Source organism: Ictalurus furcatus, chromosome 5 (genome assembly GCF_023375685.1).
Source record: "Ictalurus furcatus strain D&B chromosome 5, Billie_1.0, whole genome shotgun sequence".
Lineage (NCBI taxonomy): Eukaryota > Metazoa > Chordata > Actinopteri > Siluriformes > Ictaluridae > Ictalurus > Ictalurus furcatus.
The window spans coordinates 10295320-10367408 of NC_071259.1; positions in this window are offsets into that span (position 1 = coordinate 10295320).

Here is a 72089-nt window from a genome sequence, read left to right on the forward strand (position 1 = left end):
CTGTTTAAGTAGGTGTTTATCCACCTCGTCAGATGCAACCCCACCCCTTCTCACAGCTAGGTTTAATGCTAATTGCAATCGATGAAGATAAGTGGAGGGCTTCTCACCCGGATCCTGAAGGGTATTCATAAACTGGGCAAAAAGTTCCTCCCCATCCTCAACAGTACCAAAGGCTGAGTCCAAGAGCTGCAGGTAAGCGGTGGGGGGTGATTCAGGCCGTAGCCCTTTGACCATATCGGCTGCAGGCGAAAGTAGACATTCAAGAATTCTTCTTGAGATCTGGAGATGGGACATGCTGGGATCATTTAAAAGCAGTTCGATGTGTGAGCGCCAAGTGTCGTAATCAGCTTCATTACTGGGTCTGGGAATCTTTCCAGAAAAGGAACGACGCCTCACTGGAGATTGCAAGTGTGGCCTAACATCTTCCCTCCTTACAATATGCTCAACCACCACTTTCTGTATTTCTGCTGGGTTTATGTCGCTCACTGAAAGGGACTGAGCTTTCCCTCCATTAGTGAACAGGACTGAATCAGTGCCACTTAAGCAATTGCCTTCCAGAGGGGCATCCAAGAGTGAGACGAGGGGCTGTTGATCTTCGGGGGTAGGAGGTTGAAGTGTCACAACTGGGGTCTCAACATGTGAAGGGGAGACTTCTGTAACTATGGGTTTCATAGCTTCAATTTCTTCACCAATCTGAGACATCATCTCTTTCAACACCTCCCCATAGTCTTTGCCACTTAGCTTGGCTAAGCCCTTTAACTCAGTTAGGTATGTTTTTGTAACATTACTGCCAATCTGAGTAGTGTACACACTGCTTAATGCTTTTACACCGCATTTAGCACATGGATCACCCTGCACTGTGTATGTGTATGGCAAAAGTGGCTCTAAGTCCTCTAAAGCTGAACTGCTCGAAAACTCAATGATCAGGTTTTGGTAAAATTCGGATTTGGAATCATCAACGGAAAGGGCTCTTCCGATGGAACCATACTTCTTAAGGAAGTCAACAACTTGCTCATCCTGATCCGCTACCTGGGTTACCCCACTAACGATCACTGCATTCGGAATTTTAACACCTGACTTCCGTATGAAGTCCATTTTGCATATTCTTTCAATATTGATATTCAATGTCTCTGGCTCCTGGCTGGCTCGCCACTTTATGTAACCCTTATTACGAGGTAGTAAGAATGTACATAGGTGTAGTAGTCTAAAGTAGTCTTAGAGGTTATCAGTAATATGAATTTGGACCAGAATCAGAAGATGCTAAATTGTTAAGAGCCTGAGAATTGAAGGTCAATAAAAAGAATACCACACCAGAATGACAATTTGCATAAAATGTATTAAACACACATGGGCTGGTACATACATATACAAAAACAGTTATGAAAAAAAGTAACAAACTAAAATAATAAAGTGCGCACGTAAATAAATCCCCTTTTAAATTCCCTTGAGCTTAGTTCGTCCTCAGTTTCACTTGCCTTTGTTGACAAGACTTCAGTCACCAACGTTGGGCCCTTTTTAGTTCGTGTTAGTGTTTGTCCTACCACCATGAAGATGAAGAAGATGATCCTGGCAATCCGTCTAAAGTCAGAGTCACAAACACGGTTGGCTCGCCACCCAGCCACCCGGACTGGGAATCTATGAATCTCTGGAAGAGCGCCTGGAACGTGGGGATCTGTATCATTCCGTGGAAAGGATCTCCGCACAATGTTTCCAACTCTTTACCAAAACCTGACCTATAAATAAGGCCAGATCATTTCTCTCAATTACCATTCAGTGAATAAATGGACTGCTACAGGCTACTATAAAATAAAATGAGATAATACTTCAGTTCACCTATAATGCAAATGTCAAAATCTCTCTCTCGTTGTACAACAGCTCTTATGTTTCTTCTCAGGTATCAAAACTATATGAATTTCTCTCCAGTATCCAAAGTACATTTACATCACAAACTACATCCTTCATAAAAACACACATTTCTAACTCAAGTTGTATGAAACCTTAGTAACGTTAGCAGTATGAAGAATAAAACTGCATGAATTGCATGTAAACATCGATCAACTTGTATTACTTTAAATTAGAGGCATTAAGGTGTTAGCGTGCTTATTTATCCCCCTCTGCACCGGTAACAGTGGAAAGAATGCACTAAAAATTGTACTTCTTTAACCTCCAATAAACACAATTAAATCCACAACTTTTAACATCATTATTTAACAAACTAACCATTTAGCAACAGTAGGGAAAAGTGACATTTCTTTTTATAACCCACAAACAAAATCATTAGTTGTTTTCAAAGGCATTAACCAGTAGTCCGCTAGCCTATTGTGGCTAATTACCATATTAGCATTTGAATACAGCAGGCTCACATTAGCTTTCCACCATTAGCACCTTTGCATTGCTTTCCCATTAGCGCTCATTAGCATAAATGCTAGCGAACTCAGAGGCCTAGCACCAGGTAAACAACTCACCATTTTAGCAGAATTCACTGCCTTTAGCTCCGTGACAACAGTGGATTCAGGCACAGCTCTCTTTTACTCTCTATATTGCAACAAGATATAGTCAGTATAAGCAATAATGAGTACAGAACTTGTTTAATTCACTCCATGTCGTTTTTCGTCTTACCAAGTGGATACCACAGCCTCCTATGCTCAGGTGCAAGCGCCAAAAGAACATGCAGAGACACTAACCTAGAGGTGTAACTGTAACAGAGCCTAGCTGGCAGCTGATTGGTCAGTTCACTGCCTCATAGAGTTCACCCATTTGCTCACTTACAAATCCATCAAAGATAACAAGAAAATCAAAGTTAACCCTTTTGTGACTTGGTTAGACAGCTAAATAGTGTTTCTCATTATTAAGCCTAGGCTACACCCTCCCCCTTTGAACTCATGTACGTCCCTGTACATGGCAATGGTTGAACTGTTATTATCTCAGGGTACAGGACAGAAGGATATAATGAGTTTTCACCCTCACTTAAAATGTCAGCCACAGCTGTAGTTAACCCATGAAAGAATGATTTAACAACTGTGACAAAGGGGTTTCCAAGTTCCGTATAGTCAAGTCTTTTTGACGGCTGACGATTTCTCTCTGATCTCCTGACAGGGATATCTGTGCCTGTTTGCTCCTGTACCTCCTCTTGACTTGCTGTCTCCACTGCGACTAGGCTACATATTGCTGACATGACACGGGCTGAATGGCAATGCATGGTGGCCCATTAGGAGGTAGTTTATAACATTGCAATGTGTTATCGTCGTTAACAAATAACTGGCTATCGCTAACATTACATGGAGCATAACGTTAGCTGGTTTCACGGCTACAATGCCAGCTGCCTCAAACAAACATAATATAGGACTCCTCTTTCAGGTGCTTCGCCAAATTCCAGGTGTTTCCTCGCTTTGTTTGAAATGAACGATAGCATCGGTTGCACACCGGCTTCAGAGCATCAATTATATGTTTGTTGTCATCCACCTCGAATGAGAAGTATTTCCATATTCCATACCACATTTCCGCTCAACGAGTCGCGGTGGAGCTAAACTTCTGTAGTTTTTCCCGTGTGCTTGTAGTTGTTGTTCTTCTTCTTCACCACTTGTGGACCAACTAAAACACTTGCGAATATTTGCTGGAAGAATTGCAACCTCGGTACCTCCATTAGAAAGGTACTAACGCTACTCCAGAAAAACTAGTACCGTCACGTTTTAAGAATATGGGTACCGACTTGCTACCAAAGTATCGGTTCTCGTGACATCCCTAGTCCAGGACAATTAATCTTCTTGTCTCATATTGGTAAACTGAACTGGTCATGCAAGTTTCTCCTTTACAACATCTGGATGATCTGGCCATTTCTTGCCAGAGACGCCACTCAGATGCTTGTTCAGTACCTTGCCATTTCAACACTGGACTACTGCAACTTGTTCTTGGCAGATCTGCCCCTGTGCACCACCCAACATCTGCAACTGATTGGGAATGCAACTGCCTGACTTATTTACAACCTCCCCAAGTTGTCCTACACCAATCCATTGCTACGTTCATTCCAATGGCTCCCTGTAGCTGCCTGCATCAGATTTAAAACAATGGTACTCGCCTTCAAAGCCAAAATGGACCAGCTGGGGGAATGAACTTTCCCTAGCTGTCTGAACAGCTGAGTCACTGGCTGTTTTCAAACAAAGACTAAAAATCTAACTCTTCATTAAGCACTTGAATTAGCAATTTGTTTATTTATTTATTTAAAAAAAAATCTTCTGTTGTGTTTTATTTTCATACTGTACTAACTTCCTCAACTGGGGTTTTTTTTAAGACTAATGGCACTCTTAGTTCTTGGAACTAGCATGAGGATATTGTTGATAGATTGTTGATAGAGACTACAAAGCACTTCCATAAGTCACTCTGGATAAGGGCAACTGCTAAATGCCAAAATGTAGATGTTGTCTCCAGTGAGTGTTCAAGTTCTGTGTGTTACAAATGGCAAGCTGGTGGGTCACTAAAGGCTTTGCTGTCTAAACACTGTTTATCCCACTGGGTAAAAGGAGTGAGTGCACCGGCACACTTGAATACAGGTCAAGAGATCATGTGTGGAGGGTCCCTTTCAGATAATTGCAAAGCAGTGGTATGGTGCTCACTGTAGACCTTCACCAGATTTTAGAGACTGAGGGCCAGATGTACCAACCTGTTTGTGGCTGTTTTAAGGCATAATTAGGTCACCTTCTGTGTGAAAAATCTTGTGTGTTGTATACAAAACTGCTGTACAAGTCTAAACATGTAATTTTAAGCAATGCGCATGTGGAAACATATAAAATGCACTTCTCTCTTTCATACATATGCATTCGAGCAAAGATTACACAAATAAGTGGGGAGAAATGGAATGTATGGCTGCGGCTATTCTGTTCCTTGTTCTAAACATAGGGAAATTAGCAGAGACCAGTATTGCATATGATTTTGTTTTTCCTCAAAAACTAGGTCTAAATTAGCATCTACATGTTTTGCATAGACCGTGTTGCTAGGGTTGAGGCGTGGTTTTCACACAGAATTAGGATACTGAGGTGTGATTTTTAATTCATTCTCATTGATATTTTTTTTTGATTATCACAAAATGTGTGGTAAGAACTCCATGTAAACTACATCTTTTTCTTAATGCTTTTCATTTGTGATGATTTGTTATGATGATCTGGCAACCCAGATTGCATCCCTCATTGAACATATACATCAACTGTGTCAAGGAAGAAAGTAATATAACACATTAAACAGGACTTTCATAACATTTTTATGGCTAATTTTAGAAAAGTTATAGAAACTACAGACTGCCACAAGAAAAATCAAATGCCATTTAATGGCACTCTTTATACAAAGTAGCTAACTTGATTGTGTACACAGTCATCTTTTATTAAAACCAATGTGTAAACAAATTATATATTATACGTTTTAATGCCCTTCACACTGTTTAATGGCTCTGATGCAAGTCTTTATTAGTATAAACTTAATTTATCAAAGACATTAGAAATGTGGTGCACTATTTCTACCAGTTCACACTGCCACAATTTATGTGATGAGCTAAAGCACTAGTAAATAAAATGTAAATAAAATTTCAGATGCATATTTGGTGGCCACATCAATTTCCACTATGCACTTTGCTTCCTTGCACATGATGTGCTCTGTGGGTGCTCTGTGTATTCTCCTCATCAGTATAGTATAGTATAATGACTTTGAGAGATTCTTATCCTAAATAATGAAAAGTATCACCACCTGAGTATTTCTTTTAATGGCGAATAATATCATATTTTTAGATAGATTTGTACCCTAAATGGAACCTGTATTAGAACTTTAAGTGATTCTTATCCACAATAGGGAGCAGTACCAACACTATTTTTGAGTGCTACTTGTTATTGTCTGGTGGGATACACTGTCAGGTAGTGTTAGGAACCCTTGTTAAAAATTTAACATGTGGCCTCCAACAGTTCCAAGGGAACCGGCTGTCTAGAACATAAAGAAGTACAACAGAAATTTACATATGTAATCATGGTTCTACAACCATCCACTCGCTTGGTCACTTGGGTTGCTGAAATTGAACAGTGCATGGGTCTGGTTAAACAGGGTGGGTGAAAAGAAATCTTAAATGTCACACACACAAACACACACACACACACACACACACACACACACACACATATACACACACCCACACACCCACACACACACACACAGCTACAGCAGATTAAAAAGTACACATTTCAGGAACTTTTCTAATCTATAATCTTAACATGAACACAACAAAGGGCCTGTCACAGAATGCACCGATTTGTGCCTAACAAATGCCTGCAGAAAATCGGCCAATGAAAGTAGGGATATGTTGTATTTTTTCCCACTTGCTTTTCATAGTAAACCAAACTATAATTTAATTTAATGAAATTAAAATTTCAGTTACAGTTATCCACACAGCCACACAGCTTATGTGAAGTTAAATAAAAAAAAAAACATTTTATTTAATATAATTTAATATAATTTAATATAAATTTATTTACGTGTGGATTTGAACAGAAAAAATATCCAGAATTAACCACTGCCTCATCAGATTTTTATTAAATAATTTCATTCACACACAAAACTACAGCAAAAGCCTTAAAGATTTATACTGATAAAAATTAAACCAAGCCTACTCTAATACAAACACAGCCATCATTTTATTAACCCCCCCCCCCCAACAATTAAAAATGACTTTGTTTCAGCACTGTACCATGCCTTCCTCAATGACCTGCAGTTTTCAACTTCCAGATGAGTCTTATCTGCATTCTGACACTGCATTCCAGTGTTAAACTGAAATACATTTCATGCTATTATATCCTCTGATTACATTGCACAAATGTCGGGGGGGGGGGGGGGCACAGTGTGGCATCTGTTTCAGAGAAAGTAAACTCTTTTTTGAACTAGGCAACCTCACTCATTGCAGCTTCTTAAAGTGGAAGCTCCTAGCAAGATAGAACTAGGTTTTGAGAAGAATGTTACCAAGACTATGGCTTAAACCCCTAGCTATAAGTTTGCTTTTTTAGCTTTGCCATTGGTGATGATGGGGTCAACTTTGCTATTAGTAGCCTTCTCTGCAAGGAAATGTGCCAACAGTAATACTCCACAATTGCCAAGAACCATGGATACATACAGTATATAACCTTCAGTTTAACCCAATGTTAAATGTTAAATACAATGCATTTATAATCATACACATACCTTTTTAGCTAGTGAGGCCTCCTGTTTGGTCATGAATCAATCACACTAATTTACTATTGGCACATTTTGTGTAAAAATTGAACACCCTATTTGCAATTTTCATCCATCTTCACTAGTTTTGGCTTTAGGTAGAGACTGTTACGGACATTACAGCCAAAGGTCAAAGTTTAAGGGTCTGGTCAGTAATTTAGTAAGCTCTTACCCTCATTACGAAGCAGTTATAGTACTATTTCCTTTGACATGTCCCTGAAATGCACACAACATATAACTATCAAAGGAAAACACACAGGTGAACAATAACATCTTAACAAAACAATGTAATGGATGCAACATGTCAAAACAAATGTGTAGGACTGCTTTTCAGTCTGTTGAAGAAGTGGAAGATATTTTCCTCAAGTTTGAATACTCCATCCTAATGTGGGTGAAGCAGGCAGAAAATGAGAGAACATTTTACCCATGGAACTTTGCTGCTGTTTGTTACATCACCACGAATCACTAGATGAATCACCACACCGTCATTATTCACTTACACAGACTTCAAAGAAAATAGTGATGTGAATCTTGGAGAAGCATACTATCATTAACAAGTGCTTCTATGGAATATTGTAGAGAAATAGAATAATGTATTAGGCAATTAATAACATTTAATAACAAAATTAATAATCTGAACATTTTCTCATTGAAGTCCTATAAGGCAGGCTAAAAGGATAACAAAACTATTTCAAATGAAAATTTAGGTTGCTATACATAGTAATACTCACAACACCAATAATAATGAAGCAATATCTATTGATAGTAGTGCAGTGGGAGTGTTATGGATGAAGATTCATATGTATGAACCGAAGTTCTGTGCTCATCTCATTATGTATGTGAAATGTATACGGAGTAAATTGTGATGATGGTGCTGACAGGGCCCAATTATGGTACAAATTGTGATGAGGAGCTTCAGAGAGGAAGCAGAAGAGGAACAGCTGATGAGAAGAGCACCAGCTGTCTGTGATTAGATTTCTGCCCACTTCCTTCTAAATAGAGAGCTGGAAATCTGGACAGAGAGAGAGAGAGCGAGAGAGAGAGAAAGAGAGAAAAGTTAGAGATTAGAGAGTTTAGAGGCAGAAGCAGACAATGATACAAACTCGATTGATTAATATAAGCAGGGTTAGGTCTGAAACTATTCAAACTTACTCTATGTTCTTTGACAGTTCACGTGTACAAAAACACACAAACACCCTTTTGCAAACACCCTAACAACCTTGAGCAGGAAATGTTTATCGCCCCACTTCCAAACAGGGGAAAAAAAGCAACAGCTTTTGTTTTACCACAACCAGACCATGGGACCCTGCCTTTTTTCAGCATTCCATATACACCTACATCCACACCCACTCACTCTACCTTTACAATCTCACAACACCCATAACAGCCCTTGTTCCTCTCCCCCATCCTGTACCCTTCAGGCTGGTCTCTCATTAGCACAAGGGGCAATGCTCTCTTGCTCTGCTCTGGGTAGAAAAAGGGAGGAAGCCTGTTCAGTAGCAGCCATAAAAGCCACGCTGTAAGGTGACATGTTGAGGCAGGAGGGTAGATGACAGCCCATGTGCTACCCAAATGTTCACTTAAGGGGGTTCGAAAGTATACGAGTGACCCCAAAACATTCTCTGCAAGTGTACTGGTGCTCTGTGTCAGGTCAATGGCCTCTACTAACCTCTTGCCACTGCAGCACCTGTGCCAGGTCTGGGCTAATTAGACAGATCCGGAAAGAGGTAAAGCGCGTGCGAGCAAGTGTTATAGCTCCAGCCACAAATGTGGAATTAAGTAGAGGTCTCAACAGGAAGCAACAATCCAACAAGCATGGTCCACTAGGCTAATTATCTGTCTTTCCTTCTCTCTTTATATAAATAGTTCTTTCAATATTATTAACATTTCTTCCTTCATGTCTTTTTTTCATTGCCCTGCACTCACCCCTCCTTATTCTTCCTCTCTCTACATGGCCTCTTTTGAAGCCCTTTTTATTGTCACTGACATCAAAGTCATTGCTTTGGAAGCTTTTAAATTATTCCACTTCAACAATACGGTACATATAGCAGTACTTACACCTAAAAAGCCTATTATATTGTTAGTGAAATATATAAGCATTTCCTCTTGGACCTGAAGGTGTCTTATTAAGACTCCTTACAATCCATCCTGATGATCTGGTGTATAGTGCATTTCTGTGCAAGGCTCATGGGCAAATATTAGGTCTGCGCTTTTAGAACTTGCTATAAGGAGCCCAGCTGAAACAATAAATGATGAAAATAAGCCATGAAGTGCAAAAATGTACGTAAAATATAAACATAGACCTCAATCATGCATTGATATTACGCATGAATGGATCGCTGACATCACAAATCTAATCCCTGAATGTAGACCACAGATGTATTTCCACTACTTTTCACTAACCAAGTATTTCATATTTGTAGCAATTGTTGCTATTAACGCCCTTGATTTGTTGCTATTGCCCCCCATGATTTTGTGAAGTCATGTTAAAAAAGCTTTAAATCACCCATGAAATAATTTCTTAGCTGTAATTTGATTCTGTATGTTCCTTCTGTATTTCCTTTTAAAACAGGAAGTCAGAGTGACGTTGTGTTGGACATTGTGTTGACATTGTGCTTGACTGACTTACACAACAGCTAATAGCACTTGAGATACCCTACACCCCTGCTGAATTTAAGCAGTATATAAGCAGAATATAAACTTCGCAGTAGCTTAGTGAGCTAGCCAGAATAGCAAAGAGATTAACAAGAGCCTCTTCTTGACTGATTGAGAAGCACCGATAGAGTATAAAGATGGAATCGCATTTTCCCTCTGTCTGAAGAAGCACAGTGCTTTTCCAGCACTGAAGAGCTCCAAGTTGGTAAAACACCCCCAAGAGGTGCCTGTCACATAACCACGACCTTGTAGAAAATGAATAAACTCCTTTTTTCTCAAAAGCGATGGTTGGTAAAGCCAAAAACACAAATCATGTTGACAGATAATAAGCTACTACTTTAGTGCAACACCCACCTCTGAGGGACGGACATTTTGGTTCTAAGGAATATGTGATTGTATGATCACAATGTGTTCCCTACATATGAATAATTAAAAATTGCTCTCGTGATCAAATTAAAACAAGAATATCACTAAAACAGTCCCAGATGTAGTATTATATTCATGTCTATAACACTAAGGGACAGGAAAACCAAAACTCTAAAACACTGATTTTGATTTCAGGAGCATTTTAGGCATTGAGTAGCTTTGCACATTTTCCATTAGCCACATTGGTGAAATCATGTTGGTTTTGCCACATGGTTTTCTTTAGTCATCCATCCATCTTCTACCGCTTACTCCTTTTCAGGATCACGGGGAACCTGAAGCCTATCCCAGGGAGCATCAAGGCGCCAATCCAATCCATCGCAGGGCACAATCACATACACACTCATACACCCATTCATACACTACGGACACTTTAGACATGCCAATCAGCCTACCATGCATGTCTTTGGACTTTGGGAGGAAACCCCCGCAGCACGGGGAGAACAGCAAACTCCGCACACACATGGCCCCGGCGGGACTCGAACACCCTGGAGGTGTGAGGCGAACGTGCTAACCACTAAGCCACCGTGCGCCCTTTTCTTTAGTCAGTCAACATATAACACAACACATCGCTATGTAAGTGTTCATCTGTCTAAACACATCTTTGTGTGCAGTAGCTGAACATGTGCATGTGCAGAGGTAAGTGGGGCTTTGGAAACAGTCATACTGTGACTGAAGTAACACCTCAGTGCCATTAAGGCTACCCCCAAACATCATCTGTAAGTAATTTCTACTCATATACTTATTTGTAGCTTTTCATTGGAATGCAGTGATATCTGTGGACTTGTTTGTGTTAAAAACAGTTAATTATCAGTCTTGAGAAACATAGTATTTATGTGGATAGCCTGTCATTGTGGGGAAAAAATAAACTTCAGCTTTTTGTTTCATGACATGTCTACTACAGCCCCATGGCAATTTGTTTTGAGTTTCACTATTTGCATTACTATCACAAAATAGCATGTCTGTTGTTCTTCAGGAAAACAGTTGCAAAGCAGAGCTGTTCTTCCTCTTTGCTGCTTCTCAACTCAAACCCCTGCTCCCCCCCTTTTATTCTGGTGATGTGTTTAAAAAACAAAACAAAAAAACATATGATGATATATGCCGGGCTGTGTCAAGGCGCCCTGTGACTGTGCAAACCACTTTCATAAAAATCAGCTGTCCTCGATGGCCTTTCAAAACCCATATGATTCCTTTACACGACAAAGAGAAGGGACAAAATAAACAAATCCCTGTTTATTCTTTCTCTGTTTTTTCCCCTTTCTCTTCTTTTTCAGCATTGATGGTGGGACAGAAATAATGAAAAGAGCCTGAAGAGGTCCATTTCACATTCCCTGAGTGGCTCTGTGATTGGTCACAGCCTGGTCCATCCAGAATAATCAATTACATGTAAATAAATAAACAACCTCAAAGTAATTAAATGGAGGTGCCATCATTTGTTATGAAACTGGTTGAGAAAAAAGCAAAGGGAGGAAAGGGGATTTGTAGTTGAGGCTTTTTCTCAGGTTTCTCGGTTACTCTCCCTGCCTGCCCAGACAGTCTAAATTAATGATTTGGGGGCCCAAGAATCAACAAATAAGTCTGAGGTCTCGTCATAATGGAAAGAGGCCTTGACTTGGACACATCTGATGGATCTGGTCCATTTGAGATCCTGTCAGCACCTAAGTATACGAGACCTGCACTAGCCCTACCTTCAGGCAGCCTACATGGGGTGAGGGGTACATGAACATGTATATGCCACAATGTGTGTGTGAACTGCATACATGAGTTGGTGTTTGGTGATATGCATGTAACCATGATTCCTTTATGATATGTAGAAAAGTTTGTTTGTGAATTTGCTTTATTATGGTTAGCTTTGTACAAATTCAGGAAATTAATACTGCTTCAACCCTACCTACCCTACTTTAAAAAAAAAAAAAAAATCCCAGTAGTGTTTTTTTGTTAATATCTACGATTTGATCTACAGTTTAAAAGTTCAGAGAATCCATGGCTGCTGTCAAATAAAGTAATGTTGTTTTTTTGTGCACACAATATGCACGTACAAAGTATGGATAATTGCTAATATTCCAATAACTAAAGGCCAGAATTTCTCCTCTTTCAATGTAAAATAGGCAACACTGATCATGTGTAAGGCATCAGTAAGCAAATCTCACTAATTACAGATCGAAGGTTGCTAATCACTTTCACATAGCTTTAATCAAGACTACACTTTTAGTAAAAAAAATAAATATGAAAAATATATATAATATATATATATTATATATATGTACATATATATTTAATATATCCATCCATCTTCTATACTGTTTATCCTCTTCAGGGTCACCGGGAAACCTAGAGCCTATCCCAGGGAGCATCGCGCACAAGTCGGGCCAATCCATCGCAGGGCACATTCACACACCCATTCATGCACTACAGACACTTTGGACATGCCAATCAGCCTACCATGCATGTCTTTGGACTGGGGGAGGAAACTGGAGTACCCGGAGGAAACCCCCGCAGCATGGGGAGAACATGCAAACTCTGCACACACAGGGCCACAGTGGGAATCGAACCGTCGACCCTGGAGGTGTGAGGCGAACGTGCTAACCACGGTTCGTGACCCACTGGCTATATCTATATCTATATATATATATATATATATATCTATATATCTATATATCTATATATATATCTATATATATATATATATATATATATATATATATATATATATATATATATATATATATATATAATTTAGATTACATTTAGATTAAATTCAGTTAAATGTTAACATAAATGTAAGGCACTGAGTAAAAGCAAACATAACATTAAAGTGTATACCATCATTATATACTCAGCAAAAAAAGAAATGTCCCTTTTTCAGGAGACTGTATTTTAAAGATAATTTTGTAAAATCCAAATAAGCCTTACAGATCTTTAAGGGAAAGGTTTTAAACAATGTTTTTTATGCTTGTTCAGTGAACCATAAATAATTATTGCACATGCACCTGTGGAACAGTCCTTAGGACACAAACAGTGTACAGGCAGTAGGCAATTAAGGTCATAGTTACAATAACTTAGGACACTAAAGAGACTTTTCTACTGACTCTGAAAAACACCAGAAGAAAGATGCCTATGGTGCCTGCTCACCTACGTGAACATGCCATAGGCCGGTTGCAGAGAAGCTTGAGTACTGCAGATGTGGCCAGAGCAATAAACTGCAATGTCTGTAATGTAAGATGCCTAAGACAGTGCTACAGGGAGACAGGATGGACAGTTGATCGTCCTTGCAATGGAAAATTACATGTAACCAGGTGTCCCCCCCAGACGTGATCGAGAACTTGCAAATACCTTGGTGGAAGATTGGGGTAACATCTCCAAGCAAGAACTGACAAATCTGGTGCAGTCCATGAGGATGAGATGCACTGTAGTACTTAAAGACCACACTAAAGGCCACACTAGATACTGACTGATACTTTTGATATTGACCCCCACTTTGTTCAGGGACTCATTATTCCATTTCTGTTCATCAAATGTTTGTGAAACTTGTTCAGTTTTTGTCTCAGTTGATAAATGTTTTTATGTTAATACAAATATTTACATATGTTAAGAAATTTGATGGAAATTAAAGCAGTTGAATGTGAGAGGATGCTTCTTTTATATACTTTTGCTGAGTATATTGTGGCGACAGGCCGGTGGCCGGCGCACAGGAAACAAAGATTGCTCCTCCCGCGACTGCCGCAGTGGCGCTGAAGAGACAGTGCTGCTTCAGCGCCACCAATGTTTTGGATGGCCAGAGAGCACGTGGTGGTGGGGTGGGGCCGCCGACACACCCACGGCTCGTGAATGGTGCACCGGGCGGAAAGAATTCCACCATCCAGTGGGCGAGGGGAGAATATAAAAGGGCAGTATTCCATGCGCAAGAGGAGGATCTCTGAGCATGTGCGCAAGTAGCTGGCGTGTGTTAAGCGATATTTTGCGACGCGTGCATGTCCGCTAACCGCTGGTGTGTGTTTTTCTGAGTTTTCAGTGAGCACAATAAGACCCAAAAGCACAAGAAAAATCGGCTCAAAATCATATAAAGCGAAGATGCAATTTACAGGCATGCCCCAGTATGACAAAGTATGCAACGTCTCGTTCCCTTCTCAGGGAGCAGGGTTACATGTGTAAGCTAGACGTTCCCTTTCAAAGGGAACTCAATGCTGCGTGAGCTCCATGCTGTGGGAAAAGGAATACCCACTCCGTCATTCTGAGGGTACAGCCTGTAAAAAAAGATCCAAGCCTGAGGGTCACTGCAAGACAGTGACTGTAATAACGAATAAATGTGTGTGATGTATACCACCTCACAGCAGCACACACATCCTGTAAGGAAACCCCTTTTGGACAAAACCTTCGAGGAGGTGACCCCCCTAGAGAAATGAGCCCTTATGCCCAGAGGCGTAGTGAGACCGGGCACCTCATAAGCGATAGAGATTGCTTCCACTATCTAATTAGATATGCCCTGCTTCAATACGGCATCACCTCTACTGTTGCCACCAAAGCACACCAGCAGCTGTTCCAACTTATGCCACTGGCCGGAGCAGTGGACGTAAGTACAGAGAGCCCTTACTGGACATAGTCGGTGCAATGTCTCTTGTTCCGGTGTGAGGAATGGAGGAGGGCAGAAAGCCTGCAACACTACAGGCTGGGCAGCAGATGTAGGCACTTTCGGAATATAATCTGGTTTAGGATATAGGAAGGCCTTGGCTAATCCAGGGGCAAAGTCAAGGCAGGAAGGGCAACAGAGAGAACTTGTAGATCTCCTACTTGCTTGAGAGATGTCAGGGCCAGCAGAAGATCTACCTTTACAGTCTGACTCTAAGGGCTCAAATGGGGCACCCAACAGTCCTTCCAGGACCACAGAAAGGTCCCAGGAAGGTATGTATGGTCTGCAAATGGGCCTAGGCCACCTGACACCATGCATAAACCTTGAAGTTAGAGGATGTTGCCCCACAGAGGCTCCATCAGTAGGGGCGGGGCTGGCCGAAATGGCGGCCACGTAGACCCTGATTGTAGAAACCTCCTTGTAAGAACTCCAGGACTGTAGCTATTGCACAGTTCAATGGGTCTAGCTAATGTTCCTCACACCATGAGACAAAAAGTCGCCACTTGAGTGCATAAAATTTCCTCATGGATGGTGCTCTAGCTTTCAACATGGTCTCTACAACCTCAGTTGTGAGACTAGAATCTATGAGCTGGTGCCCCTCAGGGGCCAGACCCATAGTTTCCATAATACCGGCCGAGGGTGATAAATCAGCCCTCCGGCTTGAGACAGTAGATCCCTGTGGATGGGAATCTCCCAAGGAGTGCCGTCTAGCAGGGATATTATTTCTGAGAACCATATTCAAACTGGCCAATAAGGTGCTTCTAGCAGTAGACGTAGATGGTCTTGGCGAACTCTCGCTAGAACTCATGGGAGCAGAGCAATTGAGGGAAAAGCATATAGATGTGACCTCGGCCACATGTGCACCATAACGTCCAGCCCTAATGGTGTGGGAGGAGTGAGGGCGAACCACAGTGGGCAGTGTGTTGTCTCCAACACACACATCCACTTCCGCTTGGTCGAACCTCTGCCTTATGAATTCTACCACTTGAGGATGAATCCTCGGCCCCCGGGCCTCAGCCCCTGCCTCAACAGGTTGTCTGCCCCCACATTCCGTCTGCCTGGAATGTACATCGCACTCACTGACAAGAACCTTACCTCTGCCCAGAGAATAATTAGTTGCGCCTGCCTGAACAGTGGGTGTGAACGTAACCCTCCCTGGTGGTTGATATATGAGACCACTGCTTTGTTGTCTGTCACAACTAACACATGGTGACATCTTAATTGAGGAAGAAAGAATTTCAGTGCTAGAAATACGGCCGCATCTCTAGGCAATTTATATGTGACCCGAGGCTAGAAACCGGGGACACCTCCAAATTCTAAGAACACGTAGGCATCGCCATGTGACACTGATTGTTCTCAGAGGTTTCAGGGAGATTTATTTTCACTCGGGAGTAAGCGCTGATCCAGCCTGCTACGAGCCACTTCCTCTTCCCTGGGACAGTCTAGATTTAGTTTTTTAACTGCCCTAGTAATCACTTCAAGCAGCTCTATATATGCTCGAGAGCTGCTCTCTGTTTTTGGTGCAATGGCACCCCCTGCTGGGTCCTCGGAGTCAGAGAGGGTGTTTTCGCTTTCCATAGTGGAAGGAGGAGTTGCGACGCAAGCTCCAAAGTCCGGCGTAGAGCAGGACCAATAATACAGAGAAATAGACATCTCCACCTCCTCTTCCAGATCCATACGAGATCCCTAGGATCTGTTAAGCTCTGAAACCCATCTCCCTTTGGCCAAGAAGAGAGCGAGTCGCGAGCGGAGCTGCCTAATTGTAAGGCGGTCACAGTGCACACAGCCAGACCCCTCGAGGGCTGTTGTGGCATGCTCCACTCCTAAACACTTCACACAGTAAGTGTGTCCCCCCCCACCATGATGAAACGGGAGCAAGGCATAACACACTTCCTGAATTCTCTCTCGTGCATTTTTTTTCTCTCTCTTTTTTTTAAAGGGACAGAAAAATAAAGAGATTTTTTTTTCTTTTTTGAAAAGACAGAGAGGAAATGAAGCGTCTTTTTGTGAGCATTACACAAACGACCGACATGCAATATCGCTGAAGATAATAAGGCGGTGCAGTTCACAGGTGTCATTTAGTATCACGCGGCGCACTTAATTGCCATGTCACATGATCACTGCAGGCCTATAAATAGGCATGATGTTACACAAGCTTCAGATGTTGAGCTAACGCAAAGTGGAATTCCCTTTAAAATGGAACTTCATGCCGATTGTGAGGAAGCTGAAGCTTCACGGTCACCTGACTTGAACCCTAAAGAAAATCTCTGGTGGGATTTGAAGAAGTCGGATGCAGCACGCAAACCCAAGAATATTACTGAACTGGAGGCCATTGCTCATGAGGAATGGGCTAAGATTCCTCAGGAACACTGCCAGAAGCTGGTGTCTGGCTATGCATCTCGTTTGCAGCAGGTCATACCAGCAAAAGGGTGCTCTACGAAGTATTAAAGATGCTTGTCATGAAGAGGTTGAATAATTTTTAGACTGGAGAAGTCATTATAAGTTGCATTCATTGTGTTGAACTATTTAAATTGCTTTTGTTTGATTTGTACATAGCAAACAGCTGAAAGTCTGCAAATTTTGACAGTAAACCTAATTTGCAATGGGGGTTGAATAATTTTTATTGCAACTGCATATGACCATGCTAGTACTTTTTATGTCTAATGATAATAGTAAGAAAGAAATATGCAGGGAGAATGGAAACGTATGCTTACATTTATCCCATATAAGAACAACAGGGTTAAATTTCTGTGCTAGCAGTAGAGATCAGCTTTATAATGAAGCAGTCATGCCTTTGCTAAGTTACTTGGGGTCATTTTCCATTTCCAGCATCAGGGTAGAACATCAAGAAGGCTGACTAAGAGTAAAAGGCTCTGAGTGGTAATTAGCACAGACTTCACACAATGTTATAGACGTGATACTATAAAGAAGCAGAGAGAATGAAACAGTTGACCAATAACATCCACAATTTATCCTAAGCCCTGTCCTTGCCTTCTAGCTGAGCATGCCACTTGATTTCACAAAACATTAGCAATCATTAATGATAATGTGGCCTGATATTATCAGAATGTGTGGTGTCAGGGGAAAGAGTCCTAAACGAGTGTAAAAGTGTCGTGGTGGAAGTGTTGTCTGGAAGAGGGCAGTTTCCTCTTGGTCTGCTGGGTAATTAGTGCGTACTCTGTAGGGAGGATCAAGTTTGCCAGGTTTCAAGGTGTTAATAACAGACTTCAATGCCTCCTCACTAACACCTGTGCATGGACTGGTTCCATCCTTTTTCCACCATCGTCCTTCCTTCCCACCTTGTCTCGCTAGTCTAGCCAAAGTAAAGTGTGCCTACACTCCTTTCTGGAACTTGTTCCCTGCTATTTCCATCTCTTATAATAGTCTGTTTAGCATCTTATCCTTCCTTTCTCAGCCTCTGTTATTCTCCCCTTTTAAATATTCAAAAACGTTTTATCAAAATGTGTCTGTGTGATGATGGAGTTGCTCTTTATGCTTCAGGTGACAACACAAATTAAATAATGAATAACAATATATAAATTATCTGTAAATCATAATCCATAAAGCATCAATTGAAACCTTTTCCTCACCCTTTGTATTATATACTTCAAGTTCATTATTAAGCAAATGTAAGTAATTTTATTTCTTTGATATGTATTCATATAGTGCAGTACTGTTGAACTCTCAAATATAATTGGTCTTTGATAAGTTGCTCCCGATGGCAAGCTAGCACCTTGCATGGCAGCTCTGCTACCATTGGTGTGTGAGTGTGTGTGAATGGGTGAATGAGACCGTGTAAAGCGCTTTGTAGAACTGCTAAGGTTAAAAAAGCACAATATAAGTGCATACCCTTTACCATTTACCATTTGAAAATTTATCTAATTATAAATGAATCAGAGCTGTCAGAGGATTGTAATCTTCCCACTAATGGCGAATCTTCGGAAGGAATTTGCTATTTTTGTCTTATAAACTTCAAGAAAGAGGCAAAAATGAGGCTGGTGAGGGGAAGAATGTTTATAGCTGCCATAATATACATAATAACAGGAACTAACTTTATGGACGTTTTGTGGACATTGCACTAACCTATTGTGGACATTCCACAACATTCAGTGTAAATGGTTAAAAAGCAAGATGTGTCATTCATTAACCAATTAAAGATTAGAATTGTTAGCACAATGCTGTGGTAGAAGATGAATAAAACACTTCAGGGGATGCTGCTATTGGAAAATAATCAACTGTAACTCCACTTTGCATTGGGCCTCATCACAAAACCACATCTCTGTTTCTTTTCCTATAACAGCATGCCCACTGTGTTTAATTCCTTACTTCAGGGACACATTATTTAAAACTTTTTTCAGCTGTTGAAATCAAATAAATATCCATTTGCATTATTTTTTAAAATTGTTGTGATGCCGTAAAGTTCATTTTGGTTATAATTATATTTAACTGTATTAGTATGGTCATCGTTGCATTATTAGTGCTCCTGCATTTTTTGTAATTCTCATGGTTTAACCCACAGTGCCATGGTATGCCTGTGCGTGCTTTGCTCCGTGGCATGCACATCTATAGCAGTGGTGCCTGGTGGCATTTGAGGCCATGTGGGCCGGCTAAACCATGGCAATTTAATCAAAGCTTTTTGTTTGTACGTCTCTGTTGTTTTGTAGAACACTGAATGTAAACTTGTTTCATTTGCATGTGATTTATATATACAACTTTGGCACAAGAAAAGATATTAAGTGAATGGTGTTTCTGTGAGCATCTTAGTGACAGGGTCTATTTTAATTTGACACAGTAACCTCTTTAAATTCTCAATTACTTATCCAGTTGACCTTGCACTTTTTTAGAGCAGTTCAGAAGCAAAGTCCTCAAACTTCTTAGCTCAGCACCTATAAAACCTTATTCTGGTACAAAACTCCCTTTGCTGTGAATAAGTGAGAATTTACAATCGGATGCAAACATTTGAATCCACTATCTAGTCGACTATTTTTCTTTTATTATTTATCAGAATCTTATAAATATATATACAAAACTGTACTTAGATATGTACTCAGACGTACTCAGATAGATGTACCCTCAGCCGCAGTGTGTCCGCATTGGCTCTAATCATACATTTTTTCATCATTACATAGAGTTTTGTCTGAAACAATTAACGAAGTATAAACAAGATACACTCACATGCTTGCTGAAGGGCTATTGGAAAAGTCTGTAGGCTGACTGTTTACAATGTCAGTCAAATAGGCTCTTCCTGTAACAGGAGGTGGTTCTTAACAACATTTAGTGAGAAAAAAGATCAGACTGTCTTACAAAAGCTAAAAATCTGATTTGCGAATACGGTCACTAATAAATACTTAACTAATACGGTCTTCTATTGATTATGCCCAATCTTCACTACTGTTTTAAGAAAACAATAATACAAATGGCTTTTACTAGTGAAGAATGACAGTTTTTGTGCTTCATGTAATCAATCAATTCTGTAGTCTATAGAAACTATAGATTTCCAAACAGTTTTTTAAAGCAAACCTAAGCGCTCTAACCATATATCTCCCATATAGATTTTTCCCAATAAAAATGCTAAACTCAATTACCAGTTCAGAATTTCCCCTTCTCTACCACCTGAAGGGAGGAAAAATAAGCCACTCGTCAGGAGTGAGGTCTCATGACTGCCGTAAAACAGGCGACTGACAGCTGACTCCAGTTGCCTGCTCCCAGCCTGTCCTATAAACAGAGGAAGCAACAGAGATTTGCCCTCTGACTACACATGGTCAGACTGTCCAAGAAAGAGCAGGCTCACAGAAATATTGGCAAAGATCGATTTTCCGTGTTGCCATAGTGACTGATGCTGAGCGGAGGCCTGGAAGGGCGGGATATTTCCTGCCAAGCAAATGAGGTGAGAGGTGATGTGTGTGTCTGTCCTTGAATGCTGGCTCAAAATGCTTGTTAAAAGAGCATAGTTTTCTGGAGGAGCCATGAACTTATGCAATACCAAGTACAAAACTGCAAGGCTTGCAGTTCTCATTTTAAATACACTTTAAATACATATATACTTTTAAAGACATAAATTTCAGTAAGTTTCAGTATTTTCTTTTACACACATAGTCCCTCATTGTATACATTCAAACAAGGGACAATTTAGCTCACTGGCTAATGTACCTACACTCAAATATTTATACAGGTACTAGAATATACAAGCAGATGCAAAAATGGCACACATGCACACAAGCTTTTATTTATACATGTATACAAAGGAAAAGCACAGATACAAAGAAAAAAAAAAACAATGTCCATGGCATTACAGTAAAGACAATAAACAAAATCAAGAAGGCTTCAAAATCAACCCACCACATGTGTCATCTCTGGCTAAACAATTGCTTTATAGACTCTTTGTTTCTTAACCTCATTTAATCTTTTTTTCCTTCTTCACCCTCTTTCCTTGCCTTTTACAACTTCCTACAGGTGGGGGCTGCTGCTCAAACCCAAACAAAACTAAATTTTTTCAGTTATTGGCCCTCTCAGCATGTAATGGAGAATCAAGCTAATTAGCCCTCCAGCTGCTTTCACTTGCGCTTTATGTAAACAATACCTGCCTGCCCCCCTCTCTGCCTACTGGCATTAAGGGGCCAAATGCCTGCTTGGCCTCTCTCCACCATTCCATAGTCTACCTAAACCTCTAAACCACCACCTATCTCCCATAAACCTCCCCCTCTCTCTCCATTCCCCACTCCAGACTCCAGGAGAAGTCCTTAAATGTCAGCATAAAATATTTTCCTTGTTTGACAGATTAAACTCCAAACTCCAAACAAAACAAAAGCAGAAACAAAGAAAAAGTAAATCTTCTGAAGAACATAGTAAAACGTTGGTTGTGTGTGTGTGTGTGTGTGTGTGTGTGTGTGTGTGTGTGTGTGTGTGTGTGTGTCTGCGTGCCCAGACTAATTACATAATTTCCTTCATCTGAGCAAATACTCACTGACCAAGAATAAACACAGGACTACAGCATGATCAGAAATGCTGATGGCCTTGTGTGTTACAGGCCTTGACTGTAACCAATACAAAACGAACAGGAAACACATATTTATAGCACAGTGCAGGACTGATATATACTGTTTGGAAAGGCATACTCTTAGGGTAGACTATAGTCTATTGTAGACTATAGACTTAGATGAAGAATTGTAGTAAGGAAAAAAAATAATGGAGTGAATGAATGAATGAATGAATGAATATGTGAGTAGGTTAATAAGCAAGTAAGTATGTATGTATGTAAAAGTAAGTAAAAGTAAATATATAGGTAAAATAGAAGAAGTAAGTAATTAAATAAGTTAGTAAGTAGAAGTAAACAACGAAGTAAAGGAAAATAAATGAATAGGTAATTAAGTAAGTAAAAGAACTAAAAGTAACTAATTAAGCAAAAGTAATTACAAACCCAAAATGTAAATAAAAACAGTATGCAATGATTTGCAAATCTCATAAAACCATATGTTATTCACAATAGAACATCGAAAATATATCAAATGTTTAAACTGAGTGAATGCACCATTTTAAGAAAAAAAAAAGGTAATTTTGAATTTGATGACTGCAACACATCTCAAAAAAGTTGGAATGGGGCAACAAAAGGCTGGAAAAGTAAGTTTTACTAAAAAGAAACAGCTGGAGGTTAATTGGCAACAGGTCAGTAACATGATTGGGTATAAAAGGTTTGTGGATGGCATGGCGAACTGTGTTCACAGACAATGAGTTCTGGAGGTGTTTCTGAGCCCATGCAGCGATTTCCATTACAGAATCATGCCTGTTTTTAATGCAGTGCCGCCTGAGGGCCCAGAGATCACAGGCATGCAATATTGATTTTCACCCTTGTCCCTTGCGCACAGAGATTTCTCCAGATTCTCAGAATCTTTTGACGATATTATGTACTGTAGATGATGAGATCTTCATAGTCTTCGCAATTTTATGTTGAAGAACATATTCTCAAATTGTTCCATAAAATGTAGAGGCAGTTTTTCGCAGATTGGTGAACCTCTGCCCAGCTTTACTTCTGAAAGACTGCCTCTCTAAGATACTCTTTTTATACCCAATCATGTTACTGACCTGTTGCCAATTAACCTCCAGCTGTTTCTTTTTAGTAACTCTTACTTTTCCAGCCTTTTGTTGCCCCCGTCCCAACTTTTTTGAGATGTATTATGGCCATCAAATTCAAAATTACCTTATTTTTTTCTTAAAATGGTACATTTACTTAGTTTAAACATTTGTGTTTGAGATTTGCAAATCACTGCATTCTGTTTTTAATTCCATTTTACACAGCGTCCCAACATTTTTGGAATTGGGGCTGTAAGTGAAAGTGAGTAAGTAAGTAAAAGTAAGCAGGTAAAAGTAAGTGAATGAGAGAGAAATTAAATAATGTATGTATGTAAAAGAAATAAAAGTAAGTAATTAAGTAAGTAAGAAAATAAGTAAAATAAATAAACTGACCTACATAAAATTGCCAATTAACAACGTCTGGGTTACGCATGTAACCCTGTTTCCTGAGAAGGGAACGATACGTTGCATTTAGCATAACACTATGGGATTGCCTCTCGCGTGCGACCGGCATCTGAAGCTTGTGTAAAATCATGCCTATTTATAGGCCTGCCATGATCAGGTGATGTGACAATTAAGCGCATCGCGTGATATAAATATGGCACCTGTGAACCGCGCCATCAGCGTCTATTATCTGAAGCGAAGACGCAATTCACAGGCCTGCCTTAGTATGACAAAGCTCCGCAACGTTTCGTTCCCTTCTCAGGGAATAGGGTTACATGCATAACCCAGACGTTCCCATTCAAAGGGAACTTCGACATTGCGTTTAGCATAACACTATGGGAACGAGAATACCCACACCATCATACCAAGGGTACGGCCTATTCAAAACAACCCCAGCCTGAGGGTCACTGCAAGACACTCGAGCCCGGGGTGGAATGAATATCCAAGCTGTAATAAAGAATGAATGTGTGTGGCATAGACCACCCTGCAGCAGCACACACATCCTGTAAGGATACCCCTTTGGACAAAGCCTTCGCGGAGGCTAGTGGAATGAGCCCTCATGCCCAAAGGCGTAGCGAGACCGCGCGCCTCATAAGCAATAGAGATTGCTTCCACTATCCAATTAGAAATGTGCTGCTTTGACACAGCATCACCTCTACTGTTGCCGCTAAAACAGACCAGCAGCTGCTCTGACTTACACCACTGGCCGGAACGGTGGACGTAAGTACAGAGAGCCCTTACTGGACACAGGTAGATTCTCTCTTGTTCCAGTGTGGGGAATGGAGGAGGGCAGAAAGCCTGCAACACCACAGGGTGGGCAGCCAATGTAGGCACTTTAGGAATATAATCCAGCATAGGATACAGGAAGGCCTTGGCTAATCCAGGGGTAAAGTCAAGGCAGGAAGGGGCAACAGAGAGAGCTCGTAGATCTCCTACTTGCTTGAGAGATATAAGGGCCAGCAGAAGAGCTACCTTTAGAGTCAGAAGCTTCTCAGAGGCTGACTCTAAGGGCTCAAATGGGGCACCCGACAGACCTTCCAGGACCACAGAAAGGTCCCAGGAAGGTATGCGCGGCCTGCAGATGGGCCTCAGCCGCCTGACACCATGCATAAACCTCAAAGTTAGAGGATGTTGCCCCACAGAGGCTCCATCAACAGGGGCGTGGCTGACCAAAATGGCGGCCACGTAAACCCTGATTGTAGAAGGAGCCCACCCCACTGAGAAACGTTCTTGTAAGAACTCCAGGACTGTAGCTATTGCGCAGTTCACTGGGTCTACAGTGGATCCCTGTGGATGGGAATCTCCCAAGGAGTGCCATGTAGCAGGGACATTATCTCTGAGAACCATATTCGAGCTGGCCAATAAGGTGCTAGTAGCAGCAGACATAGACTGTCTTGGCAAACTCTCGCTAGAACTTGTGGGAGCAGAGCCATCAGGGGAAAAGCATACAGATGTGACCTCGGCCACATGTGCACCATAGCGTCCAGCCCTAATTGTGCAGGAGGAGTGAGGGCGAACCATAGCGGGCCGTGTGTTGTCTCCTTGGAGGCGAACACATGCAGTCCCGTTTGGCCAGACCTTGCAATATGGACTCCACCACTTGTGGATGGAGCCACCAATTCCTGGGCCTCAGCCCCTGCCTCAACAGGATGTCTGCCCCATATTCCCCGAATGTACACTGCACTCACTGATAAACTTTCCTTCTGCCCAGAGAAGAATTAGTTGCGCCTGCCTGAACAGGGGGTACGGACATAATCCTCCCTGGTGGTCAAAATATGAGACCACCACTGTGTTGTCTGTAAACACATGGTGATCTCTCAGTTGAGGATTTCAGTGCACAAAATATGGCCCACATTTCTAGGCAATTTATATGCCGCTCCAGTTGAGGGCCGCTCCAGAGACCGTGAGCTGGGCAGCTGTCGAAGACCATGCTCCAGCCCGTGAGGGAGGTGTCTGTCATTACCATCTTGTGCTAAGGAGACACCCCTAGAGTGTGACCCAAGGCTAGAAACCTGGGACACTCAAATTCTAAGAGCATGTAGGCATCGCCGCGTGAAACTGATTACTCTCAAACTCCCCAACTTCTCAGCCACCACTGAACGGTCTCCTGTGCAACAGGCCCATAAGCTCCAATAGTCTCCCAAGATCCAGCTTTATCTTGCTCAGTGTTGATAGAGTTGACCCTGGGGATAGAAACGCCCTCATCGAAGTAGAATCCTTATAACACCTAGAAAAGCTATCCACTGCACTGGGGAAAGCATACTTTTCCGAGGTTCAACCTGAACCCCAAGCTCTTCATGTGGGCGAGAACAACATCTCGATGTTGAACTTCCAGTTCCATGGATCGTGCTAGAATTAACCAATCGTCCAGGTAGTTTAGTACACGGATGCCCTGGAGTCACAGTGGAGCCAGAGTGACATCCATGCACTTTGTGAAGGTGCAAGGGGATAAAGTTAGCGATATTTCTATGGAGGAAATATGCACCTTTTAGATCTATCGTCACAAAGCAGTCCTCAAACTGAATCTGTGGAACGATAAGTTTGGGCGTCGGCATCTTGAACCTGTATGTCCGACAAATTAATGCACATTGATATTTTATAGAGAATGCATATTACTAATATGCATTTCTGAATAATAAAGCACATTATGAAGATTTTTTTTCCTCATATTAGGATTAATAAAACACTATTAATCTGAAGTCACATATCATTATGATGAAATTTAAAAGTGAACTATCAGAGTCAGTGTGATTTTCAGCACAGAAATCCACAACCGGACTGTATAACACACCTAAGAGCAGATATATGCTATTTGTCAGATACGTCTACATCTACAGCACGTCTCATTCTCATTTGTTCTGGCTTCCATTACACAAACTCTCTGATGTCACCACCAGGGGGAGTTCATTACTGAATAATATTCACACATTAAATAGATAAAGATAGATGTATTTTTAGTTGTAGATTACCCCCACTAATTCTTGCTGATGGCGTGATGGTGGATGGTGGTAAGCCTCTCAACTTTGCTGGCTCATGTCAATTAATAACTACTGAGGTGGAATTGGAAGAGTACACTACTAACTATTTTGTAGGATGCTTTGACATGTTTGCTCATACACACTATGCAGTGGTGCCGGTGGGGGATGGGGCTGGGAGTGGGGTTGGAGGGGAGTGCTTTTTGGCCAGTGATGTTATTTGAATACTTATTTCTCACCATTGTTGCTCAGGGTAAGTGAGAAAATATGTTCATAAAAAGAGCAGGATGTTCATGCAGGCCCTAAGTGCAGGTTTCAGCAACCATAATACAAGCCAAGTGGGATGTTATTGGGTTACAAAGCATCATGGTCTCTTGTGCTGCCTTTGGCACTCTCTCTCTCAATGTGTGAATGTGCTTATGCATGTATTTCTGACATAATGTGTAACCCTAAATTAAGATTCCTGTAATTTTTGACACTACTGCCTTCTAATCTACTACTTGCAAACCCACATCATAATCACTATTAAATAAACTCAAAAATTAAACTGCAAAAAAGAAAAGAAAAAGAAAATTAATGCAGCAAAACAAAAACACGGATTTAATTTGGGTCACCTGGCCAGGTGACGAAATTAATTTGACCCAACTTTAAAGCAACTCTTATGGGTATGAGATAAGTGACATGAGATCTGATGAAATCTATCACAGAGCCATCAAAATGAAAGAGAAATAGGAAAGAGAAACTGAGGGCACCCGGATTCTCAGATACGGTAAGCAGCTCAGGCTTTTTGAAAAGCTTCAGGACCCCCATGAGTCAGGCTGAATTAAGATCCAGTCAGGCTCCAAGCTGGATTGGCTCCGCTCTCATAAGGGCCAGAAAAAAATATCTGGGGTTTACATTCCTCTCTCCTATGAGGGAATGAGAGACTAGAGAAATTGTATCTAACATGCTCTTGTCTACTAGCAATGGCACTGCAGCTGCCTGTTTTTTTTTTTTTCTTTTCGTTGTTGTTGTTTTTTTGAGAACTGAACCATTTTTTTTTTAGAACTGAACCATTACCTTACTATACACAATAGTTTACTAATGAACAACGTGAAAATGCCAACACCTGAACAGTTAATGATTTGAAAAGTTATGCTTCAGGGTTAATAAAATATTTGACTATTTTACTACCAAGTTTACCAAATTGGATGCATCAGCATTTGTGCATAGAATTCAATTTTACTTTTATAGCCCAATAATGAAGCAAACTCAGCTTCCTGAGACAATAAGAGGAAGACACCTTGAGAGGAACCAACACTCAAAAGGGAACCAGTCCTCTTCTGGGTGACACCCAATAGTGTGATTATAAATCATTACAGAATACATGTGTAGAAGAATAAAGGAAAACAGTGTGTTGAGAGGATGGTCAGTATGAGCATATTGTGGATAACAGTCCTGGAATGAGCACAGGACACCCTTTATGTTTACAGCAGCTGTTCTACAAATCTATCCAGGTGAGCTTATCCACTGAAGCTTTTATATACTAGCTGTATAACAGCTGTAAATATTCAGGGTATCCATATGGGATATGTTTCCTTTTTGTTCTTTCTTTTTCTTTTCTGGCAATATTTATACCATGATCAACTGAAATGTATGTCGAAGTAATTTATTTTGTAACATTATTGGGGTTCCAAATTGATTGTTAGTTTGTAATATTAAATCAGATAAAAATACTAAGAGCCACACTCCGCTGCACAAGTTGGTATCACCCAACTATTGCCTTGCAACACAATGTCTGATTACTGACATTTGACTGGGAGTGCACAGGTAGCTTTGAAGATGAAGAGAAGAGCTACCCAGCAGACTATTTTACACTGCTGGTCAGAGAGGGACAGTAAAAAAAAACAACATGTAGGCCTACTCAGAAGGTAGAATAATATGGTCTACTGTAATCTAGCTAACAACACTCTACATATATTGTAGCTAGCTAGCTAATTCATTGCAATTTAGCCATAACTATCAATATAACAAGTTAACCTTGTGTTATGTTAGCTAAATTCTATTTTAATAGTTCCCATTATTAAACAAGGTCACAACAAGGTCATTCACATTGGACGTCGCGTTCACACTGTGTACTACAGTGGCATGTTAAAATCTCAAAATAAAGAATGTGTATAAGTTTTAATCAATTTCAGTTTTAATGAAACAATCACTTGATCACAAAAGCTTGTGGATGATAGGTAGATAGATACAACCCCAATTCCGAAAAAGTTGGGACAGTGTGGAAAATGCAAAACAACAAACAAAAAGAGTCATTTGAAAATTCAATTCACCCTGTACTATATTGAAAACACATTATTCAAACATTTTTTGATGTTTTACTTTGTGAATTTAATTTATTTTTGAAAATATACACTCATTTCAAATCTGATGACTGCAACACACTCCAAAAAATTTAGGACAATTGACTGTTTATCACTGTCTAACATTACCTCTTCTTTTAATAACACATATTCAGCGTTTGGGCACTGAACACACCAGGTGGTTAAGTTTAGCAAGCGGGAATTTCCCCTATTCATCCATTATGCATTTCTTCAGCTGTGCAACTGTACGGGCCTTCATTGCCTTATTTTGTGCTTCATAATGTGCCACACATTCTCAATCTGAGACAGGTCAGGACTGCAGGCAGACCATGTTAGCACCCGCACTCTCTGCTTACACAACCATGCGCTTGTAATCTGGGCAGAATGTGGTTTGGCGTTGTCCTGCTCTGGATGGTAGCATATGCTGCTCCAAAATGTGTACATATCTTTCTGCATTGATGGTACCCTCACAGATGTGCAAGTTACCCATGCCATGGGTGCTGACACACCCCCATAACATGACAAACACTGGCTTTTTGACCTGATGCTGATAACAGCTTAGATGGTCCTTTTCCTCTTTGGCCCAGAGAACACGACCGCTGTTTTGTTCAAAAACTATATTGTCGGACCACAAAACATGATTCCACTGTGCTACTGTCCATCTCAGATGAGACTGAGCCCAAAGAAGTCAGCAGCGCTTCTGGACAGTGTTGATGTATGGCTTCTGCTTTGCATAGTAAAGCCTTACCTTGCATCTGTGGATGCAGCAGCGAATGGTGTTGACTGACAAAGGTTTACCAAAGTATTCCCGAGCTCATGTCAGGAAATTCATTAAAGACTCATGACAGTTTTTAAGACAGTGGCATCTGAGGGATCGGAGATCACGTGCATTCAGAAGTAGTTTTCAGCCTTGCCCTTTACACACTAAGATTTGACCAGATTCCTTGAATCTTGTAATTATACTGTGCACTGTAGAAGGTGACATACCCAAAATCCTACAGATTTGTCTTAGGGGAATGTTGTTCTCAAAGTGTTGGATTATTCGCTAACGCATCTGTTGGCAGATTGGCGAGCCTCGACCCATCCTTGCTCCTGAAGAACTAGGTATTTTTTGGAGGCTCCTTATATACTATGATTAGACGATTGCCTGACCTGTTTCACATCACCTTCTTATTTCAACTGGTCACATTAGTTTTTAATATTAACTATTAGTCCTAAATTGCCCTCTCCCATTTTTTTTTTGGAACATGCTGCACACATCAATTTCAAAATAAATGTTAATCTTCAAAAAAACTATGCAGCTGATTAGGTACAACATCAAATACCTTGTCTTTATACATAATGTTTAAATAAAAGTCCTCTTTTTTCCATACTGTCCCAACAATTTCAGAATTGGGGTTGCAAATTAGACAGATAGATGGATGGGTAGATTGATAGAAAGATAGACAGGCACAGGAAAATTATGTAATGATACTACAGATTTAACAAAGCTGACCCCCCCATCCCCAGTTAATTAATTTATTTGGGCCCGAGCACCACTAGTGCGAGGCCCTATTGGATCTGCTCCCTTTATAATAATAATAATAGTAATAATAATAATAATAATAATAATAATAATAATTATTATTATTATTATTATGCTTTTCTCAAATGAATCACATTTTAGAGGGCCTAAACATACCCGAAAACTCATCTGATTGGGGATCCAGAGTTGAGTGTGGCAAAATGGATCAATAGTGCCACCTACACAATTTCAACCATGTGTGCCTCACGCTATGTTTCACCTACATGTACAAAATTCGGTAAACGTTGTAACATGACAAAATGTACAAAAAAGTCCCTTGAACCCATGCCTTAAACTCAACAGGAAGTCAGCCATTTTGATTTTCTCTTAAATTTTTGCTCACATTTTGCCATTTCTAGGTGTCGTACTTTAACGCACTCCTCCTAGAGATTTCATCGGATCGACACCATATTTGGTCTGTCTCATCTAACTTCCTTGGTGATGCTAAATTGCGAAGCTTTTGAGTTTTTGCAGCATGGCATTCGTGTGGCAAAAATTTGATGTTTTGCCAAGAAACAGGAAGTTGTTATAATGCAAACATACAATGTCCAATCTGCTCCGAACTTCACAACTTTGATAAAAGGCCCGGCCTGAAGACATCTACATGCCAATATTCAGTTGTAGACATAGCATTACTTACTGGCAACATGAAAATATGTCAAAAACAACTATATAAATTCTAAAAAATGGAATGGCATTCCCATGGCAGAGCAACCCCAAAGTGCACCCAGGTGCCAGGGCCCGTTTATCGCTGCTTGCAGCTTTAATTTATGGTTGATATCTGGATCTTGGTTTAAGACCAGCAGGATTTTAATGCTGGAATCTAGGCGATATGGCCAGCAGTGTAAAAATTTTGAATGGTTGAATGTTAGACACTGGCTTGGAAACTAGGACACACACACCTTGTTGGTCAAAATGGCTAAAATATTGTCCTATTGAGTGAAACAGAAAGAGAAAGAATTCTTGCTCTGCTGGGTCTAATACTTTCTACCATATTTGTCTTTATTCATGGGTCAAATTTGGTCCTACTCTGTCTTACTTAAGAGCATCTCATCATAAAAGCTGTTCTTCAGCTTATTCATTGTCATTATTTATATCCATGATGTCTAAACGACAAGTGGAAGTTTCAACAGCCATTTCCAAAGCCAACTTTTTCATGCACTTAAAGTACATGAAAGAGAACAGAATGGATGCTTTCTGGGAATTGAGGACCCACTGTATGGATATCATAAACTCAACAAATATTTTATCTACTTAGGTGAGAAGTTGTTTAACATTTTGTTGATAGTTGTTGTGGAAAGGTTGCAATGATCACTCAGTGACAAAATTCCACCAGAATTGCAACCATATAAAGAGGTCATCAGCTGGCAGACTGCAGTCCAGCTGCATATCCAGCAAAACATTTCAGTGAACCAAACTAAAATAGTCTAGAATAGACTAAGTTGAACTACGGGCATGATGCAAGTGGTAGTGCGGAATATTTTATTTGTCTTTTTTATTGCCATTAACTAATAAGTAATTGTTAAGCATTAAAAGGTATGGTGCCCTCCACTTATATTAGCACCCTTGGTAAATATGAGGAAAGAAGGCTGTGAAAAATTGACTTTATTGTTTAACCTTGTTTGATCTTTTTTATCTTTTGTTCAAAGAATTCACAAAAATACTCATGGCTATCAAACAATTGCAAACACAACACAGGTTTATCCCAAAAAGATCTTTGTTAAATATAAGTGTGCAACACTTATTGGCACCCCTATGAATTCATATGAGAAATATATATATATTTTTTTGTACACCTGGGTGACTAGAAACAGGAAATTGTTCAACCAAGACTTTTTGTTTCACAGGGGAATAAATATGAGGTAACACATATGCCAAATTTCCTTAGTCATTCATAACAATGGGGAAGACCAGGGAATACAGCTGTGATGTGCAGCAAAAGGTTGTTGAGCTTCACAAAATAGGAAGTGGCTATAAGAAAATAGCACAAGCATTGAAAATGCCCATTTCCACCATTAGCGCAATGATTAAAAAAGTTTCAGTCAATTGAAAATGTTAGGAATCAACCTGGAATTGGATGTGTGTCTATATTGTCTCAACAGACAGGATGGTTCAAGTGGCCATAAAATCTCCAAGGATCACAGCTGGAGAATTTCAGTAGTTAGTTGTGTCTTGGGGTCAGAAAGCCTCCAAAACTACAATCCAAAGTCAGCTGCATCACTACAAGTTGTTTGCAAGGGTTTCAAGAATAAATCCTCTACTCTCATCCAAAAACAAACTCTAGCATCTTCAGTTTGCCAGACACTACTGGAACTTCAAATGGGATCGGGTTCAATGGTCACATGAAACCAAAATAGAGCTTTTTGGCAACAAACACCAGAGGCGGTTTTGGCGCAAGCAGAGAGGTAGCCATATGGAAAAGTACCTCATGCCCATGATTAAATATGGTGGTGGCTCTTTAATGTTTTGGGGCTGTTTTTCTGACAGAGGTCTTGGACATTTTGTTAACATCCATGGCATCATGGACACTATCAAATATCAACAGATATTAAATGAAAACCTGATTGCCTCTGCCAGAAAGCTTAAAATGGGCCGTGGTTGGATCTTCCAGCAGGACAATAATCCAAAACATACAAAATCAACATCAAACAGAAAAATGGTTTATTGATCATAAAATCAAGGTTCTGCCATTGCCATCCCAGACCCCTGACTTAAAACCCATAGAAAACCTTTGGGGTGAACTGAAGATGAGAGTCCACCAGTGTGGACATTGAAATTTGAAGGATCTGGAGAGATTCTGTATGGAGGAATGGTCTCAGATCCCTTGTCATGTATTCTCCAATCTCATCCGGCATTATAGGAGAAAAATCAGAGCTGTTATCTTGGCAAAGGGAGGTAGTACAAAGTATTGACTAAAAGGTTGCCAATAATTGTTGCACACCAATATTTAACAAAGTAGAATTCTTATTAGATATCTAATTAGATATTTTTGATAAACCTGTGTTTTGATTGCAATTGTTTGATATCCATTACAGCATAGTATTGTTTGTGAATTTTCTTAACAAATGATCAAAAGGTTAAACAATAAAGACAATTCTTTGCGCATATTTACCATGGGTGCCAATATTAGTGGAGGACACTGTAAGTGCTAGCATCCAGTCATGTTAGTTATTTATTTTGTAGATAAAGAGTTTTTATGTAACTGGACCTTCATAAATTTTAGTAGAATACTCCCAATATTTGACTGTAGCCCAATTTAACCATAAATTATCATTGCTGGCCCTTGAAATGTCTGCATGTGAAACAATATTACATGTAGTTTAAAGAGAAGAAAAGTATAGTACATTTTAACTATCCTTAAAAAATAGAACAGGAATTCTTATTACAATACGGACTATGCACAGTATAAAACACCATTTCAACCATTTCAGCTTGGAGCAATATCCAATCAGCCAATTGTATAGCAGCAGCACAATGCATAAAATGTTAGGGTTAGGATTTGGCCTCAACAGCATGAAACCATGGACCCACTCTGCCTTATGTCACCAGTTCAGGCTGTTGCTGGTGGTGTAATAGTATGGGGAAGGATTACTTGGCACTGGGTCATTTAACATCAACCAATCATCATTTGAATACCACAGCCCATCTGAGTATTGTTACTGACTATGTGCTTCCTTTTATGCCCACCATTCACCCACCTTCTAATGGCTAATTTCACTATGATAAAGCAGCATGTCGCAAGGCACAAGTCATCTCAATCTGGTTCCATGAACATGACAATGAGTTGTGTACATCAGTGACCTGAATCCAATAAAACATCTTTGGGATGTGGTAGAACAGGAGATCTGCAGCATGAATGTATAGCTGATGCATGTGCAGCAATTATGTGATGCAATCATGTTAATGTAGACCCGAATATCAAAGGAATGTTTCCAACATCCTTTAAAATCCATGCCAGAGAATTTAATTGTGGGAAAAGGGGGGTCCTACCCTGTATTAGTATGGTGTTCCTAATAAAGTATCCACTGTGTGTATACATTGTGTGTGTGTGTGTGTGTGTGTGTGTGTTCATAGATAGGAATGTTTATATTTCATTTAAAATCTATTTATAACCAGATCATTTGAACCAGTTACGAAAATACATCTGATCCTTAAGATCCCAATCTGATCTTGACGCAAAACACAGTAAAAAAAAATAGTTTTAGATCTTCAAACAAAATACAACTTAAACAAAGCCAACCTGTGTAAACACACAATACAACTTTTATGTTTTATTTATTTATTTTATTGAAGCAAAAAAAAGTTATCCAACACCTATCACCAATGTGAAAAACTAATTGCCCCCTTAAACTTAAAATCTGTCTGTGCCACCTTTAGCAGCAATAACTGCAACCAAATGCTTCCGATATCTGGAGATCAGTCTTTCACTTACTTCTAGGACTAGAACTTACTCATGTGCTTTAGATCATTGTCTTTCTGCATAATCCAGTTGTGCTTGAGTTTCAACTTATGGACTGAAGACCAGACATTCTCCTTTAGGATTTTCTGGTAAAAAGCAGAATTCATGTTTCCCTCAATTATTGCAAGTTGCCCAGGCCCTGAAGCAACAAAGCATCCCACACCATCATACTTCCACCACCATGCTTGACCGTAGATATGATGTTCTTCTTGTCGAATTCTGTGTTTGAGTTACGTCATATGTAACAGCACCCCTGTCTTCCTAACAGTTCCACTGTCAACTCATCAATACACAAAACATTCTCCTAAAAGGTCTGAGGATCATCAAGGTGTGTTTTGTCAAAATTCAGATGAGCCTTAATGTTCTTCTGGGTTAGCAGTGGTTTTCACTATTCCATGGATGCCATTGTTGCCCATTATCTTTCTGATAGTGGAGTCATGAACAGTGACCTTTATTGATGCAAGAGAGGCCTGTAGGTCCTTTGATATTGTCCTTGAAATCAGTAACAATAACAAATACTTTTTCACAGCACTGTAGGCTTCTGGATTTAAAGCTGTTGAGGGTCTGACTGCTATCTCAACACAGTTGCTCATATTAAAAAAATAGCAATCAATGACGGAACTTTCTGCCATGCTTTACTTAAAAAGACAGACCTGAATCACCTCCCATTTTGAAGGAAGTGGGGGAATTCCAAAAGGACAACGAAAAGGAGTGCTAATCTGTCCCCGTGCGCTTGCATAGTGTTAATGCTATCATGAACAGACAATGAATATGTTGACTAGACTATGAGAACTGACTAAAGCAGCCGATGACTATCTGAGACCACATTTCCTTTTAGCTTTGCTCATAATGATCATCATTATGTGGCAGATAGGACAGTCATACTTGCTCTGTCATATAACAACAGTCATTGCACAACAGATCCTTTAGAAAGGCATTTCAGTAAATGCCTTTCCTGCCATTTTTTTGTCTTCCTGCTTTCCATGATACCATGTAATTCATCACTGACATGCCAATCATCCATCTTTCTCTCATGATTGGATCCAGACTGTGGCACTAGTTCCTTCTTTGAACGGCTCAGAATATGCAATGCAACCATTACACTTAGAGAGTAAGACATCTTGTCCTTCTTAGTAAGCTTCTGGGCTGCTGAAGATCATTTTAAAGGAACAGCAACTGAGAGAATGATTAAGTAACTGATCAGAGCCATGGCGCTGTAATTTAGTCACACATCAAAAATTTTAAAATGACATAAATGATGGCTATCCTATATTTCCATGATTTTATAATTGAATAGCTTGGGAGCTGAACCAAATCCAGCTTTGCTAAATTCTTTTCTGGTTCCAGTGGGGTAATTCATTAAGCTCTCTCAGAATAAATGGGTGGATTTAGCTGCATAATCTAATGAGCTCTTTTAACACTAGTGTTTTATGAGATGGTGAAATAGCCCCAAAGAGCATAGCTATCAAAACGCATGCTATGCAAGTTCAAGGGACTTAACTCAAATTGAATATGAATTGAAAAAGAATATGACAAATTCCTGGGAAGTCTTCTTTGTGATTTAGTTGTTTTCAGAAGGAATGTAGCAGTCTGCATTTGAAAAGGTCCATATGGCCTAGGACGTGGGCTATGCACAGATATGAGACGACAGAGTTCAGTATCTGTTTGTAAATCTTCTCAAGTTCTGGAAATATTTCTATGTTGCTGTCAGCAATTAGATTTACAACCCAGGAGGCTCTGAATGAAAACAGAACGTAAACCTTACAATCAAAGAGCAAGAAGTCGCATCCTGTTTTAGACCCTGCAAATAGCCTCTTGACATCATCTTAGCCAATAAGAAGCCTTCCTGTGAATTAGAGCTCAATTAATAGCTTCCTCCTTCATTTATGTCCCGCCTCCAGCAATAGCCTGTCTTCATGAACTTGCCAGCATGTTTAGCATAGTTCAGTTGACCACAGTAAATTAACATCATTTGTGTCTGGGTATGTTTTTGCGCTCTTTTTTCTTCTATTACTTTTCTTACTTTCAGCTCGTACATGGATAGAGTTTCACAGGTATAATTACTGCTCATTCCTATACACCTGGAGCCAGTCATGTGTTAAAAACAAAACAGAGAGAGAGAGAGAGAGAAAGAGAGAGCGAGAGAGAGAGAGCGAGAGAGAGAGAGAGAGAGAGAGAGAGAGAGAGAGTTCAACACCTGTGAGAAAATAATTGCTGAGCGCTGACTGGAAAGTCATGCTCAGACAGCCAAAGAGTACCGTGCCAAACAGCATTAACTAATCATTATCTACAGAGGCCTGAATTGAAGAGTCAGTAAAGCAATTCACTAATGAAATGGATCAGAGGATGAGACGCGCACAAAGCACTCAAGCCTGAGTAATGCATCACAGCTGAATATTCATCTGGTGCATTGGCACATACTTCTATAGTGGAGGCGTGAAAGAAACTGGGAAACAGAGAGAGAGAGAGAGAGAGAGAGAGAGAGAGAGAGAGAGAGAGAGGTAGTGAGGTAGAGAATGGGAAGGCGATTGTTTTTAGAGTAAGCAAACTGTCACAGAGGAGAGAAGACCCTACAAAGTGCTCCATATTAAAACTATTAGCGGGAAAACAGAGATTATTTATGTGAACCTCGAGGTGAAGAGGCTCTTTCTCCTCTTCTCTTTCTGTATTTCTTTCACCACACACACACACACACACACACACACACACATTTCATATTATCATTCTCATGTCTTCTAAACAGTCAGTCTAAACAGTGTGTGCTTGAGGTGTTGTGGTGCACTGTTTTGTGAAACAAAGGTCTACTAAAGGGCATAATTTTCTTCTACTTTCCCAGACAATGTGTGTGGGTGTGTGACAAACTTTTGTCTTACTATGCTTGCGAAGACCATCCATTGATATAATTATTAATGCAGCTAATTAATGTTATACCTATACCTAAATATAACTCTACATTGACATTTTGGCACTTTAGCTTTTAAATAAAAGCTGAAAAAATGCACTTCTTTGTAGGGACCAGGCAATAGGATATTCCTGTCCTTGAGGGGATATTCTGTCCCGTCCAAGCTATAAAAACATGCCCCAAACCCCAAAATAGGAGGGTCAAGTGGTGGGATATATTAGGCAGCAAGTGAACAGTCAGTTCTCGAAGTTGATGTGTTGGAAGCAGGAAAAATGGGCAAGCATAAGGATCTGAGCAACTTTGACAAGGGCTAAATTGTGATGGCTAGATGACTGGGTCAGAGCATCTACAAAATGACAGGTCTTGTGGGGTGTTCCCGGTATGCAGTAGTTAGTACCTACCAAAAGTGGTCCAGGGAAGGACCAGCGAACCGGCGACAGGGTCATGGGTGCCCAAGGCTCATTGGTTTGTGTGGGGAGTGTTGTTTGTAAGGCTAGCCTGTCTGGTCAAATCCCACAGAAGAGCTACTGTAGCACAAATTGCTGAAAAAGTTCATGCTGGCTATGATAGAAAGGTGCCAGAACACAGTGCATTGCAGCTAGCTGCATGTGGGGCTGCACAGCCACAGACTGCTCAGAGTGCCCATGCTTACCCCTGTCCAGCACCGAAAGCACCTACAATGGGCACGTGAGCATCAGAACTGGACCATGGAAGAAGAGATGGGACCAGGATGCACTATGGGAAGAAGGCAAGCAGTCGGAGACAGTATGATGCTCTGGGAAACCTTGGGTCTTGACATTCATGTGGATGTTACTTTGACATGTACCACCTACATAAACATTATTGCAGACCAAGTACACCCCTTCATAGCAATGGTATTCCCTAATGGCAGTAGCCTTTTTCAGTAGGATAATGCTCCCTGCCACCCTGCAAAAATTGTTCAGGAATGGTTTGATGAACATGACAAAAAGTTGAAGGTGTTGACTTGGCCTCCAAATTCCCCAGATCTCAATCCTATCAATCATCTGTGGGATGTGCTGGACAAAGAAGTATGATCCATGGAGTGTTGTTTTGGCGGCACAAGGTGGATCTACACAATATGAAGCAAGTGGTGTTAATGTTATGGCTGATTAGTGTAAATTGTGTGTGTGTGTGTGTGTGTGTGTGTGTGTGTAGCATTTGCTTCTCAGGATGATGTGAATTTTTAAGATTTCTTAAAAAGTGGGGACTCATTGACCCCTGGCTTGTAACTCATATACATAAATAGAGAGAGAGGGGGAACACATAAACGTTAATTCCAAAGAAGCTGTAATAATAGTTGTTGCATCTCTGCTCTTTCATTGAGTAGGGCCATATTTCACACAGCAAGAATTCTACTTCAAAAGACCTGACACTGCAAAAAGCTAAGAGGAGGGAGACATGCGGCCTGTTAAACCTGTGTCCCGGAAAACATGGCTAGATTATTGTGTGTCTGAAGCAGCTTTTTGTGCACTATCAAACAGTGACAGCTTGGTGCTGCTGTGGTTTAAACTCACAACTTTCTGATCAGTCACCCAACATCTTAACCACTGAGCTACCACTCAAAAAACAAACTCAAGCGTCTTCAGTTTGCCAGACACTACTGGAACTTCAAATGGGATCGGGTTCTATGGTCAGATGAAACCAAAATAGAGCTTTTTGGCAATAAACACCAGAGTTGGTTTTGGTGGACACAGAAAGGTAGCCATATGGAAAAGTACTTTATGCCCATGGTTAAATGTGGTGGTTGCTCTGTAATGTTTTGGGGCTGTTTTTCTATCAGAGGACTTGGACATTTTGTTAAGATACATGGCATCAAGGACTCTATCATATATCAACAAATATTAAATGAAAACTTGATTGCCTCTGCCAAAAAGCATTTTAATATGTGCCACGGCTGGATCTTCCAGAAGGACAATGATCCAAAAATTACATTAAAATCAACACAAAAATGGTTTACTGACCACAAAATCAAGGTCCTGCCATGGTCATCCCAGACCCCTGACCAAACCCATAGAAAACCTGTGGGATCCCAATATTAGTGGAGGGCACTGTACACTTGGATTGTTGCTTATTACATTCAATAAACTAGAACTGAGCAATATGTAGACTTGCTGAAGGATTAAACATATGTTTAATTATTGGCAATTCTTTTTCATCTAAAATAATTTTTGCCTCTACAAAGAACCAAAACATTTGACATTAAAAACGCGAAACTGGAACATTTTCTATTTGCCATCACCCCAGTACCAATAGTACGAGGGGTGCAAAACTACACTGCAAAAAATGACATCTTAGTAAATGGAAATACAGTGGGGGAAATAAGTATTGAACACATCAACATTTTACATTATTACTCATTTCAAGCTTGTAGTTTTCTTATTCTATTTTCTATTTTGATTCTTTCTAGAAATAAATGTTTAAAATGAGCTAAATTATCTGCCAGTAGAAGAAGACTACTTCAAGACAGAGAGTTTTGCTGTGTTGCTAGTCTTTACAATTACATGTTTTTGTTTCACCATGTTTCATCATCAGTTAAAATAATAATTTTTAATAATAATAATAATAATAATAATAATAATAATAATAATAATATAACCATTTTAAAGGCCCTTATTCAGTGTACCCTTATATCAGAAAATTTAACAATCACTGTTATTGCTTATATGAGCTGATAAGTAACATACTGCTGATGTTTTTATTGGCATCATTGTGGCCATTACAGTGGTCTCTTAAGTTGGTGGAAAATGAAACTAGAGTCCTGTTGGTTCACGTTTTGGTCAGTTTTGTGCAGTGGAAAAACTTTTGAAATGTATTTTATCATACTTCTTTATATATAGTCATATGAAAAAAAATATGTACACCCTATGGAAGTAGTTGGCTTTTTTTAAACATTTGGCCAAGCAAACATTTGATTATCTTTGAAACAGTGCCTATTAATGAAGTTGATAAACTTGAAGAAACCTACAAGGAAAATTAGCTTTTTCAACCAATTATTCAATAGATGTGATATTCTTCTGTGGAAAAAGTAAGTACACCTTTGGCCTAGTATTGCTAGTATATAAGCTAGTATTGCCCCGTTTATCAGAAAAACTTCTTGTAGGGGTTTTGCATAATTGTCCACCAGGCTTGCTTGAATTTTTGACCATTCTTCCATGCAATATTCTTTCAATTGCAAGATGTTTGAGGGTTTTCTTGCGTGTACTGCCAATTTCAAACCTCCCCACAACATTTCAATGGGATTCAAATCCAGGCTTTGACTAGGCCATGCCATAACCCTCCATTTCTTCTTTTTAAGCCATTCCTGCATGGATTTGCTAGAGTGCTTAGGATCATTATCCTGTTGAAAAGGCCAATTTCAGTTCAACTTCAACTTTTGGACAGATGGCCTTTTATATGATGCAGGATTCATAGTTGAATCAAATGAATGCAAGCTGTCCAGTCCTGAGGCAGCAAAGCAACCCTAAACTATAACATTTCCACCACAGTGCTTCTCCTTAAAAGCTGTCTTTGGTCTCCGCCAAACATGTCTGCTATTACTGTGGCCAAACAACTCTATTTTTGATTTGTCTGTCCAGAGCACATTATTCCAAAAGGCCTGGTCTTTGCCTATATGCTCATTGGCAAACTATAGTCTTGCAAAGGCTTCTTCCTGGCACTCCTCCAATGTAGGTCAAATTTATACAATCTGTTTCTGATTGTAGAAGCATGCACTTTGATGCCAACAGTTGCAAGACTTACTAGCAGATCCTGTGATGAAATTTTTGGATTCTTGGAGACTTCTTTTTGCATCAGACGGTCTGCTCTTGGGCTGAATTTGCTGGGATGGCCAGTCCTGGACAAATTGGCAGTCTTTTGAAATCTGCGCCATTTGTAGATGATCTTCTTAACAGTGGAATGATGTATTTCAAATAATTTGGAGATCATTTTAAAACCCTTGCCAGACTCATAGGCATCCACAACCTTTTTTCTGAAGGCCTTACAGAACTCTTTAGATTTTGGCATGGTGACACCACACACCTCAATAGCAAAGGGAACACCAGACACTAGATATGAGAGCGGTATAAATAAGACAGGTTCCACTTGCTCTACCTAAGCAGGTTCTAATCACTGGCACCTAATCTTGAACACCTGATTCTAATTTTATGGATTAGAAGGTGTGGTAAAGTGTGACTAATCTGTTTTTCTGTTAATTTTAATTGTGAAAATTATTACAAAATGTAAATTTTATGTGCTATTTGATAAAGTATATTACCTTTATTAACAGGCACTGTTTCAAAGAGAATCAAATGTTTGCTTCTCCAAATATGTAAAAATAAATAAATAAAATAAATAATAATAATAATAAAAAATATTTCCATGGGGGGGTTCTTATTTTTTCACTTGACTCTACTTCATATTTACAGCCTTCTTTCAGTTACTGTGATACTAAACTTATTCCTAAAGACACAAACAGTAAATGTTTTGAATTTTTCTATTTATATCAGTTTAATTTGACATAATTGATAAAATGGCAACCAGCTCTATTAATACTATCATTAATCAATTCATGCAGCCTTGAAAGATCCACTGCCATGCTAGTTCAGCAAAGTTTTATGTGGATGTGTGGGGGAAAAAAACATTACTCATATCATCTACTAGATTCACACAAAGAAGAATGAGAAAAAAATATATAAAGATACATTCATACATTTATACGTATTGCACTGCAATACTTTTTCTACGCATGCTCACTCACTGTCATGCTGCCTGATGCACATTTTCCACTCATCTTAATTGCAATCAATTTGAAATGTTGTTTTAGGTAATTACCTTCAATTCACTTGTAGTGTATTTAAAAAACACCAGGAATGGCTGGTGTTTTAACCTAGTGTGGCTAGTCAGGACATTGTATCTGTGAATATGTGGCCAGGAATAACTGTTCTGAGGCTAAAAGACCTGGCAGCAAAACAAAAACAGCGCCTGAAACAGCAAGAGAGAGAGAGAGAGAGAGAGAGAGAGAGAGAGAGAGAGAGAGAGAGAGAGAGAGCGCACTGACAGCATTTGAATTTACTCAGCTGTTGTTGAGCTCATGAGCAAGAGAAAGACTTGAAAAGGAAAAAAGTAACCATGATTTCAACAGCACTTAAAATCATTAGGAAATGTGAGTAGCAGGAGTATATCAATAATCCTCACTCTGAGCATGACATGTTGGTTATAATATACAAGAGCACAATTATCATTAGGGTCTGAGTGATGGTGAATTGGAAGAAGAATATGAAGAGGTGCTGTTAGGTAGTAAAACTCCCCACAAAATGTAATGCAGACAAGTTTAACAGAAATTGTTCAATGATACTATTTAGAGAGAAATTAATTCTACATTTACTGACAATATAATAGTGTTCAACATGAATTAATAAAAAGCTCCAGTTCAAATGATGGTAGAAGAATGCTACAAACTCAGCACAGTAGGGATTTAAGACAGTACATATCAAGATTAAAAAAAAAGCAGCACACTTTTTAAAAATGTGCATTACAAATGTACAGAACTGTAAAAAACACAAACAAACAAAAAACTATAGTATTTTATATACTGACACTTCCTGTCAGCATTGAATGTACTTTCAGTTACATTACATTATTTCCAAATTTTACAAAATTTACAGAGATTATGACAGTACTAAAAATGTACCTAAATAAACATTTTCCACTAATACACGCCTATCATATTATGACCTATAAGACATAATGCCTAACAATACTACATAACTTGCAAAGCTTGTGTTTGTAATTAAAAGAGTAAAAAAATAAACTTGATGACTTGCAGTAGTTATAAAAGTACCTGAACATTCACTCCTCTCCTCTTTATTTTCTTTCTCCACGTCCCCTCCCCTTCCGCCCGGTTAAAGATGAGACCCTCCTCACAGAGATAAGGATGAGACAGTACAGTGATAGATATAGCTTCAGCATTAGACTTCCTGAGGGGGAACAAAAACAAAGACAACATTAATGATGTTAATGACAGATAAATATTAAAAAGTATAAATTCACTTTAGTCGTTCCATCAGCATAACTATGTGATGCAAGCTGTGAATAATTAATGATGACATCATTTGCTTCCACATATATTCAGAGACAAATTTATGATCCTTTATGCACAAGGGTTTGGAACCATTAAAGCACAAATTCCTCCAGGCTACATGACAAGACTTTTGTTGATGTTCAGAGGGTGTGTGTTTTAATTTTAAGCTTGGTGGTACAGCTGTTGCACTGAGCAAATTTGTACTGACATAAAAGTTCCATTATGCTCTTTTTTTTATTATCAAAAAAGTGTAGAATGCTTTATACAGAAACTCTTCTCATAGCTATGGTAAGCAGTGGTGATCTGATCTCTTATGTGCATGTGTTCATTATAATGAAAATAGTATCTTAAATGGAATCCTAATTAAGGAGGGGCCGTAATCTCTCCTCTGCCGTCCTGTTCCCTGTTCATCCATTACTCTGTTACACCATTCCCCACTCATCCAACCTCCTTCCCACCCAACACTCCAAAGCACTACTGCTCCTTGACCTCAGCTCAATTCAACTCTCTCATTATGCTATTAACACCAATTCAGTCATTTGGGCCATAAGGCTATGTGTGTATATGTGTGTGTATGTGTATGCTGAGAGGTGGTGGCAATTACCACTGCACAGTACAGCTTTTTATAATTTTTTTTCCCAGAGACTGCAATCAACAAATCAGCCTTCAAGCGTAGGAGACCTAAAGCAAGCTGAGAGGTTGAAAGCCCCTGGAAACCTCACAGAGATGCTGGGAGCTCTGGGGTCAATGGCAATTTTCACTATTCACTTTGGAGGGAGGGGATGGTGGGGTGAGGAGTTGGAATGAATAGAGAGAGGGAGAAGCATGGCAGGGGCGGTTTTACTTTCTGCAAAACTCCTCACTCTGTAAGTAATGGTGCTTTATAACTTTAAGTACTTTTATAGCAACTTACAGCAAATTACTCATCAGTAACTTCTTTTAACCTACCAGAATTATATCTGTCTATCCTCTGGTTCTGCATTCTACTCTCTAAGGCCTTAAAGCCTTACAAAGACTGTTTGTTTTTGGAAATAATAAGATAAGAATCTGCACATTCATTTATGGTGCAAATTCAATTTGCTGCGTATTATCTGCTTTGCCACCACATGTCTATCTGTGACTTGGAAATTTATAACATAGAATCATATTTTAAGATAAAATCCCACATCACTCACATTCATTCACATACCACAGCTGCAACTTTTAACTAACAACTCATAGTGGGAACATTTAGCAGTGCTGGTGTTTCAGTATGAATGTATCCACACATGATCACATTTAGAGCCAAGCAAAGGTAAAGGTTGTCTCAAATTTCAACAGTGCATTTGAACATAAGTGCTTTAATTAATTCATTACACTTTAATTTAAGTGTAGTGCCTCTTTACTTCCTGTGTGACACAAACCTGAAATGCACCTCATCACCTTCAGGCATTTCGAAGGCTCCACATCAAACCTCCCCCTCCATCAGGCTTTTAACAAGCACCACATGAGGCCTCCCCAAAGAAGCGCTCAAGCTCAAACAGCAATTAGTCTGAGGAGAGAAGAACTTAGGACCTGAGATCTGATGTAGTGGAGCACTGATGTGCATTTGGATAAATAAAAACTATGGCGATTTTGGAGAGAATTATGGTTGTTAACTGGCAAAAATTGTATCTGAGACTTAAGCAGGTTCCAATATTTGCAAGTCAAGACTAGGGTCGCCTCACACCTCCAGGGTTGGAGGTTCGATTCCCGCCGCTGCCATCTATGTGCGGAGTTTGCATGTTCTTGCCTTGCTGCGGGGTTTCCTCCGGGTACTCCGGTTTCCTCCCCCAGTCCAAAGACATGCATGGTAGGCTGATTGGCAGGTCCAAAGTGTCCATAGTGTATCAATGGGTGTGTGAATGTGTATGTGATTGTGCCCTGTGATAGATTGGCACCCTATCCAGGGTGTACCCCACCTTGTGCCCGATGATCCTGGGCTATCCAGGTTCCCCATGACCCTGTAGGATAAGCGGTATAGAAAATGGATGGATGGATGGATGGATGGAATACCAAGGTTCATGGTTAATGTTAACTTCAGTTAAGGGAAAGATAATATAAAACATTACCACATCATTTAAGAGCAGACCATTAGGGATGTGAGATGAGTGTGCCGTTATGCTTCATTACATTCAGTATAGTCTTATTTTATACATACTTTGCCATAAATGTCCTAAATATGGTGAGTCCTCAAAGCTAGCCACATGCACACACATGCACATATGTGCACAGATCCACACATCCTGCTTGTTCTGCTAACAATCATGGCTTAAGAGGCTAATTTCAGCTGATGGCTTACAGGTGGCCAGCACAAGGTGAGTTTTATCCGTAAACACACACACACACACACACACACACACACACACACACACACACACCAGACCATAAGTATTCAGACTGCACAGCCTTAAACCCAATCAGCAAATGGGAATAATTTCTCAAGACAATGCGTTATGTTGCTTTATCAAAATACATAGCTCAAGGTCTATCCTCTTCATAATTTACTTTTCCATTTTTCCTTCAAAACAATTCAACTGAATTTTTACCAAGCACATAATACTAACTGCACCTAGGTTTTTAAGACACACCAGCACACTTAAACACACACACACACACACACACACACACACACACACACACACACACACCAGACCATAAGTATTCGGGTTGCGCAGAACCCAATCAGCAAATGGGAAAAATTTCTCAAGACAATGTGTTATGTTGCTTTATCAAAATATATAGCTCAAGGTCTATCCACTTCATAATTTACTTTTCCATTTTCCTTCAATACAATTCAACTGAATTTTTACCAAGTACATAATAGTAACTGCAACCATGTTTTTAATACACACCAGCACACTTACACACACACACACACACACACACACACACACACACACAGCAGACTATAAGTATTTGGGTTGTACAGCCTTAAACCCAATCAGCAAATGGGAATAATTTCTCAAGACAATGTGTTATTTTGCTTTATCAAAATATATAGCTCAAGGTCTATCCTCTTCATAATTTACTTTTCCACTTTTCCTTCAAAACAATTCAACTGAATTTTTACCAAGCATAATACTATAATAATAGTATATAATAATACTAACTGCAACTAGGTTTTTAATACACACCAGCACACTTACACACACACACACACACACACACACACATATTCAGAGATGTGCATCTTTAGACAAGTCAAATATGTGCACACACCCACAAATTCTCAAGCCTCTACACACATTTGCACCCACACCATGCTCTCAGTGAACAAACAGCTCTGCTTTTAAAACTTGCAATGGCACACACGTAAAGCAAGAATGTAAGTACAGTAAATCCTATCACACACACACTTCTGCTTCTCTCATTGTTTCTGTCTCTGAGCAGATTGAGCTATGGGTTTCTATGAAGCCCTTTTCCAGGTCTATCAGGCTTGCAAATAATATGCACACACACACACACACACACACACACACACACACACACACACACACACACACACACACGTGCGTGTGCGCACACACTCCAAAAAAAAATCACTGTGAGACATAGATGCATAGTGAGCCTTTGAAGTGGGTTCGTTATGCAAGCAATAAGACGAAAGGTGTTAGGAGTGACTAACTGTTATGTCACTTTTTGTTGTTTTTCTTCTTAAAAAGAGCCAGGTCTGGCATGTTGGGACCTTTATACTTTAAGCTTCACCTTTGAATGTGCTTGCAAGTTAAACATGCATTCAGAATAATTAAAATGAGCACTAAACAAATAATTTTGAACACCATTTGCCTTTTCTCATAGAGTTTTATCCAAGCTCAGTTCTGCTGCAGACTAGACCAGGATAGAGCAGGTACTGAAGATGAATAAAGGGAAAATAAATATTTTTAAATCTAGAATTTGCTCTTGTATACTGAGACACTAATGGAAAAGACATAAAATAAACATCTATGACAAAATGCATACATTTTATTAAAAAAACCAAAACAACAACAACAACAAAAACATTTGTACAACAGGGGCAGCACCATGGGAAACATTTCCTCCTAACAGGTCCAGGGTCCCTGGTTCAATCATGAGCTTGGGTTACTGTCTGTCTGGAGTCTCTGTGCATGTTCTGCCCGCGTGTCTGCATGGGTTTCCTCCAGGTTCTCCGGTTTCCTCCCAACTCCCAAAAACATGCCAGTAGATGGAATGGATAAGATAAATTGTCCTGACCACAATATTTTGATTATTGAAAGTGAGATAATATCTTCACAGTATTTTATACATGTACTAAAGTTTCACCTTGTTTACAGAAAAGCTGAAGAGAAGAAAAGAAAGCTGAAGTTCCACTCAGACCCTGTACATGAGGGATATGAAATAAAATAATTTTATATAGGCAAGAGGCTACAAATATATTTGCTGTACAGTATATATCAGCTTTCTGTACTTGTCAAAACCAAAATGAAACCTTTGTTTGTTTAGATTCATTTGTACATAATCTCCCCTTAAAATGATGTGACAAAACTCGTCACCAATATAAAAACACCAGGAATAAAAACAGTTTGAGAGCTGCACACCAACGTTTACATTGGTGTGGCTTGGCAGTGCCGGTTCTGGTGTGGTGGCTATAAAAAGCAGCTGCGTGTAAATGAAGCCCACCATGAACACACTTGTGTGGCACTCTGGGATACCGTAAGCTGGAAGAAGAACATGCCTGTGCACATTGCCAAAGAGGTGAGAAGAAAGCAGGGAGAAAAAGAAAAATCTGCAGCAAATTTGAGCGTGAGCCAAATCATCCTTCAACAGTTTAAGAGAGAAGGACCAAGGGCGAGATGGAGACAGAAAGACAGAGACAGAGAGAAAAGGGGAAGCCCATTTTTCCTGAGCTGGTGTAGCAACACACACGTGCGAGTGGGGTTGAGTAGTGAGTGTATGATCAGTCTGGCTAATTGCATGTCTCTGTTGTCTCATCTGTCACGCCTGTTCAATTACACATAATCCCTGTGCTGATACACACTATCCCCTCTATGAACCACAGCCTAGCAGCCTATGCGCATACACGCACACACACACAATTTTTTATTTTCTTTATTTATACCCAGACAGGGAGCACGGTGGCTTAGTGGTTAGCACGTTCGCCTCACACCTCCAGGGTCGAGGGTTCGATTCCCACCGTGACCATGTGTGTGCGGAGTTTGCATGTTCTCCCCGTGCTGTGAGGGTTTCCTCCCGGTTCTCCGGTTTCCTCCCCCAGTCCAAAGACATGCATGGTAGGCTGACTGGCATGTCTGAAGTGTCCGTAGTGTATGAATGGATGTGTGTATGTGTTTGTGTACCCTGAATTGTGCCCGATGCTCCCTGGGATAGGCTCCAGGTTTCCCCGTGATCCTGAAAAGGATTAAGTGGTATAGAAGATGGATGGATGGATGGGATACCCAGACATCCCCCAGTCTATCTATCTATCATGATGGCTCATCAATATAGGCAGGTGGGGCTATATGTACCAGCCGTTCAAGAAACGTTGGTCTTCATGAATGTCACGTCAATGCCGGAATCGGCATCACACTACAATCCCCGGAATGCATCATGGCCTATAAAGATGGCCGCCACAGACTACAACACCCAACACACACAATCTCTGTCATGTTCTCAGTTGACATCATACTAACAATATACACCTGGACTCAATCATGACAACTATATATAGAGGGTATGCACATGATGTCATGGTAGCCGGAACTTGCCGTGGTCACGCTCACTGAGTGGCAGCATTAGTGTACAGCGTGAATTCCGTGAAAACACCGAAAAAAATGCATCTAAAATTGGAAAAAGCTGGTGTGTGATTGACTGTACTAACAGATTCAATAAGAATTCAGAGCTATCTTTTTACAGACTGCCAAAAAACCATTCACTCTTTTTTTTTACTAAGTCGAGCAGTGTAAGTGTAAGTTCTTTTGGCATGTGGTATTCATGTTGTACAATGATTAATAATTTGCTACATATTTCATATTTTCTATTTCCATTGATGAATAATGGGGCGCATTCATTCTCTGACTGTGTTTTACGTAATATATAACGTTAGTAAGTGGAAGCAGTGCTACAAACAAACTAGGACTAGCTAGCTTATGGTTTACCAGATACAATTATATAATAAAATAAAAATGTTTGTGCATACAACCAGAATGTTTATTGGTGTTCTTGTCACTTTAATTTCTCCAACAAATCCCGCTTGAAGTAGGACCAAGCATCAAGGCTTTTGTATGCCTTCAGGCTTCAGGTACATATAAATGTCGGGAAAAACGATTTCTGGCCACATGCAAATGTCCATGGACCACAGGTTCTTAGGAAAGTTGTAAGGGTCACTGTCGAGTCCAACTGCCTTTAATTTAAGCTGATAATCATTAGTTATACTAGCATTTTTGCAGCTTCCCCTGGGGGGTTCCGGCGGGAATGTGACATCAATGCATACCCTCTATACTCACTCAAACTCACAGTTCTCGGTGAGGTATCCTCTCAGTGAATTCTTGCTTGACATTAACAGGCCTTATACTCTGTGTGTTGTTATTCTGGTTTTTTGATCTAGTTTCTAGTTTTCTGGTTTTTGATTCTTGTGCCCTGCCTGATTCTGTCTGTTTGTACATTGCCTGACCCAGTGATTTTAAAAAACTGTTTGTGTTTGATGAGGTAACTTGGGGTAAAGAGTTATAATAGAGGGCCATTGGGGAATGAATCATGCTGCCCCATTCAGGGGAGGTGCAATTGACAGGATAGTTAATGACAGGGTTGCTAATAGGGAATTAAATTTGTGCCAAAAGTACTGAACATAACTTATCAAGAAACAAACAAAAATATACAATGAAAATGAAGAAAAACACAATGAAACTGAAAACAGTGAACTCTGTGTCAAGAACTTAACATGGTCTTCAAATGAACAGCATTGTTCATTGCTCAAAATTTTTAAGTTGATAAATCAATTTCTTTAAGCCAAATACACTTAAATGTAACAAAAATTGAAAAAGAAATTGATTTTTCAACTTAAACATTTTGAGGTAATTAGTTTCCTCAAATTTTTTGAGTTAAATGAACTTATCCGGTTTTACAGTGATGCCACCGTCATGTTTTTATGTCAAATTGGGCCAGTTTAAAAATATTCTGTGGCTGCTAACATCTTGCTTTATAGCAGATAATTGGAAATAAATCAGGCAAAGTGTATATGTCAATGATTTACAGAACCATTTTTTTATTTTAAGATGGATTGCAAAGAGTGGGAGAGGGAAAAGGGGGATTATGGAGTGGACAGTATCTGTATATCAGAAATGCATGTGTACCACATTGACTGTTTTCCATGCAAAGATTGAGAAAATGAAGAAAAATATTTCTCCCGTTTCTAATGCCAAAATACTTTGGCCTAGTTTCAGGTATTTTGTGTGGTTTTTAAGATGTACTTGGGCTGGTAATTTTGTTGAAACCTGGCATCCCTGGTTAATGGTGACAGGAAACACACCTGTTATATCAAATATAGTTTGATATAGAGAACAAAACTAGTATGTATGCTGGATGACTGTATGTTGTCGACTCTCAACTGCTTAGATAGTACTAGATAGTGCACTAGATAGTAGCATATAGAATAAAACAAGTGTGATGGTCTCTTGACTTAAAACTAAAAGGCTATGTCAATATGTCCTCCTGCCCCACCAAATTCTACTGTCATGCGCCACTGTTGTTTATTTATTTTTTAGTTTGCTTGTTTGTTTGATGAACTATTCCACATTCCTCTTTACTTTCTCATTAATTATTAATATTCTTCATTTATTACTTTTTATTCATCTCTATCTTTTTTTGAATATTTGTTCAAGGATATCAAAACCACAAATCAGTGGTTGAAGACACTGAAATATGTGTTTGTGAAGGTTTCTGTATTCGTGTAACTGTCAAGCAACATGACCACACACATGCTCTCTCTCTCTCTTTCTCTCACTCACTCTCTCACACACACACACACACACACACACACACACACACACACACACACACTGTATAATATGTCACTCCTGTTATAGGAAATTTTTACATAAACAAAAGCCATTTGAGCTTTCAAATTGGGATGAATTGGATCTGAAAGAAAGGATTTTCAAAACACTGACAAAACATTTATGCTCTCGGCCTCCTCTCACTTTTCTCTCAGTTTTCTCATCTATCACTCATGAGATTGCTGGAAATATCTACAAGCTGCCATTCATGCAGTCTTTTTTGCAGCAGAGTTGAATTACTTTAAATGGCCACAGATACAAAATAAAGCAAAGTAACAATATAAAGTAAATGGTAATGTAGTAACACACGCACACACACAAACACACACACACACACACACTCAAATCAAAAGCTGTTGTCGGCTCCTGACTAGGAAACCACATGCACCGCTGATATGACATTGAGTCTGAGTTTACTCAGGAGTTGGCAGGCTTACACCAGGCCACTGTAGCGTATGGACTTACATCACTGATTAGAGTTTGGAGCTATCCTCCAATTGTACAGTGCTATGCTGATAATGAAACATGGCAGCTATCAACTGCTGATTAAAACTAGATGACAACTGTAAAGGGAGTGCTTACTTCTAAGGGCACTGGCTGCTCTGTAGAATATACATCATATTGTCATTTGTCTGAACTCCATGTGTGTGTGTGTGTGTGTGTGTGTGTGTGTGTGTGTGTGCGTTTACTATATCTTGGTGGGGCCCAATATATGTCAGATATTCCTATCTCCGCAAGGATAGGAAGATCTGACAGTGTTGACTTTGCGGAGAAATCTGGCTGGTCCCCACAAGGAAAACCACTTTTTAGAAACACTGCAGCTTTTATATAAACAAACAGCAAATGTTTCCCTTTTGGTTACTGAGATTATGATTAGGGTTAGCTTTAGGTGGTGTTGTAGAATTCATTACATACATCAATAATTATGTCAATGGAAGGATATTAAGACAAACCTTTAACCCAGAAACACTGCAGCTTTTATATTGGAAAATAACTAAAAGAGCCAAAATGCTTTCTTTTAGATGATATGATTAATGTTAAGATTAACCTAAGCACAAGAAGGCATGTGAGGTAGGAAAAGGAAGTCTGATGATGGTATACTAGGGATTATGTGGTGCATTGCAAACATACCCGATCATTCACTTATTCAGACATACCTGTGCATACTTAGTGCTAGCTATAATAAAGTGTTGCACAACATTAAAAGATGATGTGGAAAACAGAACTGACTTATACACTGCTACAGCTTGTCTTCCTTTTATACTGTGTGATTCTTAAATGGTTGACTAATCTTATTTTCCTTAATTTATGGATTTATGTTTGCTTGCTTTCTTTATTTTCTATTTATATCTTTAGTTAATACCATCAATATCAAATGACTGGGTTTCACAAAGGTATCATTAAATCTGTGTGTGTAATTGAAATACATGGACTATGGGATAATGAGATTTTCGTGAATACCAAATGTCTTGTGTAAATGCTCCCATGGACAAGTTATGAACAAATCTGTTTGTATTCCTCTTGATCAATGAGGCCCATTCTTACAACTCAGCATTAAAAAAATCCAGATCTAGTTTTCTAATGAGCAAGGTGAAAGTGGCATTAAAAATATTCCTTGAGGTAGCATAAGGAAAGAAAAAAAGGGAAATCATCCTCCTATAGGTGGGAGTTTGGTATTAATCTCATGATGTACAGTATTAGTGTATGAGTGCAATAGTATTGTGCACTGTAAAACCGGATAAGTTCATTTAACTCCAAAAATTTGAGGAAAATAATTACCTCAAAATTTTTAAGTTGATAAATCATTTTCTTTAAGCCAAATACACTTAAGTATAACAAGTTTGATTAAAAGTAAAAATTTTGAATTGATTTATCAACTTAAAATTTTTTAGGTAATTAGTTTGCTCAAATTTTTTGAGTTAAATGAACTATCCGGTTTTACAGTGTGGTTATAGAGAAGAAAGGCAAACAGTACTGACTGTGGTAAAAATGTACAGGATATGGTGTATGAGAATATCTGAGTCCTAATATGTGCACTCTGTATTTGTTTAGTGCACCAAATATTCACATTTGTATTGACATTTGGACATATCAACAATTTTAAAAAATAAATAAATATGAACCCTACCTTCATAACACTTAATAGGTTGGAAAACCCCAGAGGTAGAAATGCCAGCACTGTCAGTATGGTCTGTGAATACTGACAACTGTATGACCTCAGCTACATCTCATGAGAGATGTGTGCGGAACTGTTTTTTATTCCTGCTTGCATAATTATTATTTTTGTTTGTACCTGATAATGATATTTGATAAAGAATTTAGTTTTGCAAAATATAAACAAACTAGTAGCTTAAATTAAATCGCCATGACCCTGACCAGGCAGTTACTAAGGATGAATGAATACACAAGGATAAATGCATTGAGCAGTAACTTATGTTCACATGTAATGAACATGGTATTGCAATGTCCCAGAACCTTCATGTCTGATGGCTCATTCATGCCCACAAGCTTCTGACCCCACACACATCTCTGACATATCTGACCCCACACACATATCTAGTCCAAAAAAAAAACTACACACACAAAAGGAAAACATAGTGCTATTTGTATCTGTATTTGCATCTGCTTTGATCTGTTCACTCCGAATAATGTATTCACATTTTATTACAATCCTACTGACTATAGAATAAGAATTGGATGGTCTGCAGCAACTTATAGTCACAGCCACAGATCTTGATGCACATCTCTGGGACATCCAGGTGAGATAATTCATTGCAATAGAGTTGAATGAGGTTTGTATGAGCCTCATATGCAGTATGATACATTTAATGCAATACATTTTACTGATACATGTTTAGTATCATTATTACAAAAATAAGACATTGTATTACTTACTTTGATTTGACTAGACCTTGATATTTTGTTTATTATATCCTGCTTCTCACCTACAAAGTCTTAAATGGCTCTTACACCCAGACCTTGTTAAGGTCCTCTAGTTTCAGTTTACTTGCACTCTCCAGATTTAGAGTGACAGGTCTTTCAATGTTGTAGCATCCAAGTTTTGGGTGTTCCATCTGTCTCCTCCTTCAAAATACAGCTCAAAACCCATCTTTTTTCCCCCCTCAGTGCTATCAGTCTCTCATCAGTAACTCCCCTTCACCTCCTTCTAAACACTCTCTATCTGTCATCTCTGTCTGTTTTTATCCAACTGCTCTTATCTCCATTATAATGATAATGAGTCTTTACTGGTCACATATACATTACAGCACAGTGAAATTCTTTTCTTCACATACCCAAGCATGTTTGGAAGTTGGGGTCAGAGTGCAGGGTCAGCCATAATACAGCACCCCTGGAGCAGAGAGGGTTAACGGCCTTGCTCAAGGGCCCAACAGTGGCAGCTTGGCAGCACTGGGGCTTGAACCCCCAACCTAACGATCAGTAACCCAGAGCCTTAACCGCTAAGCAACCACTGCCCCATTATGCCTTGTTGTATAAGATGTTTATCCGTTAAGATTATATGCTTGTTATATAAAATATTAGTAATTAATGATGATTATTTGCTTATTTGTTGTATATGGTGTTGTAAGGGATTAATTATTGCTTATTTGTTAAATATTATGTACTCATGTAATGATTATTTGTTTATTTGTTGTAGAATATATTTGTATGAAATAGTTATTTGTTTATTTGTTATATAGATGTTTGTATGTGACTATTTGTATATTTTTTGTAGACTCTAAAAAGTAATTCAGAGGACCTATTACCACCACTTATTTAAGTGCATGGTTGCAAGACAAAATTTCTAATTTATTGTTTAATTAAACCTTTTAATTTGAAAACATTATTTTGATGAGTTGTGTTGACATAATTATGTTGATAATTACTTATTAATCAACTTAATATTGTGTGTCACTGAAACTGAAATTTCTGCTTTAATTGATTTAAAGCTAAATTTAAGTTGTAGCAACTTAATGAAATTGGCTTGCTAACTTAATTTTTCTCCATCTTGATTTCAGGATTTCAAGTCCCCTCCCCCTGCCCACTTAACATGCCTGGACAAGTTCAGACAAATAAGACCGTGTGTTAGATGACCTTGCTGAGCAAAGCCATACAAAGTACATTTCAAGGCGAGTATCATTTCATTTACAAATAAATTCTACTAAAGCAATGAATTTGGGCATATTCTCAATTGTTATATGACCAATAGTGGACTCATACACGGAGGTTAGGCTACACCTGCTAATATCGTTGCTACATAGATGTAGCATAATACAGTGCTAATACAGTCCTTTTTCACTGTTTTCACTATTCCTATTCACTATTTTATTCGTTATTTAAAAGATAAACCTTTTTATAAATTATTACATTGTTTGTACACATATCTCAATTTAACTCACAAAATTTCCATCATTTACAGGTTAGCTATCTCTTTAAAAATAACTCCACAGAAGCGTGACTGTTAAAATTTCAAATATTCTTGTGAGGAAGCTCGCGCGTGCTTTAAAATCAACACATAGCATATTGATTCATTTTATAATTTCATTTACACATAAATCCTACTAAAGCAATGAATTTGGGCATATTCTCAATTGTTATATGACCAATAGTGGACTCGTGTACGGAGGTTTGACTACACCTGCTAACTAGCTAACGCTAGTCATATATAGCAGTGTAATTTAACCATCTACCCTTTAGTTTAGAGAGTAGCAGTGGATAAGAATGAGGGTTTCATTTGACAAATCTGGTCATCTAGAGAGCTCTTTTCATTTGTGCCATAGGGAGGAAAATCATTCAGTTTTTGCTAATTTCATGCACTGACCCCTTTTTAAAATCTTTTGTCATTCATAGATAGCCTTCACTCTCTGCAATTTGCTGTTTGACCAAAATTAGCTGCCTTTAGACTGGATAGGTCTGTGAGAGGGGTTAAAGTATAACAGGTAGAGTGTTTCTTTTTTAAAAAAAAATCTGTATTGCTCATTTCATCCAATGTTGTTTTTATGTACATATAACCTGCAGAAAGAGATGTTGGGTATGATATTTGTATTGCAAATGATTCTGAATTTTGGTTGCTATTGTTAGACAACTTAATGTTTGTATATATCTAAACATACACACACCCCTTATACTCTGAATGCAAGCATTAGTTTAAATTCACGGATATGGTGGCAGGCCAAAAAGATTTATTAAAAGCATGAACATTTGAATAATTATTAGTCACATTACTACATTTAGCTGACAGGACACGGGCTGAATGGCGATGCATGGTGGCCCATTGGAGGTAGTTTATAACATTGCAATGCGTTAGCGTCGTTAGCAAATAACTGGCTATCGCAAACTTTACATGGAGCATAACGTTAGCTGGTTTCACTGCCACAATGCCAGCTGCCTCAAACAAACATAATATAGGACCGTCTTTCAGGTGGTCCGCCAGATTCCAGGTGTTTCCTCGCTTTGTTTGAAATGAACGATAGCATCGGTTACACACCGGCTTCATAGCATCAATTATATGTTTGTTGTCATCCGCCTCGAATGCTAAGTATTTCCATATTCCATTCCACCTTTCCTCTCAACGACTCGGGGCGGAGATTAACTTGTCGCCATCTTCTGTAGTTTTTCCCATGTACTTGTAGGCTTGTACTTGTGCTTGTCCCATGTACTTGTACTTGTTATTCTTTACCACTTGTGGACCGACTAAAACACTTCCGTGTATTTGCTGCCCCCATCAGGTCCGGAAGAATTGCATCCTCGGTACCTTCATTACCAACGGTACCAAGTACCATCACGTTTAAAGAATGTTGTTACCGAAGTATCGGTTCTCGTGACATCCCTAATATATATATATATATATATATATATATATATATATATATATATATATATATATATATATAACATGTAGTTCAAATGAATGCAGTATAGCTAATTGTCTGCAAGATGTAATTCTTCTGTTTGTGTGGTCTACAGATAAATGAAGAACTCAAGAGTATAACCACTGTAAGCCTTGAATCTACCTTTATGGCCAAACTTGACCTTTGCACCCCGAAACTGATGGATGTAGTCTTAGCAAGGGGAGGATCTACATGAGTGAGACTCAAGCAGATCAAAGACATGCTTCTTGAGGTATTATAATTATTTAGACTTATGTTTGAAATGCAAGTTGTTGAGTCACCCATTCATATTATATTCATTTAGGTAATTTCTCTTTATAATTTGTTCCCCTTTTTTCTTAAATAGCACAATACAATTGAAGTACGCAGAGAAGTAGCCATCCGCTGCCTTGTCGTGTACCTTGGAGAGAAGGAAGAGGACCTTTTCAAGGAGTTTACTGTAATAATTTCAACATCTTGAAAAGAAAAGTAAACACACAGGGCAGAAACCTGCTCCTGCATTGCTTCCTGTCAGTACAATTTTTAGGCATATTGCACTCGCGCCATTCTAGCCAAATCCCTATCAGTGATATCATAAAAATGGTCCATTCAGCATGAATAGATGTTGACAGCAATGGCATGGGAAAAGGCTCATGAAAAATTTTACAAGTGGCTGCTGTGACTAATTTATACAAGTATTCTATGAAACCTGCAAAAAAGATGAGGAAAAATATCTAAATGTCAACAAACCGATGGTCAATTAATTTCAAATATAATTAAAGCTGCAAGCAGCGATGAACAGGCCCTTGCACCCGGGTGCAGGGTGGGGCTGATCTTCCAGGGGAATGCCATTCCATTGTTTAAAACACTTTTTAGGACTTGTATGTTGTTAGGAGTGTATCAGGATGTAAAACATGTAACATTTAATACACACCATATACAGAAACACCTTTTGCTTTGCCTTAACTGGTTCTTGTCCCAACACCCCTGTTCGATAATTTCCTGGATTAACCTCATGTTGAGCAATTGTTGAGAAATCTAATTTAGTAAAGCAGGTCAATTTGGTCAAAGAACATACTATTTAAGTGCTGTAAAAGAAAAATGGACATGTTATGTTACCATTATTGTGTTTTATGATGCAAATTTTTTTGTGTGTGTTTCTTATTGATGCAACCTATTTAGACCATTTGAGTATTTGGGTGTATGTGTGTGTATAAGGGTTAAAATAAAAATAAATAATGGCTCCATTAAATTCAGTAAGAGTGACAGTCTAAAAAGTCAGCAGTAATCATCCAATTCATTATCGCTAACACACTAATCTGTCTTTTCATTTGCTTTACAAGGACACAGAAGAGTTTGAGGCAAGACTTGATAGGCAAGTGATGAAAATTGCCATCATTGGTGACTGGTCCACCCCAGGATCTGACCACAAGACAGCAACCATCGTGGTCGAGGGAACCAAAATCCTGGAAGGAACGGATATCCCAAGGTGCTGTGCTTTGCTGATGGGCATAATATATGCTCTGAATCTGAGCTATCGCAAGGAACTAAAATATACTTTTGAAGTGTTTCAGAAGCTGTTCCTTGAACTTGATGGACTAAAAGCCAGTGCAAAAGTAATGAGTCTCAAGAACAGTATTTTCTGAAGATTCCACTTGTTTCAGAGCACTATCAGATTTTATTCAGATTTTGCAGTTTTGTATCTTTAAGTCCACTGAAGTGGCACCAAAACTGGTAGTGTAACAGAAGAGGGAATTTGTGGGGGAAAATAAATTTGTTGTTGTTTGTTTTCAAGATTGCAGTTCAAAATAAAAAAGTTAATTGTCTAACAATATTGTTGTTGAATGAATTCATTTAATAAGCACTATAAAATTTAAAAAATATGAAAGCTATAAACTACTGAAGAATATCTAATTATAGTAAATTAATTTTTAAACAGTTGTCAACTTAAAAGATTGTGTTCATAATTATGGTAATTAAGTACATACTTAAATTCCTTTTAAATAATGTGAAAAAAAAACTAGTTGGATCAACTTAATTTTTATGAGTAATCAACTTAAAGACGTGTTTATTCTATAAAATATTAAGTTAGTGTTAATTGAAAATACATTTGATTGTAGAGGAAAAGGTAATTCGTCTAACTCAATATAGTTTGTTGGTTGAACTGAATTTCATTAGAAGTTGTCACAACTCAAAAAGATTTGACGCAAATTGTTGCTTTTTTTTTTTTTGTTGTTGAGCCAAAACATTTGTTTTTAGAGTGTATAAAATAGGATAATATACTTGTGTGTGCGCGTGTGTGCGCGCGTGTGTGCGCGCGTGTGTGCGCGTGTGTGTGTGTGTGTTCATGTAAATTTACAGGCGGCGGAAAAACAGATCATTTATGGGCCAGGCTGCTAGCTGAGTGTGGCTTTTTTGAACAAACTTTAACAAGTATGTGAAATCCAGATGCAGGCACGGAAGGCTGAATTAAAATGCTGGAACTTGATATGTGACAGACAAAACTGCAGCCCTAAGGGGCTGTCTGGAACTACACACACACACACATACACACACACACACACACACACACACACACACACACGCACACGCGCACACACACACAAAATGAACCAGAACTCACCTATAAAACAGTAGGAACAGGTTGTTCAAGAAAGGTATAGAATAGTGAGTGCTAAGAGTCATGCACATTTCTTTGGATTTATACATGCAAGCTGTACATGCACATGGCACCATGCACACACTGATCCACATACTCATTCACACCTAGGGACAGTTTAGAGTTGCAAATCTACCTAATAACAAACACTTTCTCAGACAATTTTCAGCTGAACTACACTGTCAAGTTGCAATGCATTATAATATAGGCAAGTCAAAGTTATTTATAAAGCACATTTAAAGATAACAGCAGCTGATCCAAAGTGCTGTACAATACATTATAATTCATAACATTAAATAACATTATAGCGTGGCACCCTGTCCAGGGTGTACCCCGCCTTGTGCCCGATGCTTCCTGGGATAGGCTCCAGGTTTCCCTGTGACCCTGAAAAGGATAAAGCGGTATAGAAGATGGATGGATGGATGGAACATTATAGTGCAAAGATTAAAAATAAGTTTTAAGAGATTTAAAAATAGATAAAGATAGACCTCACGTGAAAAGGGAGACTGTTCCAAAGTTTTGTACCAACCACAGAAAAAGCTTGATCACCCTTTGTCTTAGTACAACAACGAGGGACAGATAAAATAAGTTGATTATGCTCTAGAAGGAGAGTAAAGGTGAAGAAGATCAACGATGTACTGTGGAGCAGAACCAGGAAGCATTTTGTATACAAAGTGTATATAAAATTCTAAACTTGACAGGAAGCCAGTGAAGAGATGCAAGAATAGAGGAAACTTGATCCATCTTTTTGGACCATGTTAAAAATCTAGCTGCTGCATTTTTCACAAGCTGCAGATGAGATAATGCAGATTGAGGAAGGCAAACATTCAAAGAATTACAGTAGTCCACATGTGATGTAACAAGAGCATGAATCCCAGTTTGAAGGTCTTTTCTAGAGAGAAACTGTTTTAACATTGCAATAGATCTTAAATGAAGTTTGAGTCAAAAATAACTCCAAGATTTTTGACATATTTGTTAACAGAGAGAGGACCTAACTAAAATCATGACTTCGGTTTTGCTTTCATTTAACTGCAGAATTGTTAGCCATCCAACATTTAATGTCCTCAAGACATTTAAAAAGGGACCCAAAAGGACTGATGCCATTTAACCTAACTGTCAAATATAACTGAAAAATGAAAAAGTGAAATTCCCTTTGTTTACTGCTAAAGTCCTATCTTTCAGATAGGTTCAAGTTCAAGTGGTTTTACTGTCATTTCAACCATATACAGCCGGTACAGTACACAGTGAAACGCAACAACGTTCCTCCAGGATCATGGTACTACATAAAACAACACACTAACCACATGAGACAACACAGAACTAAATAAGATCTACACATTCCAGACAAAGTGCATGTGCAGACGTGTGCTAACAACACAGGACAGTACAATACTACTAAAACAGGACAATAGGCACAGTAAGTGACAGTGTGGCGCCAAACAGTACACAGTTTTAGTGTGGAAGTGTCTGATATAATAGGTAGTGCAGAAGATAGGTGCCAAGGAGTAACAATATAATTTAATTTAAGATAATTAAAAAGATAAGATGCAAACCACTGCAAAGCCAGACCCTTGATACCAACCGCAGACTCTAAGTGATTTAAACGAATATTATGATCAATAGTATCAAAGGCAGCACTAAGATCCAATAACGTCAAGTTTTTGAATATCATTAGTAACCTTTAACAGGGCAGATTCAGTGCTGTGTAAAGATCTAAAACTTGACTGGAACTTCTAAAATATCTAAAATATGTCTAAAATATTTGAAAAATTCAAATGAGAATATAACTGTGCATAAACAACTTTTTCCAGCAACTTCAAGATAACAGGCAACTTGGAAATAGGCCTATAGTTTTTGTCTAAATTTGGCTCAAGATAAGGTTTTTTAAGCAAAGGCTGCACAATTGCATGTTTGAGGCTGGCTGGTACAACTCAGGTAGCTAAACAGCTATTAATAATGGTTGTCACAACCAATATACTATAACGTAGCTCCAGAATTATTAGCATGCTTCTTGAAAGCAAATAATACTTGCAATGAGTGAAAATGTGATCTTTGGAATATAAGGCATACAATATTTTTATATTAAAAATATAAAAATCTTTGAACTAAGGATTCAGAATTCATTTACAGTGTCTTACATAATGTACATAACATAAGGCATACATAGAGTATATAACACAAAATAAAAGAAATATTCCTTAATTCATTAATACCAGGAAATTTACTCAGATTATAACTGAACAATTGAGCTATAAATATATTTTTCTCTCAGCCTCAGCAACTTGCCAGTGGTTTTAAAAGCATTCACAGCAACACTCTATTAGGCTAATAATTTTATTGTTTTTTCCTATGTCTCTAAAAGGTGCACATGTGCACAGGTACACATGTGCACATGTGCACATATGTACGTATACGTGTAATATGTATGTATGTAGGTATGGCATTCAATTCTACATAACATTACGTTATTAGCCAAGCCAAATAATGGACAATAACGTAGGTGAAATTCACTCCAAGCAGAAATACTACCGAATTGTTCAGCTGTAACTCTATACAGTGGGGGAAATAAATATTGAGTGAACATTATTTTGCGTGAACATTTTTTTCATTAAAAATATTTCCAATGAGGCTATTCACATGAAATTTTCAACAGACATCAGTATTAACTCAAGAAATCTGGAAATATAAATAATCACAATATTAAAGTACATAAATAAAGTTATGTGTAATAAAGTGGAATGACACAGGAAAAAAGTATTGAACATGCTAAGAAAAAGCAGTTCTCCAAGGCAAGGTAAGGCGAGGAACCAGCTGAAATATGCAAGTAATTATACCCCTTACCTGTGCAAATTAAAATAAGCTGTGTTAGTCAATTGATGGTCTATTAAAAGGCTTTTCGTTACCAAGGTGTCACACAAGAAACATCTCATGATGGGTAAAAGCAAAGAGCTCTCCCAAGACCTTCGGAACCTTATTGTTACAAAACATATTGATGGAATCAGATATAGACATATTTCAAAACTTCTAAATCCTCCACTAAGCACCATTGGGGCCATTATCCGCAAGTGGAAGCAACATCATTCCATCATCAACTGGCCATGCACAGGAGCTCCTTGCAAGATTTCTGACCAGGGAGTCAGAAGAGTTGCCCAAGAGCCAAAGACCACTCAGAAATAGCTACAGAAACACTTTGAGGCAGCAGGTACCATCGTCACAAGTAAAACAATAGGCAATGCACTCCACTGTTCATACTCACTCCGCAAGACTCCATTACTAAAGAAAAGGCATGTCGAAGCTTGTTTAAAGTTTGCTACAACTCATTTGGACAAGCCTATGAAATACTGGAAGAGTGTAGTCTGCTCAGACAAGAGCAAAATGTTACTTTTTGGCTGTCATACAACACACCATGTTTGGAGAAGAAATGGCACTGCACATCACCCTTAAAACACTATACCAACAGTGAAGTTTGGAGGTGGAAGCATCATGGTGTGGGACTGTTTTTCATCACATTGTACTGGCAGACTTCATATAATTGAAGGAACGATGAATGGAGCCCTTTACCGGGAGATTCTTGAGAAGAATCTGCTGCCATGCACCAGGATGATGAAGATGAGATGTGGGTGGACCTTCCAGCAGGACAACAAACCAAAGCATACAACAAAGGAAACTCTCAGCTGGTTTCAGAGAAAAAAATCAAGGCGTTAGTATGGCCCAGTCAATCACCTGACTTGAATCCAATTGAACAAGATTTAAAGACAATATGTTTAGAAGAATGGGCCAAAATCACACACTGTAAAAAAATCTTTATTGACTTTAGTAATTCAACCTATTTTATTCAGTTGATCCAGTTAATAGCCGATTTAGTTGTACTGACATATTTAAACGAGTTGGCTCAACATTTAATTATTTATATGGAAACACAAATGAGTTCAACACAATGTATTCACTATCAACCAACTACATTACTGCTTATGTCACTTCCGCAAGCCGTTAAGTTTCCTTCACAAGCAATTGAGCTTTGTGCTTCCGGTCAATGGTTGTATACATTTAGATTGGAGCCTATCGATGTTGCACTTTCATATTTATAATGTAATTTTGCTTGTGAAATCACATTTATATTCTTTTCAAAATGGTGCTTACTTCCTGGGTATCTAAACAACAATGACATCAATCCTCGTGCAGTTTGCAAGCGAACTTGCGTTACTTGAAAGGAAGTGCGACCTCGGTAGGCTCCAGTACAAATGCGTACAATTATAACTAATAAAGTTTTAAATATTTTTCCACTGTTTTACATAGATCTAACTTTTGGCTTCAGAACACATAAATTTACACGGTGGAATTGCATGGAATACTTTGATGCGGCCTTTATCTGCTGTTTGGTCTGAAAGTTCTGGCACCCATTCATTTACATTTTATGGACCTATGTGTTCCGATGAACATACAGGCATACAAATCATGGATGACCTGGAGTAAATTATCAGTAAATTTTCATTTTTGGGTGAACAAACACTTTTAATGGCTTCTGATCATAATTACACATTGGTTTGTGTGCTTCAGCAATATTTTATTGGTCAACTTGTGTACAAGGCTTATTCTGTGGGTTTGTAGACAATCAATGTACTGAGCCTTTGTGATAATGCTGTGTTTTTTGTTAATTTTATACTTTTATTCTCACTTTGGATACAATTTTATTTATTTAATGTACTAATATTGAGCACATCTATCATAAATGCACTATTAATATTGAGTATATCTAACTTGAATGCACTATTAATATTGAGTACATCTAACTTAAATGCTAGTTGAGCCAACTTAGATTGCAGTTGAATAAAGAAGTTGAGATGACATAACTTAAGTTTTCCTAACTACATTTTGTAAGTTACAATTTGTTAAGTGAACTTTTCTATTGAAGTTCACAAAACTCCAAAAAAAAAAAAAAAAAAAAAAAAATGGAAAAAGGCCACTTAATATATTAAGTTGAGTCAACATTTTTTTTATTTTTTTTTACAGTGCACCTGAATATTGTGGCCAATTAATTTCTTCATACAGGAAGCGTCTTGAAGCTGTCATTAAAAACAAAGCTTCTCCACTAAGTATTAAATAAATTTCAGTTAGCGTGTTCAATACATTTTTCCTTTGTCATTCCACTTTATTATACATAACTTTATTTATGGACTTTAATGTTACGAATACTTTACATTTCTGGATTTCGTGAGTTAATATTGATGTCTGGTGAAAGTTTCATGTGAATAACCTTATTGGTAATATATTCACTCAAAGAAATGTTGACACGTACAATACTTATTTCCCCCACTCTATGTTAATGAAGTCTGCCCTAAACCACATTAGTAATGTACTTAGAGATTCTGGTGCTGTATTTTGTCATTACTGTGAGAAGTTAACAGTTGTATGCTACTTTGATATCACTGGGAGACTAGAACAATTACAGTGTCAGTTAACAGGAGAACATTTTTCAGTGTTCTCAAATATACTGTCTCTGGTAGCTCCTTAATACTACACTGCAAGAGATTCTTTCAAAGATGCCCAGTGTCTTATTAAGCCAATGTAGAATTAGTGGAGATAAATATTGGACTCAAAGTTCCAGAATGCAATGCAGGTATAGATCATAGCTGCACTGAGTTTAAGGGTGTGGCCAGTAACCAACTCATCTTGGCTAGTTAGTGATCTACAAGATGCTTTGTAAGTTGAAGCTTTGCAACCTGATCTGTTTGAACAGGGTGTATAGATGAGGAGGTGAGAGAGCTGGACACACTAAAGCGCTGTTGCATCACTCTTCATTCTAAAACACCAATATCAACAGGAAGTTGAATGGCATTATGAGTAATGTAGGAAACCATTAACCAAAATGAAAATAGGCCAAATTTAACCCAAAAATTACAATTCAGAATTTAATTATAAATGAAATCATGGATGCCATCACAAGTTAATAATACACGTTGATATGCACGTTGGGTGGAATTTTCCTTGTAGTGGTAATCATATATACATTTTAGTACTTGCATTAGCTTGCCTAACTTTAAATGTTCATCTCTTTACAAAATATAAAATATGATACTATGAATTGTTTAATCAACTAGAATCTGCTTTTTTGTTTTCTGTATTCATACTGAAAATTAGAAAAATCTCATACTGAAAACCTATGAAGAACTACTCTCACAGTAGTTCTTCATAAAACAAACAGATATTTCACACTGGTAACTGATTTATGTCATGGATTTCCTCTGTTAAACCCCACTCATCTATCCTTCATCCATATCTATACATTACTACCCACTGCTACACAGATAAAGCTAAAACAAAGAGAACATACAGGGCAGATGTGTAGTGTTCACATGTAGAAGGCTACCTCAGTGCTCGAATGGAAAGTTAATCCCTTCAGCATTACACCCATTCACCTATTAAAGTACACATTATTATAGAAACAAGATACAGAAAACTTTCTTCAAAGGGAACAAAATCAGTCAGTGTCCCAAAAATGTTTGAACCCCCTCTGCTTGTTATCTGTCATGAATAGATGTTTATTTAGTTGTCTTTCTCTTCGATTAGTCAAGTAAAGTGGTTCAAAAAGAAGAGATGATAGAGAAGGGAATAAATCAGGCATCCCATTACATGGGCCTAATTTTAAACGTCTGTTCATTTGTTTGTGTATAACTTAGCCGCACCCTATCCTGCATGTATAACATGTACAAGGAATTTAAGTCCTGGGACAGGAAAGAAAGGAGACTGTGTGTGGAAAGAAAAAGAGAGAGAGAGAGAAGACAAGCTATGATAACAGGAAATGGAGAAAAAGAAAGACATAAAAGATGGTTTAGAGAGAAATAATGCAAGCAACCAAACAAATAAATAATTAAATGATTTAAAATTAAAAGAAGAAAGAGAGAGGAGATGAAAGAGTGTCCAGTATTCTGAGATATACGAACAGGCAAATGTTAATCATCAGGTATGCAGATATGTGAATTATACCAGGTCTGTAATTTGGAGGTGATTTACGGCTTGAACTTTTGTCCTCATGAGTGGCTATGGTTTTTCACTCCAATTTGAAAACTATATATATATATATATATATATATATATATATATATATATATATATATATATATATATATATATATATATATATTAACAATAAATATAGTTATATTAATGAAAATAAAATTTTAACAATAAATACACAATTACATAGCTGTTACAATCAACAGTTGTGACAAAAACAATAATTTACACAAGCAATGTTTTGCTTATTAATCTTATTATTTCTGAAATCAGCAAGATTTGCTCAAAAGCCATCAACTGCATAATCCACACTGGCTTTTTTTCCTTCCCGAAAATGTAACGGGCAATTTGCAGAACATTAAACATGTTTATGTCCTACATAAATTAAACAGCTTGCAAAGAAATGCAGAGCAATAAAACAGCATTTCCCAATTCTTTTGTCTTTGGACTAGACCACTGACCATACTGAAATACAAGTGTCCAACCAAAGTCATGCTTGTTATGGACCTTGCAAGCCATGTGTAAGTTTCATATCAGGTTCACACATATTTACTCAAGAATTAAGATCATAGATGAGTATAGAAACAAGGCATCAACATTATAAATATTCAAATATTTGAAGCTGGTATTAATTATTACAATGCACTATAAAATTCCCATATGGTTTGCACTGCTTTGTATACTTCAATCTAAAGTGAATGTCTGCCTCCTTGGCAGTTGCTCTAACATTTTGTACAAAAAAATAATAATAATTTTTGTGAGTGATTTTGTATGTTTTCATGTAAATGGAACTCTATGAAAACCTCTGACCATTAAACCCAGTCCAGACTGCAACAGTTCAGTAATAAATCAATATGATAATAATAATAATATAATAACAATACTATGATAATGGTAATATATACAATTATATAGAAAATACTAAATACATGGTGTCCCAAAAGTCTCCATACACAGGGGATTATGTCTGATAGCACCACATCGGTTGTTCATTCGTCAGTGGATGTACATGGACATCCACTTCTCAGTTGCTCCGCAACACTTCCAGTCTTTTTGAATTGGTTAATAAGCTTGGAAACAGTGTCGTGTGTGATGTGCTTGCTAAGTATCCTGTTACAGTCCATCGCAAACTTGCGACAGCTTCCCGATCCAGCCATGAGAATTATTTCAATACTTTCTTCCTTTGTCAAAGGCATTCATAAAGGGTATCTGAAAAAAATATATAATATAAACTAAGTATGAAAAATAGAAAAAGTCTTAATTTCCCCTATGTTGAGACACCCTGTAGATAAAATAAAATTGTGAGTATTTCACAAAATCATTCACTGGACCTTAACAGTGTCATTTTAAAAAAGCCTATAAAAACATGTATTGCATGTATAAAAACTCGATTTTCACTGGCAACATACATTAGCTTTGTCCGCTTCCCAAAGCTCAAAAGAAATTATGTCAAATCCCCATTTGACATAGTGAAGGAGCTAAAGCAGAGGGAACATGGGACAGAATGGCTGAGGGAGAGACAAACAGAACAAAATGAGAGCCAGCTGTAAATGAACAAATAAACAATAGCGGTGGGAATTACTGCATCCAATCAAGAGCAATTCACTGAGCTGATCATTTACAGTCACTCTTGAAGGTATCACAGTAAACTGGAACCTGCTGACTTTCCCAGTCGTTATTTCCCATACTTTCTCTTCAATAGTTCATTTCCTTCATACCATTACTTTCAACTTGTCCTTTTCCCCCTTTCCCAACAGTATAATCCTCATTATCCTAACAAACAGTAATACTCATTTACCTTTGCTTTTCTATTTGGTCTTTTCACTGTTACCTTTCTCTCTTTGTATTCAACTTGGCCTTAAATTGTTTTAAATATCATTATACTTTTGAATTCTATTCTCTCATTCTCTCACACACTCTAATGAGTCTGACCTACATATAGCATTGCCTTCCACCATGTGTTAATTGACAGTGCTTCATTCCTGTCCTGTCTCACATAGAAGAAGAAACAAAACAAATGGTCAAGCAAGTAATTTTATACCCTCATGCCCCCACATTGGCTGGCATACACTGTGCAATTGCAAAATCAGAAGGTATTGCAGCATTAAATATTTGGATGTAGACAATCTGAACACTGGTAGAACCAAGCAGAACATCTTTCTTCTTTCTCAGTCTCTTGTTACAGCAGATATCCAATACATGATATAATTTGATAAACATCAGTTCTGTAGTATGAGTTCTGCAGGCCTGTGTACAGATCAAAGAGAAAGATTTAATTACCTGTCCAAAATTCAAGTTTAAATCTCAGAGTTTGCCTTTACATTGCAGGTTGCCTTTACTTGCACACATATATACATGCTAACGATAAGCCTAACAAAATAGTTCTGGTGCACTGGGTCACATTCAAACCGTGTGTGCAAAAGAACTGTGAAAAGAGGACTATTTGTATGTGCTAGAAAAGGCAGGCACAGAGGAGTTGAATTAAAACCTACAATGCTCATTTGTGTCTGACTTAAGTTAAATGAACTCTGTAGGTGTTAATTCAACACTGGAGCTTTTGGTGTGTGTCTCCTGATCTTAAGTTGGCTGCGTTTTGGTAAGATGAGGAGAGGAGAGCATGGACACTAATCCTCCGCTGAATGTCGTCTTACAAGTGCAGCTTTTACACGAACACTAGATAAAAGACGCCATGACCAGACTTGAGCCTCTCACACACATACACACACGCACTTTAAAATCCCTTCATCTAACACCCACTCTAAAGCACAAAATTCACCTCAGAATTGGCATGGAGGCAGAAAAAGCAAAAAAAAAAAAAAAAAAGCTCTGGGAATGATCAAGCTTTTAGCTGTACCTTCTGACCACCCTTACACTGTAACATTAGCCAAGCACATGCTAATCTAAAATGACAGCATCACATACAGGGGCTCAACTCCCACACGTCATAACATGCTTCCCCCTCTTTAGCACGTGCTATTGACAGGACCGCACACACTCCAGCTCAAAACACCCTTGCTGAAATTGTAACTGCGTTATCATATAATTCAATAAGCTCTTGTGCTAATGGCCATTCTTAATGCTGTGGGTGTGTTTGTTATGTCTCCTGTATCAAAATGGAAAACCCAGCAGACTAGCATTTAGCGGTTGTTATCATACCAGCTGTGAGGTTACTGTAGATATTACTTATTGTAGAATATTTTTTTAAATTAAAGTTGGTGAATAGCAAATTGGTATGTGTGTGTGTGTATATATATATATATATATATATATATATATATATATATATATATATATATATATATATATATATATATATAAATGTAGAAGAAAACAGAAAGAGACATGAAAGCCCCTGCTGGTTTTAGTGCTTTATCTGATTTCAATGTATTAGACTGTTGGGAGGGTTCAGCTATCTGGGGCTGATCAGCGAATGTGGGATAGAAAGAAAAATATTGGAGTACAAAAAGTTTTTAATGCTATTTTTCTACTTTTCTACTTCCTCAAGTGTCAATCTTGATCAGAAATGTTAAATACTTTTAGGCAGGTTTATACTGCAACTTACCTAAGGCGGAGGCTGTGTCTGGGAGTGATTCTGTTTAATGAAACCACATAGAGTAACACAGAATTAGAATACGTGTGTGTGTGTGTGTGTGTGTGTGTGTGTGTGTGTGTGTGTGTGTGTGTGTGTGTGTGTGTGTGTGCGCGCGCACATGCGTGCTTGTGTGTGTGTACAGCCTGTAACTGTGTATGCTTTTATATACAGGTGGGGTTCAAATGAGTCTATTAATTTTTTTTTTTAAATAATAAAACTATTAAAGAGTCTCTAAGGTTAAAGTTAGTGTTAGATTTAGATGTAACATTGCATTAACTAGCTGTATTAGTCATTATGTCAATAGTGTGTGTGTGTGTGTGTGTGCGTGCGTGCGTTCTGTGACAGTATACCCTATTGTCTGTGATTATATTTATAGTTTGTTTTGTTTTTTTTAAATCACTTTAAGGTAGTGGAGATATATATCTAGTTATTGTATAGATAGATTACGATCAAGGTGTTGTGGTTGTTATAGTTATTATGTAGTTATTAAAGTCATAAGTCTAATTAGTCATTTTAATTGAATGAATGTAATCAAAAGCATAATAGGAATAACTGAATAACTCACTAAAACAAGCAGAAATAATATCTTGTACTGTTATTATTAATGCGAAGTGTTGTTACTGTTTGGAAAGTTCAGGAATAACAGCACAAATAGTATATATAAATAAAAACAATGTACCTACAATGCTGAATATTATAATATTTACATTACATTAATAAAATTAGCATGTGCTGATCTTTAGAAAACTTTAGAACAATGCCATAGCTGCTAAATCCAACATAGCTGGTCCCAAGCCCACATTGAGAAAGGAGGATGGTTGAATATGGCTAGCTGTCCCACTTCACTATACTCAAAACATCCTGGACACCTCTATCTCATGATGCCATGTGGTAAAAGCTGACTGGAAGCAAGGCTACCATTATCTTCTTCTGTCCAGGACAGCCATCATTTGACATGGAATGTACAGACCATGTATGAAACAGGCAAAACTGCACAGGTCACAGCAGACTATAAAGTTGCCCAGGAAGAAAGGACTAAACACAAGATGTTTCTGTGATGAATACTTCTCAGATGGGAAGCCCATGGACCAAGAATACTCATTACTAGCATCCTTGGGAACCAAGAACAAGAAGATCAGCATCAATGAGAA